Source organism: Musca autumnalis, unplaced genomic scaffold (assembly GCF_047663935.1).
Source record: "Musca autumnalis isolate F117 unplaced genomic scaffold, ASM4766393v1 scaffold_1, whole genome shotgun sequence".
Lineage (NCBI taxonomy): Eukaryota > Metazoa > Arthropoda > Insecta > Diptera > Muscidae > Musca > Musca autumnalis.
Window position 1 is genome coordinate 98,590,849 of NW_027411644.1, and position 72,089 is coordinate 98,662,937.

At 35.2% G+C, this 72,089-nt stretch overlaps 3 protein-coding genes across 3 annotated transcripts in view; 2 read left to right on the top strand and 1 right to left on the bottom strand.

Moving 5' to 3' along the window:
- Positions 1–126, top strand: part of LOC141394492 (uncharacterized) — a 1,658-nt gene extending 1,532 nt beyond the window's left edge. The window contains exon 1 of the mRNA XM_073969002.1: positions 1–126. This exon is cut by the window's left edge and continues 1,532 nt beyond it. Coding sequence (XP_073825103.1) covers positions 1–126 — 126 coding nt within the window.
- A 17,833-nt stretch (positions 127–17,959) lies between these two features.
- LOC141394536 (uncharacterized) lies at positions 17,960–19,207 on the top strand. The gene has a single exon (XM_073969137.1). It carries the CDS (start codon positions 17,960–17,962, stop codon positions 19,205–19,207), a length of 1,248 nt encoding a protein of 415 aa, XP_073825238.1.
- A 12,556-nt stretch (positions 19,208–31,763) lies between these two features.
- On the bottom strand, positions 31,764–33,621 carry LOC141394591 (uncharacterized). Its single transcript, XM_073969274.1, has one exon. It carries the CDS (start codon positions 33,576–33,578, stop codon positions 31,764–31,766), a length of 1,815 nt encoding a protein of 604 aa, XP_073825375.1. The 5' UTR covers positions 33,579–33,621.
- Positions 33,622–72,089: the final 38,468 nt, after the last annotated feature.

The window sequence follows — 72,089 nt, forward strand, 5'->3', positions numbered from 1 at the left end:
CTACAAGACACTAAATGGTTTATGCTTTTGTATTTGATTCTGAATTTTATTGCTTATTTGTGTTTTATCGGCGAGATTTTCTGGTACAGATTATCTATTACACCCAAAATTGTAATTTATAACTAAAGATGTTGTATGTATGTGTATTTACTTTTTGGAAATTAAACAACTAAATTCTTTTAAAAACCTATTGTAGTTGTGTTTTTTTTTTCTCCGGAAGTAGCTCTTCGATAATAAACGAGAGTTTTATTTTATCGGAATGATGTCACCTTAGGAGAAGAAATAGCACAACAGTTTAGAGTTGTGCAATCTAATTCACTGTCCTAGTTCAAAAACGTATGAGTAACGCCATGCAAACTCACGTGTGATATTATGTTTACATAGTTTTTTCATAAACACGACCGGCTTTATGATATGCAGCAAAAAATGAATGATGTGGCGAGAGAATCAAAGTGCTTCCTAAACTCAACACGGCATAGACCAATGAAATGAGAATAAACTCCAAACCTCTTCGATGCATGTGTCGAGCGAGTACAGGAGTTCACGTACCGTGGAAGCTGCATGTTCGAAGACGGCGGTGCACGGTGGTTCAGAAATCGATTTTCCTGGAAAGTTAAAGTTAAAAAAATGATTAAAAAATTAAGCTACATGTTTTATTTATAAATACAATAAAAGCTAAGAAATAATTTTTCGCTTAGCATCAAGTAGCATCTTCATGATGGAATCTCTCAAATATAACGGTTGCATTTTAATCCAAAATTATTATTATTTATTTTATTCCTTTAACTCCCACTGGAGCATAGGGCGCTAACAATAGCCGTTTTCCATCTCACTCGTTTTGGAGCTTAGATCCCAGGTCAATCCGATAGATATCATTTCGGGTTCTATGGAACGTCTCTAGGCCCACTATTCTGTAACTTTTTAACAACTTTACTCATTGTTTATTTTACAACAATTTCATTTGTTTGTTTTGTAGTTGTTACAAAAACAAAAGTTACAGAATAGGCCTACAGGTTTCTTTGGTTTTCCAATCCTTCTTCCTTAATGGCTGAACGGATTCCCGCATAGAGCTTGTTTTGCTATATTGTCATCACGGCGTAGAACATGTCCAACCCATTGTCATTTACGTTTTCGGAGTTCAGATCCCACATCCATCTGATTTGCTTAGCGTAAGAGCTCTGCGTTCGCTCCAACAGCGTGTAACTGTTATTCGCTGTTTGTCTTAATACTCATGTATTTGTTTTTGTTGTATTTATTTGTAGGTCTGTGGTCTCAGGTTATCTTGGAGGTATGGGACATGAAGTCGAGGGGGTTTTACATGATTCTGCATTGACGGTTCTAACCATGGTGCACCATTGCACCCAGAGTACTCTTAGAGAGTGGTAGCTCTCCACAGAGTGCCCAAGTCTATCCGCAGGTACCAATTCGAAGAACCACAATTATGGGTTTCACTTCCCTCTTGGTAAGGGGTTGAGGACTATCTTACACCTCTGTTGCTATATGGGTCGCAGCACCCGGTTGATAATGCAACTCCACATCGATTTGGGTCCAAACTACAAAGTAAGATAGAGTTTAGGTACGATCGGGGAATGGGAAGAGTGCAACACAAGTGTTACACTGATGTAGCAGTCTAGTCACCAGGTATTAAGGGTCTGTTTATATATGTCGATAAGAAAACGAATGCGGAAAAAAAACTACAAAATTTGAGTGTGTATTTCAAATTTGTTTTTGTTTTGCAGCAAAAGCAAATGAAATAACATTTCAAAAACTAAAGTTTGGGTGTCTTTCATGCGCACACATTTTCGTTTCGAAATACATAAACTGGGGGTAAGTCTCTGGCTCCGTTTGACAGTAGGAATATGTCATCTGTATATGTTAAGTAATTTAAAAATGTGCCATAAATTCGCCATTTTATAACTTTCCGATCAAATGGAGTCGCAGAATATACGTTCTCGATCCGTTCATGAAGTATGTAGCCTATTTTCCCCAGAGGCCATCCCTGTACATTCTCTGAAAATTTCAGGAAATCGGTTTTGCTGATTTTGAGTCTATACTGAACATTCAAACATTGATGTTTGTATAAGAAGAATATCAATTTCTTCAAAAAAATCTTGTTGTTTTAAAAAGTAGGGTATATCAGAACTTTTCTTGGTTAAATATTAGCATTTTAAAACAAAACTGAAAGGAATCGGTTGCAGATTGCTTTAAGTTTCGTTTTAAAATCAAAAAGTGGACCAATATAACCCTTTTTCAATAAAATAATGTAGCTAAAACCTTCAACATATGGAATCTCGGGAGGTACTTTATGGGGGATATATCAAAAAGTGGACCAATATAATCCTTTTTCAATAACGGACTTCCCAGACATTGTAAAAACCTAACGTAAATATAACTTTATAGGGTCTTCGACGAATAATTGTGTTACGATGTGTTACAAACGGAATGACAATGTTGATTATACCCTCCATATTCTGATGGAGGATATATAAAGCGGGGAACCAGAATGTGAGTGTGCTGTTCAACGCCCGAAGGCTAGTGAAAACTTGTGTAACTGGTGTAAAGTAATTTTTTAATATACAGCTTATATCTTTATTCCTAGAAAATACATACCGGACAATTAAGCTGTACTTGGAAGACGATCTCTTGACATTTCCATTGATGTCAATTATGTTGATATACATACGTGATCCGATAACAGAATTATAGCCTAATATATCCAGTTTTTTGTTTGTAGTGTAATCATTAACACGCTGTTATAGCTCAATTGGTCGCAATTATAGCTCAATATTCACGAAATTTTGCACGAGGTAAGAGTTTAGATTGAAGAAAATGCCTATAATTTTGCACGATGATATGATATGATTTAGCGGGTGACATAGACCATTACTTTTGTATGAAAAATATATAAATTTTATTTTTGGTCCATATTTTAATTCCTGGAGGGCATATACCGGCAAAGTAACCTGCATATGGAAAAAATAACTACTGACCTTTCCCTTTGATGCAAATTGCAATAAGGTTTCTGCTAGATAATGGACCTACTGCCTAATATATAATGGGTTTTGTGTAGAGAACCACAATTTCCTCCCATGAGAGAGAAATTTTCAGTTCAGTTGTCCAATTGGATTTTTTATACAAATATTGCAAAATGGGGTCGCTTCGCCTCCTATTTATACCTCAGGATTTACAGTAAAAGGGATACATACAAAATACGACAAAAGATGTGTCTCACCGAAATAATGGTTTTAGACCCCAAGTATGTTTGGAGTCGGTTTAGCCCTGTCCGTTCATCTATCCCTCTTACTGCCTACCTCGCTGGTGCACACAATAACTCTTGAACGGGTCTACCTATTCGAACCAAATGTAATACTTCGTAATATTTTGCCCAACCTTAGTTTAAGTTCGAATATGGGCTATATCGGTTCACTCCTTCGGGCAACTCCCCCACAAAAGTTCTTCTGAAAATTTGTGTGAACAATAACTGTCGAAGTGAGCAATCGATTTGGTCCAAGATTTCCGTATATTATTATTCCTTCCAGATATAGATCGCGTAATACTATATCGGTCCACACCTTCGAGTACCTCCCAGACAAAATTCGGAAAAGTGAAATTTTAAAAACCTCTCGAATCGTTTTGAATTGTTTTCAGCAGATTGTACTTGCGGTCCCCTTAACGATGATACAATTGCAATGGCAAGTCCATACTTCCTGACATTTTGGCCGAAAATCTCCAAGAAACCCTGAAAAACAAACAAGAAACCTGACTAAAATGGCAAATCCGCAAGATAACTCTCAAGGGGATTTTCTGATCGGTCCAAATTTTGCACATCCTATTATTTCATCCAGTCATGTATCAGATTGGAATATGGGCTATATCGGTCCCGTCCTTCGAGTACCACCCGCACAAAATTTGGGAAAAGTGCAGTTTGAGGACCCATCTCGGATCTATTTGAATTTTTTTGAAAAAGATTTCTTTCACGGTCCCTATTGCAACGGTACAATTTTTGCGAAGTATGTCCATTTTGTTTTTCAAAATAGTCAGGCTTAATCCCATAGTCGTTGTTTTAATATTTTATTAAAATAACTTTAATTTGTTAGTGGGAAGAAGTTGGCGATGTTTACCAAGGGGTAAGGCAGGGAAGACTATAGTTTCAGATCTCGCCACAGATCTTCATCAGCTCCCTTGTTTCTTGTTTTTCAGCAAGAAACTTATTATACCCAAGAGTCAATTGCTCGCTCAAATAGATACGTGAGCAAAGAAACTCGAGCAACTTCACTTGCAAACAAAACCAAATCTTTCGCACTGCTATGCGTTATACTCAAACTTTTTCAAAAATCTGAAGTTACAAAAATGGTTTGGTATACCGTTACATTACGATAGCTACAGATTCCACGTATTTTGAAGCAAACTCGTGATACAAAATCAATATATTTTTTATACCCTCAGAGGCTGAGCGTATATCACCGTTAGCGCAGCTGACTTACTATCACACTATCTTACTTGGTGTGTAATTGAATATGAATAATTTTGGGATTTATAAATTTGTTTGCATGCAAATTATTTGAATTTCTATTCATTATTACCCAGCAAAATTTGAAGGAAGGGGTTCTTTGCGATGACGTGATTTCATGTCATCTTTTGCATTGGTTCAAAGGAATTCGTGAAAGATCCGATCTTTTCATTAGGATTTGAACCAATGCAAAGGAAGTCGTGAAAGATCCGATCTTTTCATCAGCATTTGTACCCATTCCATCGATCCAATAGAGATGATGTTTGTGTTTTTATTTACACACCTGTTTATTTTCATTTTGGTATGTTCCAGTACTGCAATTTTTTTACTTTTTTTTGATAACATGGAACAGACCAAAGTTGTTAGAACTGTCGTCGTGATGTTGTCTTAGTCCATATTTACATTAGGCGATTTTCCTTGCGGGAATTGTCAGTTTGTCGGTGAGAGAGGGTGTTGAGAGGCAAAGAGTTACCATATGCCTCACCTCTCTCTCCTTCAAATTGACAATTGCCGCAAGGAAAATCGCCCTAAAGTAAATATGGACTTACATTTCCTGCATATCAGACAACTAAAACTTCTAAACAATTGGTATTGTATGAAGCTCGAAATGTCTGCAATAAAAATGAAGTCCCAATCATTGAGCTAAAAATAGAATCAGACTGCACACATTGCTATTTTAAAAGTTCCCTTGTCTGTTCTAAATCTGACATAGAACGAAATCAATCAAATCTCGCTTCTTGGAATTTGAAAAAAAGTCCGAAACGAAAAGGAACAAGAATCTGAAAATAAAGAAACTACTTTTGGAAAGAAACAATTAAAAATAAATTAATTAAGCATAAATGGTATTTTCCAGAAAAAGTCTCTCCTCCCCCGTTCGTTACATTTTAAAAGATTTCTTTCACGGTCCCTATTGCAACGGTACAATTTTTGCGAAGTATGTCCATTTTGTTTTTCAAAATAGTCAGGCTTAATCCCATAGTCGTTGTTTTAATATTTTATTAAAATAACTTTAATTTGTTAGTGGGAAGAAGTTGGCGATGTTTACCAAGGGGTAAGGCAGGGAAGACTATAGTTTCAGATCTCGCCACAGATCTTCATCAGCTCCCTTGTTTCTTGTTTTTCAGCAAGAAACTTATTATACCCAAGAGTCAATTGCTCGCTCAAATAGATACGTGAGCAAAGAAACTCGAGCAACTTCACTTGCAAACAAAACCAAATCTTTCGCACTGCTATGCGTTATACTCAAACTTTTTCAAAAATCTGAAGTTACAAAAATGGTTTGGTATACCGTTACATTACGATAGCTACAGATTCCACGTATTTTGAAGCAAACTCGTGATACAAAATCAATATATTTTTTATACCCTCAGAGGCTGAGCGTATATCACCGTTAGCGCAGCTGACTTACTATCACACTATCTTACTTGGTGTGTAATTGAATATGAATAATTTTGGGATTTATAAATTTGTTTGCATGCAAATTATTTGAATTTCTATTCATTATTACCCAGCAAAATTTGAAGGAAGGGGTTCTTTGCGATGACGTGATTTCATGTCATCTTTTGCATTGGTTCAAAGGAATTCGTGAAAGATCCGATCTTTTCATTAGGATTTGAACCAATGCAAAGGAAGTCGTGAAAGATCCGATCTTTTCATACGCATTTGTACCCATTCCATCGATCCAATAGAGATGATGTTTGTGTTTTTATTTACACACCTGTTTATTTTCATTTTGGTATGTTCCAGTACTGCAATTTTTTACTTTTTTTCGATAACATGGAACAGACCAAAGTTGTTAGAACTGTCGTCGTGATGTTGTCTTAGTCCATATTTACATTAGGCGATTTTCCTTGCGGGAATTGTCAGTTTGTCGGTGAGAGAGGGTGTTGAGAGGCAAAGAGTTACCATATGCCTCACCTCTCTCTCCTTCAAATTGACAATTGCCGCAAGGAAAATCGCCTAAAGTAAATATGGACTTACATTTCCTGCATATCAGACAACTAAAACTTCTAAACAATTGGTATTGTATGAAGCTCGAAATGTCTGCAATAAAAATGAAGTCCCAATCATTGAGCTAAAAATAGAATCAGACTGCACACATTGCTATTTTAAAAGTTCCCTTGTCTGTTCTAAATCTGACATAGAACGAAATCAATCAAATCTCGCTTCTTGGAATTTGAAAAAAAGTCCGAAACGAAAAGGAACAAGAATCTGAAAATAAAGAAACTACTTTTGGAAAGAAACAATTAAAAATAAATTAATTAAGCATAAATGGTATTTTCCAGAAAAAGTCTCTCCTCCCCCGTTCGTTACATTTTAAAAGATTTCTTTCACGGTCCCTATTGCAACGGTACAATTTTTGCGAAGTATGTCCATTTTGTTTTTCAAAATAGTCAGGCTTAATCCATAGTCGTTGTTTTAATATTTTATTAAAATAACTTTAATTTGTTAGTGGGAAGAAGTTGGCGATGTTTACCAAGGGGTAAGGCAGGGAAGACTATAGTTTCAGATCTCGCCACAGATCTTCATCAGCTCCCTTGTTTCTTGTTTTTCAGCAAGAAACTTATTATACCCAAGAGTCAATTGCTCGCTCAAATAGATACGTGAGCAAAGAAACTCGAGCAACTTCACTTGCAAACAAAACCAAATCTTTCGCACTGCTATGCGTTATACTCAAACTTTTTCAAAAATCTGAAGTTACAAAAATGGTTTGGTATACCGTTACATTACGATAGCTACAGATTCCACGTATTTTGAAGCAAACTCGTGATACAAAATCAATATATTTTTTATACCCTCAGAGGCTGAGCGTATATCACCGTTAGCGCAGCTGACTTACTATCACACTATCTTACTTGGTGTGTAATTGAATATGAATAATTTTGGGATTTATAAATTTGTTTGCATGCAAATTATTTGAATTTCTATTCATTATTACCCAGCAAAATTTGAAGGAAGGGGTTCTTTGCGATGACGTGATTTCATGTCATCTTTTGCATTGGTTCAAAGGAATTCGTGAAAGATCCGATCTTTTCATTAGGATTTGAACCAATGCAAAGGAAGTCGTGAAAGATCCGATCTTTTCATCAGCATTTGTACCCATTCCATCGATCCAATAGAGATGATGTTTGTGTTTTTATTTACACACCTGTTTATTTTCATTTTGGTATGTTCCAGTACTGCAATTTTTTTACTTTTTTTCGATAACATGGAACAGACCAAAGTTGTTAGAACTGTCGTCGTGATGTTGTCTTAGTCCATATTTACATTAGGCGATTTTCCTTGCGGGAATTGTCAGTTTGTCGGTGAGAGAGGGTGTTGAGAGGCAAAGAGTTACCATATGCCTCACCTCTCTCTCCTTCAAATTGACAATTGCCGCAAGGAAAATCGCCTAAAGTAAATATGGACTTACATTTCCTGCATATCAGACAACTAAAACTTCTAAACAATTGGTATTGTATGAAGCTCGAAATGTCTGCAATAAAAATGAAGTCCGAATCATTGAGCTAAAAATAGAATCAGACTGCACACATTGCTATTTTAAAAGTTCCCTTGTCTGTTCTAAATCTGACATAGAACGAAATCAATCAAATCTCGCTTCTTGGAATTTGAAAAAAAGTCCGAAACGAAAAGGAACAAGAATCTGAAAATAAAGAAACTACTTTTGGAAAGAAACAATTAAAAATAAATTAATTAAGCATAAATGGTATTTTCCAGAAAAAGTCTCTCCTCCCCCGTTCGTTACATTTTATTTTTAGAGATCCCTAAAGCAAGCCGGGTTGTAGATCCCTACATATTTTCGTCACTAAACAAAAGAGTATAAATTTCCAAAATGTTGTTATAAAATAACAAAATTATAAAATAAAAGTAATTTACGAAATAAAAATACTTAAAGGAGTGCATTTGGAGTCCATGTTGAAATCTGAACTGGTGATGGGAAGATAATTGAAAAAACCTTTTGTAAGATGAAAGAATATCAGTTGCGGAGAACGGAGGAAGTAATCTTTTGCGTTGCAGCGGTGGTGATTACATTGCAATTTTGGATGTAAACTTTTGAAAAACTAAACTGATAAATTAATTGTAGCTATTTCATGAATTCGTTTGAATTAATAAAGAGTTTTGTTTTTCATGAAAACAATATTTCAATACAGCATTTAAATTTTCCAAACAAGACATGAAAATTTCATGCCAAGGGGATGGTGAAAATGACATTCCAAAGCATTGGTTAAAATGACATGTCAAAGCATGGGTGAAAATGACGTGTCAAAGCATTGGTGAAAATGACATGTCAAATCATTGGTGGAAATGACATGCCAAAGCATTGGTGGAAATGACATGTCAACGCATTGGTTAAAATGACATGCTTAGGATCCACAAAAGAACGTCATCTTTTGGGGTCCACGCTCATATAAAATTCATCGATGAAGATGCTAAAAAGATGACATGCTAGATCACTTGCACCCATGATTGAATGTCATTTTTGGCATCGAACATTTTGCTGGGTCATGATTTTTCATCGAAGATTTTGCTGGGTAGTTATTTCTACAGGTATCAAATATATGTTTGATATCACAATATATAACCACAATGAACTATTTTCCATATACCCTTAAAATCACAAAACTGCGTGCATTTTCAAGCATATGTGAGGTACAAGTGCACAATTTTTGGGCGATAGATCTTCAATAAAGTCACAATTTTCCCAAATATCAAATTTCAGAGATATGACTAATTGCATTGTATATATATCAATGTGAATTTTCCAATTTTGGCACATTTTTTAGAAATGTATAATTTATATAATTGTTCCACAAACATCCCAGTAGGGACAAATGAGGCTTCTCTTATGTCAATAGATTCATATTAGGTCATAGATATGTGGCCTAGTTTTTATCGCCGAATCCAAAAGGCGTGTCCTAAGTTGCCACTTGTAGAGAAGTTTTTAATGGCTGAAATACTCAGGAAATATCGCCAACATTACTAAGGGGTATTTTGCCACAGTTGAAAATTTGTTGTGACCAGGCCTGGGAACGAAACCGGACATTCAGCGTGCAAGGCGGTTGCACATAGCTAATTCCTAGAGGTTGTGGTGTAGGGTATCACATGGTCGGCCCCGTCCGACTATAGCCTTAGCTTACTTGTTTTCACCAATGCTTTTGTATGTCATTTCCACCAATGCTTTGACATGTCATGTTCACCAACCTTTAGGCATGACATTTCCACGTCTTGTTCGGAAAATAGAAAATATTGTATTGAAATAAGATTTACATGATTTTTTATAATTTCAAAGGAATTTTTGAATAATTGCAGTTTGTTGTTGTTGTAACAGTAGTTTATATGTTTGTATGTTAATTTTTCTGCTTAATCTGACTCTGGGTCTATCAGTTTAAGAATGTGGCCATTTTGTAACTACAAAGCTACATACTTAAGTTTGTTAGTAGGTTTGGTAGGGCAGTTGAAAAGGTGCAGTGTGTCTTGCGGGCTTGTGTCGCATGCTGGGCAGATGTTTTGCACGGTATCATCAATCCTTGCCCTATAGGAATTTAGACGGCTGCACCATCCCGAGCGTATTGAGCAAAACTACTCTGCTTTGTCCTGACACCTGACGATCCTCAGCTGCGATAGATGGTGGATGTCCTCCGAGGACCGCATTCACACGATAGTAGTTTATTGCATCTGCGACTGCATTCATGTGAATGCTACCTAAACCTGCTTGATAGGCTTGTTGATAAAGGGGTTATATCTTATAACGTTGGACGTCTCTTTCTAGATCATGAAGAGGTAGGCCAGCGGGCTGCCTGTGATCTGAATTCTGCTACTATCGATCATGACATTCAACTCTATTGTTCTCAACTCTGCCGCCCAGGTGGTGAACAGAGTGGCTGTGGATTTATTGGCTGATATTTGTATATTCCTCGCGTGGAAAAAGTTGGTAAGATCAGACAAAAAGGAGTTCAGCCTTTCGCAAATGTATTAAGGGAAGGCACCTGACGCCAAGATCGTACAATCATCCGCATACGTTACGATCTCAATATTATCAGTTCCGGCAATATTACACCAACTTGGATAACTCCCTGTTTCACTGTACGGGTTTTGGACTTCTTGATCCTAAAATCCACGTATGACTGACGTTCACACATATAATTTGTTATGCAACATATTAAACTTGGACGGCGCGTAATTTGCTCGATGACTTCAAACAGCGTGGTGTGCTTAACAGTATCAAAGGGTTTTCATAAATCAAGCGCCACTACCACTGTTCTATCGCAAGGCTTGCTCTGATTGAGTCCTCGACTAATATGGGAGGATATGGCCTACAGCGCAGTTATTGTGCTGCTTACGGATCCCATGCTATTGATCGGCAACTGGACAGTTATTTCTGATGCTGGGGAGGACTAAAGCCCCAAGAGTCTTTGCTACGGGCGACAAATGCGAAATCGGTTTGCACGATTCACCTTCATCCTTGCAAGGCTTCAGTAGCTGGTCTATTTTCCAGACTTCGGAAACGATGTGAGTGGCTAGAAATTGGTTAAGAACTTTAGTGAGATACTTGACTTCCGGCGGTCCAGCCGTTGCAGTCTAAGCACCGTTGCAGCTCGCAACAGAGTTTACTTCCTCCGCAACTGATTTTGACTCATCTTACAAAACGCTTTTGGCTTCCCATCACCGGTACAGATTTCGATCTTTGTAGGGATCTACAAATCGACTTGCTTTTAAGGTTCTGTAGAGCAGGGTTCTCTAGACCAGGCAAAGATTGTGCGGTCCGACTCTATTTTTAGCTCAATGATTGGGACTTCCTAGCATAATAAATCTTATATAGCTTTAAACGTAATAAGATATATAAAAGAAAATATACATGTGTATAAATAAAAACACCGAATTAATCTCTATTGAATCGATGGAATGGGTTCAAATGCTGATGAAAAGATCGGATCTTTCACGACTTCCTTCGAACCAATGGAAAATATCCAGTAAAATCATGACATCTCGTAAAACCACTTCCATAACATTTTGCTGGGTCTATTTTGATTTAGACATGTCCGTCCGTTCGTTTGTTGTAATCACACTATCTTCCGAAAGCTTTGAGTTAGAGAGCTGAAATTTACACATATGTGTATTTGGTCTTAACTTAGATCAAGTTCGAAGATAAACTACATGCGTCCACGTTTTAGTATAGCCCCCACATAACGTACCGCCGGATTTAAGGCATTTTGACCTTTTTAGATATTTTCAGACCGAATTAACTGTAATTTGACATTGAGTGTTTCCAGTGATGTAGAAACTTCTCCATTAAAGATTATGAACATACATAGGTTCACGTTTTCTTATAGCCCTCATATAACGGTACCGCCCGATTTGAAATATTTTGACTAATGCTCGATTCAGCCATATTTTATAGAATATGTCAACATTTCGCGAATTCTGAAAAGGTGAAACTCGGATTCACCGATTGTAAAACTTTCTTGGTTTTTACCATATATTTGAAATAATATTCCAGCAATAACCTTGCCTTTTAACTACAATTTTAAGACTTCTGTCTTATTGGGCTATAAGTTATTTTTATTGTCAATGAACAAGAAATAAATATTACTTATTTCGTTATTTTATCCACGTTTCGTTGGCTTTTGCCAACTTCCTCAGAGATGAGTTTTTATTGATAAGCAATTTCTCGTCAGATCTACATTTAAATGTTAATAACTGCGATTAATAAAAAATGCAAAAATAATCCAAAGTTAAATTCAAATAAAGTATCACAGAGTTCCTTATTACTAGTAATCACAGATGTTTAAATACGACTGATCCTTTGTTGTTGCTTCATTGTCCAAGTTACAAACACAATCTCCACAATTTTGTTCTCACTAAATTTCTACGAATTGTCTAGATTCTGTACGCATTTTAATTTATTTTTTAGAGATTTATATGGACACTGAATGAGAAAAAACAAGTATGCAAAGGTTATAGTCGGACGGGGCCGACCATGTGATACCCTACACTACTGTCCCTGGGAATTAGCTTTTAGCAAATCAAAATTCCTTTGTGGAACAAATAAGTTTATTGTAAGAAATACTTTTTTTGGATTCTTTTAGAGAAGTTTTATATGGCTGAAATACTCAGAAAATGTCGCCGACATTACTGAGGTGTATTTTGCCACCGTTGAAAGTTTGATGTTACCTCGCGGAGGAATCGAACAGACGACAATTTGTGTGCAAGGCTGATGTGAAGTTGAAATATAGTTCCACTCTATGGAATAATATTAGAAACGAAGATACATAATGATTTTTTTGCTTTGAGCATATTAAATGTCTCCGAAGTCTATTCTTGAAAAATCAAAAAAATTTTTGACATATCTAATAGGGTACCACCGTGGTGCAATGGTATGCACACCCGCTTTCACGCTGAATGCCCGGTTTCAGTTCCTGGGCCAGGCCACATGAAATTTTCAACGGTGACAAAAACCTCTCAGTAATAATGGTGACATTTTCTGAGTATTTCAGCCATGAAAAACTTCTCTACATGCGGTGTTTTAGGACACGTCGTTTCGCTCGGCGATAAACAGTAGGTCCCTAATTATTGAGCTAGTATGAATCGGGGTGAACTCATTCATGTTAGAGTAGCCTCCCTTGTCCCTACTGGGATGGTTGTGGAATAATTATGTACATATATCATTATACATTTCTAATAAAAGTTCCAAAATTGGAAAATTGTCATTGTTAGCGTAGCCCCTTCTGATACATCTATAAATTTTCTTTGAATATCAGGTTCCTTTATGGAATACACTTAATATAAATAAATGCTGCAAATATACCCAATTTTATTGAACACTGCAAATGCTATATGCAAATTTTCAAAGGGAATATTGCGAGTTTATTGAAGATCTATCGTCCAAAAAAGTGCACTTGTACCATACATATTGTTTGGAAATGCACGCGATTTTGTGCTTTTTAGGGTATTCCGAAAATAGAAAATAATTTCCGAAAATAGAAAATAGTAAAAAACAAGTAATAATGAGTTGAAATTCAAATAATATTCATGCAAACAAATTTATGGCTAGGGTTCCACGTAATTTGCAATAATGCTGGGAATTTAGACAAATTGTAGCATGGGAAGAAAATGTTGTATTCTACACAAAACCTATTATATATTAGGCAGTAGGCACGTTAGTTACCCAGGAGACATATTATTGCAATTTGCATCAGGGCAAAGGTCAGTAGTTCAATTTCCATATGTAGGCTACTTTGCTGGTACATGCCCTCCAGGAAGTAAAATATGGACCATATTTTAAATTCTTATATTCTTCATGCAAAAGTAATAGTCCAATTAATGGTCCAATTTTAGGTGGAAAGTTTTCTACCCCCAAGGAATACTTAATGCCAAATTTCAGCCATTTCGGGGGTAAATTGAGGGCACAACCTTCAAAATACCAGAAATCTAGAGGTACCGTTCTATGGGGGCTATATGAAGACGTGGACTTATGCCGACAAATTTCAGGTGGAATGTTTTATACCCCCAACGAAGACTAAATACCAATTTTCAGTCATTTCGGTGGGATATTGAGGCTACAACTATGCGGACAAATTTCAGTTGCAAATTTGCATAATGAAGACTAATGAAGACTTAATACCAAATTTCAGCCATTTCGGTGGGATATGTAAACCGCAAATCCTTGAATATATTTTTGCATATGGTTTTGCATATGCTCATTTTATGCAGTTATGTCAAAATATGCACGATATGCAAAAATTTCTGGGCCTAATTCGTTTTATTTTGTAATAAAACGAGTTTCTGTCTAATCAGATTTTTTCTACGACCATCCTAATCATATATGCATTTGCATAGGATTCCGCAGTCTAGTCATGACTCAGAAATTTCAGCTATGGGATCCTTTGGGGTTCTCGATTGGGGCTTTCATTCCCGAAAGGAATTTTCCTCCCCCAGATCTTAACTTCCATTTTGTGTCACAGGGTATTCAGTAAGATTTCCCATAGAGACCACAATGTCTCTAATAGAAGACAAGGAGGACTTCTCATAAAAAACAAGATGAGAATACCAATAGACCTTTGTGAGAAGACCAGTAAGACTTCTGACGAAAGAGGTTAAAGGTCCAATCTTAATTCGATTGTCATAGAACTTTACATTTGTTTGCAAAAATGTAACGAATCATTAGATCAACAAAATAAGGATGAATAGACTACACTTCAAAGGATAGTAAATATCCTGTGAATTGTCCTTTAACTTAGTATAATATATAATTTGCATATAAGTATAATTTATTATACCTTTCTTTTAAAATAAATAATGATTTTTAAAAAAAGTTCTTTTTCCAAATTTAATGCTATATTTCGATAACGTGGAAAAAAATTTGCCCGGAGTCGAGTTATTTTTTTCGACCCAGACTCCGACTCCAGCAAAATTGCTCGACTCCGACTCCGACTCCGAAACCCTGATATTATTATTCCTTCCTGACATAGATCGGATAAGACTATATCGGTCCACACCTTAGTGTACCTCCCACACAAAATTCGGAAAAGGGAAATTTAAGAGTCCTCTCGAATCGTTTTGAATTTTTTCAGCAGATTTGACTTGCGCCGCAAATCCGCAAGGTAACTCTCAAGGGGATTTTCTGATTTGTCGAAACTTTACGCATCATATTATTTCATCCAGTCATGTATCAGGTTGGAATATGGTCTATATCGGTCCGTCCCTCGAGTACCCCCTCACAATATTTGGGAAAAGTGCAGTTTGAGGACCCGTATCGGATCTATTTGATTATTATATTTTTTTTTGGAGAAGGTTCTTTTCACTTTCCCTATTCTGGTCCCTTTTCCGGGGTAAGTCATACTTCCTGAGATAATAGTCCAGAAGTTCCAAAAACCCCTGCCGTCTCCAACTAAAATTACAAATCTGAAAAAATAATTCTCAAAATTTTCCCAAATTCAAAAGTTAGCTTACAAAAATAGATTTGGTATAGCCCCATATTACGATACCTACAGATTCCACGTATTTTGAAGCAAACTCGTGTTATAAAATAAATATATTTTTATACGGCAGAGGCTGAGGGTATATCACCGTTAGCGCAGCTGACTTATACTATCTTCTTTGGTTTGTAATTGAATATGAATAATTTTGGGATTTATAAATTTGTTTGCATGCAAAATTTTTGAATTTCTATTAATTGTTAGTTATTTCTACCGGTATACAATATATTTTTGATATCACAATATATGCCCACAATGAACAATTTTCGAAGCATATGTGAGGTACAAGTGCACAATTTTTGGACAACATATCTTCAATAAACTCGCAATTTTCCGAATTATCAAATATACCAAATTGCATGGTATATATATTTATTTATTTTAGGAGTATTCCAAAAAGGAAACGATATTCAAAGACAATTTGAAGATGTAGCAGGAGCGGCTAGTCAATATGAATTTTCCAATTTTCGAATATTTTTTAGAAATATATAATTTATACATTTTTTCACAAACATCCCAGTAAAGACAATGGAGGCTTCTCTTATATCAATGGATTCATATTAAGTTATTGATATGTGACCTAGTTTTTATTACCGAGTCCGAACGGCGTGTCCTAAGTTGCCACTTGTAGAGACGTTTTTCATGTCTGAAATACTCAGGAAATATCCCCAATATTACTAAGGCCTATTTTGCCACCGTTGACAATGTGATGGGAATCGAACCCGGACATTCAATTTGAAAGGCGGTTGCACATAGCTAATTCCTACAGGTAGTGGTGTAGGGTATCACATGGTCGGCCCCGTCCGACTATAGCCTTTGCTTACTTGTTGCATATGCAAATGAAATCCGGAGGTACCGTTCTATGGGGGCTACATGAAGACGTGGACCTATACCGACAAATTTCAGGTGGAAAGTTTTATACCCACAACGAAAACAAAATGTCAAATTTCAATCATTTCGGTGGGATATTGAGGCCACAACCTTCAAAATACCGAAAATCGGGAGGTACCGCTCTATGGTGGCTATATGAAGACGTGGACCTATGCCGACAAGTTTCAGTTGTAAAGTTGCATACCCCTAAGTAAGACTTAGTTCCAAATTTCAGCCATTTCGGTGGGATATTTAGACCGCAAATCCTTGAATATACTTTTGCATATGGTTTTGCATATGCTCGTTTTATGCAGATATGTAAAAATATGTCAAAATATGCGCGATATGCAAAATATGCAAAAATTTCTGGGCCTAATTCGTTTTATTTTGTAATAAAACGAGTTTCTGTCTAATCAGATTTTCTCTACGAGCATCCTAACCATATATGCATTTGCATAGGATTACGCTGTCTACTTATAAGGGAATAAAACCCCCAAAATTTTTGGGCGCATCCAGATTTGAGAAAATATCATATACCCTCGTTAGTCTAAAGACTGAGGGTATCGAAAATAAACTTTTTATAACTGTAATCTGGCAATTTGTGCTCTAGAGGTAGAAACCTCTGCGACCATAATATAACAGTGCCGTGTTTATTTCTTATTTCAATATAAAACTCCTTAGGTCATGGTAGCTCGACTAATTCAATTACAAAAATAAACTACGATTGGCGACTTTTAAGCTCTTAGTACAAGATAGAAGAAATAATTTTATGGAAATCCTAACATGTTAATGCTGCAATTATATAACTGTCTTGACATATACAAAGTATTCAATAAAACTAAAGTTATAAGCACAAATTAAAATTTAATATTACCTTTGCTTATAATTATTGGATTTAACATACATACATTGTATGTCTGCTTATCCTCTGGATAGTATCATTCACAGTAATAAACATTTGATTTCATAGTGACAATTGTTACCACAAATTGCAATTCATCAAATTTCATTCATAGTTAAATATAATATCGGATGGTATCCGGGCGCTAACAATAAACAAATTGTAGAAATGGTGATTTTAACAAATGTCTCAGCATTGTTTGGATTGCTTCAAGTGTGGATAAATTCACAAGAATATAATGCCAAATTAGTGGATATTTTAAGTGACGTGTGGTGTCAGCGTGCTTATAACACAATAATTTACATAAATCATGAAGATTGTCTGGCCGTGGAGAGCTATGATATCGATCAAGTGGCGAAACTCTTGGAGATCCCAATGATACAACTTAAGGGTAAACATACCTCCTTTTATATGTGGCAGAATTTTAATCGAGAAATAATAGCTTTGGTCCCAATGGTTGGAGATGAAAGAATCGATAAATTATTGCTGGAAACTCTGTGGAAAAGTCTAAGAAAACTACACAAAACACGGCTGCTAATTCTGTTTAGAGCCGAAGAGGGACAGAAATATTTGGAAAATATTTTAAAATTTTGTTGTGACCATAAGGCAATAAATGTAGTGGCAATCCGTGATAATGTAACCAAATACACTTATTACTATGCACCTAGGATATTTCCCACATTTGAATTGAGAATTCACAAAATGAATGAGTCCTCCCACATGATATTGTATTCAAATCACGTGAAAAATATGCGAAAATCTCCCTTGCGCTTAAGTCTTAGGGAAGGCAGCAACAAATCGTATATTTTAAAGGAAGTGAATGGAACCTACTTTCTTGGTGGTCATATTGGCCACTTTTTTGATGAATTTGTCAAGTTTCATAATGCGACACTAACATTTCCCACCGGCAGTCATGACGCCTTCTGGTTTGATGCGTTTTTGGATAACGACACACTGGATATATCCCAACAGCTGGTACTAAATGATTATAAAAATGATCGGGTGTACAGTGACTGCTATGAATTTTTAGATTGGTGCATAATGGTGCCAACCGAAAGTCCAATACCAACTTATAAGTTTTATGCCAGCATCTTTGATATTCGTATATTGTCAATCATCTTTGTGACCGTGTTATTCTTGACATTTGCCATAGATTTAACATTTTGGTTAGAAGGAAAACCCACTAACCCTTGGAATATTATCTTTAACATCTACACCTTCAATGGCATACTGGGTCAGTGCTATCAAATGGAGCCACATTTTTCAGGATGGCGTAGTATTCTCTATGTGTTGACATGTTTTGGGGGTATTATGATAAACACCATCTATGTCACGTATTTACAAAGTTTCAATGCCAGCCCACCGACGGAGAAACCAATCAACACCTTGACTGATATTTTGTTGGGAGAAAGAAAGATTGTAATGTGCGAAGCTGAATTTAATAGCATGGACAATGAGAGCGTTAGCGATTATAATTTGTTCGTAAGAGTTATCCAGGTTGTACCTACATTTTTGGAATTCTACACACTGAGGGATAGTTATGATCCACATTATTTGTATCCCGTACCGGAAGTCCAATGGTCACTGTACGATGAACAGCAGAAAGCTTTTGCCAAACGTAAATTTCGCATAACCAATATCTGCTTCGTGAACATGTATTTTCAAATGGTAGTAATGCAGCCTAATTCAATTTTTGAAGAGGCTGTAAATGAAATGATTGGCATCACCAAACAGGCCGGACTTACGAACCATTGGAAAAAATTGGCCTTCCTTGAAGCTATTCAGAGGAAACGTATTAATTTAACAGACAACAGTCATAAGATGATGGTTAAACCAATGACATTACACGATACTAAATGGTTTATGTTTTTATATTTGTTTCTGAATAGTATTGCTTATTTATGTTTTATTGGTGAGATTTTGTGGTATAGATTTTCTTCTTCACCCTAAAATTGTAATTCATTAATAAAATTTTTCTACATGATCATGTGTGTGTGTTTGTTGAAAATTAAAAAAAAAATCACCTATTGAAATCCCAGTTAAGTTGTGGCATATATAATATTAACTCATCAGAAGAAAAAATTTCTGTTTTTTGTTCCATAGTATAAATTCTATCAGAGCTATATTGTTGGTGCAAAAGGGGGGTTTGTTATTACAACTAATGTCCCAAACGTCCCCATAAATCCAATGTTTACAAAAATAATTATTTGGAACCAAAACAAAACTTAAAGCTTTACAAAAAACTGAATAAAGATATACACCTCCATAAGTCTACCATAGATATAGCGATTCTATTCAAAACTGGAAAAACTCAGGATTTGTAACACTCTCCGATTTTTATACCCTCCACCATGATATGGAGAGTATAATTAGGTTTGTCATTCCGTTTGTAATACATCGAAGTATATATATTCTTGATCAGGGTAAAATTCTAAGCCGATATAACCAAGTCCGTCTGTCCGTTCGTCCGTCCATCCTGTTGAAATAAAAATACAGCCCGCAATTTTTAAGAAAGAGTTTTGTAATTTAGTACAGTTTCTATCACTCCTACGATGTTTGGTATCGCAAACGGGCTATATCGGTCCACGTTTTGATATAGCACCCATAGAACGGTACCAACCGATTTCGGTATTTTGAAGGTTTTAGCCTCATTATCACACCGAAATAGCTGAAATTTGGTACTTAGCCTTCGTTGGGGGTATTAAACTTTCCCTCATAAATTTGTCGGTATAGGTCCACGCCTTCATATTGCCCCTATAGAACGGTACCTCCCGATTTTCGGTATTTCCTCAGAAAGGGCTAAAATTTGGTATTTGTTCTTTCTTGGGGGTATGCAACTTTCCTCCAGAAACTTGTCGTTATAGGTCCACGCTTTAGTATAGCCCTCATAGAACGGAACCTCCCTATTTCCGGTATTTTGAAGGTTGTGGCCTCAATATTCCACCGAAATGGCTGAAATTTGGTATTTAGTCTTTGTAGGGGGTATAAAACTTTCCATATGAAATTTGTCTGTATAGGTCTACGCCTTCAAATAGCCCCTATAGAACAGTACCTGCCGATTTTCGGTATTTTGACAATGTTGGCTTCAATAATCCACCGAAATGGCTGAAATTTTTTTGTCTTCGTTGGGGGTTTAAAAACGTTCCTTCAGAAATTTTGGTATTTGGGCTTCAGTTGGGGTATTAAACGTTCCATATGAAAATTGTCGGTACAGATCCACGCTATCATATAGCCTTCATAGAACGTACCTCCTGATTTTCGATGTTTTGAAGTTTGTGGCCTCAATATTCCTCAGAATTGGCTAACATTTGGTATTTAGTCTTTGTTGGGGGTATTAAACTTTCCATATGAGATTTGTCTGCGTAGGGCCACACCTTCAAATAGCCCCTAGATAACAGTATCTCCCGATTTTCGGTATTTTGAAGGTTGTGGCTTCAATATTCCTCCGAATTGGCTGAAATTTGGTATTTTGTCTTCGTTGGGGGTTAAAAAACTTTCCTTTAGAAATTTGTCGGTATAGGTCCACGACTTCATATATCTCCCATAGAACGGTACCTCCCAATTTTCGGTATTTTGAAGGTTCCTCCGAAATGTCTGAAACATGGTATTTAGTCCTCTTTTGGGATATAAAACTTTTCACCTGAAATTTGTAGGTATAGGTTCATGTCTTCATTTAGACCCTATAGAGCGGTACTTCTCGATTTTCGTAATTCTGAAGGTTATGACACCAATATCCCACCGAAATGAGTGAAATTTCTTCCATGGAGTTATAAAATATTCCAGAAGAGAATTATTTGTATAAGTCCACGTCTGCCTGTATCCCCCATTGAAGCGTACCTCTCGCTTTTCGGTATTTTGGTGATTGTTACCTTACCGAGATATCGGAAGTTTGGTTTTTAGTCTTCTTTGAGTCTAAAAACATTCCAGAAATTTGCATGTATATATTGACGTTTTGTTGTGGCCCAATAGAACGGTACCTTGTGACCCAATAGAACGGTATTTTGATGGTTAGCAACATTGTTTTACCGAAATTGCTGAAATTTGGTATTTAGTCTCCTTGATAAACGAAAGGAAACTAATTGTTCCATTTTATTTCAATAAAACTCGTGGTGGAGGGTATAACAAGTTCGGCCCGGACGAACTTAACGCAGTTCCTCCTTTTTTCAATTTCTGTCAATGGATAGACAGAATATGTTTAATCCAACACAATAATAAGCTTAAAACTTAAAGCATTTATTAGGAACGGCCACAATCTTTAAGATAAATATCCGAAAATGTTGATATTTTTGCCGGCATGTTCATACGCCCAGTACATTACTTTTTGGGGAAAAGTTTGTGTAGCCCGTATTCGTTCTGTCCCATGTAACGGTGGCACCTGGGTTTACGTATATTCACTTTTTCAACTACCTTTTCTGGACGAATTAGCCAGCACCCATGTAACGGTTCCACCCGATTTCTGTAATTTGGAGGATCTTACCTACATTATCTGTCTGAATTTGCTATAATTTGGAATTTAGAGCTGAAAGTAGTCAAAAGAACTTTTCCGGTTGTAATAATAAGGGTTCTTAGTTGCCAAAAACATCTCTATTAAAATTTGTGGACATAGGTTCATGTTTTAGTATAGCCCCCATAAACCAGTGCCTACCGTTTACAGGTATTTTTATTCTTTATCTACATTGTCTACTGTCCTTTGGCATTTATGGTTCAAATCCCATATAACGTTACCAAGTTCAAGTTGTTGTGTCTACATTTTCGGGAAGAATTGAATATCATTTGCATTTATGGTTCCCCATATAACGGTACCGCCCAATTGCAGGTATTTAAATTTAGTTTAAAACAAGTAAGAGAGGGTTATAGTCCGACAGGGCCGACCATGTGATACCCTACTCCACTACACCTGGACACTATTTTGCAAAGAAATTGCGACATATTTTAGCCCTCCGGTCATGCATACATAAGTTGATGTATATCGACGAACGCATAGCAGTGGGAAAAATTTGGTTTTGTTTGCAAGTGAAGTTGCTAGAGTTTAGGTCAGAGACGCGCTGTCTTTGCAAAGAAGTATAGTGAGGGCGCCCACTGAGTTGTTTTTGCATTTGCTTCTCTCTCTCACGTACAGTGTACGTGTAAATAAACAAACGATGAATATCATGTGGTTGTTGTTTTTTTCACCAATGCATACACATATGCTGTAGTATTGATGGAAATATTATGGGCGACGCTGGTTTAGGTAGTGCCAAAGAAATTCTCGATCAGGGTGTTTCTTTGCGCACGTATCTATTTGAGCTAGCAGTTGACACTTGGGTATAAAAAGTTTCTTGTTGAAAAACAAGAAATAAGGGAACTGATGAAGATCTGTGGCGAGATCTGAAACTATAGTATTCCCTGCCTTACCCCTTGGTAAACATCGCCAATTTTCCCACTAATAAATTAAAGTTGTTTTAACAAAATATTAAAACAACGACTATGGGATTAAGCCTGACTATTTTGAAAAACAATTTTACGCACTTTTAAACTTCCCATAACAAAAAAAAAAAAACAAATAACTTGAATCATATTAAAAATGATATTTTACCAAATATTGAAGATTTTTGCATGCGATTTGGCGCAGTTGCATATGTATTGAACATTAAATGTTAAGTTTTATGTATTTTCAAATTTTTTCATAATTCTTGTTTGATATCGTGTCAAAACTTTTTATTTTCCTATACTTGAAGTATTGAACTATAAATAACTGCAAAAAAATACCTAAATTGTCTTTCAATTAATATTTTACAGAAAATTTTGTAAAACGTGCCATTTTGTTGCAAATGTATTGGCCACCACTGTATATACGCCGTCATTACTGGAAACGTAAGGTATTATTTTTCGTATACCTCGAGAAGAGCTGCTAAACTTTACTTTTCCCAAACGAGTGGGCCGATATAGTCCATATTCGAACCTGATATATGCATGAAAGTAATATTTCCACATCTCGAGTTTGGAACAATTCGGTCAGTCCCTTCTGGAACTAACGCGGGAATAATCTTAGCGAAAGATTTTGAACTTTTGTGGGGGTACTTAACCGAAGGGGTAGACCGATATGGTTCATCTTCGAACTTAAATTCAGTTTGGACAAAATTTAGGAGACCTAAAATTTGAACCAAATAGTTTGATTATTCGAGAGTTATCGAACCACCAGCCAGCCAGCCAGGCAGACGGACGGATATGTGTAAATTGACACCAAATTGTCTGAAATGAAATTATTTCGAAAATCTCGTTGGCCTAAATGTTGAGGTTATAAACAAACATTAAACGAATTTTAGAAAGTTTTCGGTGATTTTTATCGAATCTATCAATGAAAAAAGACGAATATTTTGAGTTACTATTACATTACAATGTAGTTATATGCAAGAAAAACACAACAATAAAAAACCACTTATATGTTAGGCAGTAGTCTAGTTATCTAACCACTATATTATAGTGTTGGGCAATCTCGTTCATTCAACGGATCGATCTTTTTCATTCCGTTCACCAAAAAGATCCGGGTCGTTTACTTCGTTCGTTGGCTCTTTTTCGTTCAAACGAAATGATATGAGCCACTTTGTGTGTGTGCAAATTTGTGATGCAAGCGCTGACGCAGCTTGTGTGAGTTTGTCTGTGTGCAAAAAATGGTGGTGGTTACTGTTTTGAATATGAACGAAAGAAGCAAAAAGAAACAGAGGAGCTAAAGAACGAGATGAACCATTGATTTACTGAACGATTGTAGCCAACTGAATCATTGATTGTTTTGTGTGTGCAAATTTGTGTGTTGATTGCGTGAGTGTGTTTGTAAAACTAATTGTAATCTTAACTTTTACATAATATCATAACAACTCTATTTAATTATAACGTTTTCACATGAAAGGCTCAATAAATTAAATCTTAAATTTTTGTAAAACTAAAGGTGATAGTTCTGCTGCTAATTTTGTAAGCAGCAATGTCTTGGCCATCAGGGATCTAAATGAACGATATAAAAGAATGTGCTGGATACGGATCCGTTCATTCTTTTCACGGAGTCGTTCCTTTGAACCGGTTCGTTCATGAACGACAGAAGTCTACTATATTCAGGTTTGTTTTCGTAGATTGCCGAAATAGGTATCCTAGAAATAAAATATAGGCCAAAAATTGAATTTGTATATTTTTCCCATAAAAGTTAACCTGCTAAGAACTATCCGATCATTATCCACAATTGTTGGCATCTTCTTTGACCAAAATTCTTACCTCGTGCAAAAATTTGTCAGTACTAAACTATAACTGCGAACTCTAGCGTGGTTATAGTTACTATACACACAATTAAAATATTGGAATTTCTGTTATCTGAGCACGTACATTAACATACGAGTAATTTGCATCTATATAAAGGTCGAGAGATCGCCTTACAAAAATAACTCACGTGGGCGGAATGTGTCCACCAGGGATAAAGATATAAGATGTATGTTGAAATGTTTTCCAATTTTCACACAACAGTTTCGGACGATTTCAACAGCTAAAAACTATCTGCTTCTTTTCCATCATATGCTCACACCTTATTTAAAATTTTGGTAATCGGACTGTGATTGCGACCTACAGAGCAGATACAAACTCGGATAAAAATTTAGTTTTTGGTCCATTTCACCCCCTAAATATTTCAAGATCATCACTAATAAATATAGCGACCTATTCTGACGTGAAACCGACCTCCACACCAAATTTCGGACGATCGGTCCATAATTGTGGCCTGAAGTTTGATTACAATTTATAATGGACAGGCGGACACACGGACGGATTAACGGACGGACACACATCGCTATATCGCTTTATCTCGTCGAGATATGAACATGAATACATACATGAATTTTTAACAAAACAAACGTATAATACCCTTCCCACATTATGGAGTACGGTATAAAAATGTGTTGCTACCCAAACAAGTAAAATTGACACGGTGCTCTTGAATCAAATTTAAATGGAAGGTGCATGCAACTGGGAAGTTTTTGCGGATTCTGAAACTACAATGTTCATAGCTGAGAAAAATCAAAAAACAAAAAAAAAAATCGCCGGAGCGCTTTTTAAATAAATCGGGATTCAAGTTGACATTTTTAAGGGCTTTTTAGGTTTTCACTATTTTGTTTGAAAACTGCAAATCCATTGTTAGCATAAATGCTGAGAGTATAAAAATGGCCGAACATCATCCTTAAGAAGTCTCTAACTTTTCTCATACAAATTCACTCCTATAAAAGTCCAGCTGGTCTTTAGTACGATTTCTATTAAAGTACTACAACTCCTTTCTTTGAAGTCTAACAGGTCCTTTCAAAGAAGACATTATTGACTTCTAATAGAAAACAAGAGGAGAACACCAGAAGCCTTATATGAGATGACCAGTGAATCTTCTAGAATATCTTCCCTAAAGAATATATGGAATATGAATATGAAAATCATTCCAAAGTGTATTATAAACAATCAATTGACCAACTAAAATATAATTTAAAAAAATTAAGATTCAGTGTTTTATTTAGAAATGCACTTAAAACTAGAAAATAATTTGTCGCTTAGCCTCAATAGATATATTCTTTCTCATGATGGAATCTCTCAAATAAAATGCTTGCCGTTTAATTTTGACACCATTTATAATTTAAATGCAAGCGTTTTATTTGAGAGATTCCATCATGAGAAAGAATATATTTATTGAGGCTAAGCGATAAATTATTTTCTAGTTTTAAGTGCATTTCTAAATAAAACACTGAATCTTAATTTTTTTTAAATTATATTTTATTTTTAACTATTTAGTAAATACACTTTAACTTTTGAGTAAATACATTTTTTCGTGTAGTTCCGTTATATAAAGGCTATACCAAAACCTGGACTTATGTTCATAATTTTTGTTGGGGAAGTTTCTGTACTATTGTGGACTCCAAATGCCACGTTACAGCCAATTCACCTAAAAATTAAGATAAAATCCTTAAAACTCTTAAAATTAGGCCGTACCGCTATAAGGGGGCTATACCAAAACCTGGACCTCTGTTCACAATTTTTGGTTGGTAAATGTCTGTATCTTTGGAAATGCCAAATGACAGCTAATTCGGGCAAAACTTAAGATAAAATCCTCAAAGTACCTGAAATCGGGTGGTGCTGCTATATGGAGGCTGTAGGAAAAATTGGGCCCATATTCATGTATTGTCATCCAAATCTGAAAAGTGTGCAAAGTTTGAGTTCGATTGGTCAACTCCAACTGTGTGGAAAATGAGTTACCAGATTTGAAATGCAATTCAAATCATTGTTAATGGGCACGTTTCTGTACCATTGGAAACCCTAGTTGTCAAAAAACAGCCAATACGGGCTTAAAATGACGATAAAATACTTTAAATCGAGTGGTACCGCTGGATGGGAGCTACAGGAAAAAATGGACCCATATTGGTTTTGGTTTCATATTCATGTATTTTCATCCAAATCTGAAAAGCTTGCAAAGTTTTAGTTCGCTTGGTCAATACCATCTGTGTTGAAAATGAGTTACCAGATTTGAAAAGCAAATTAGATAAAAAATTGTAAAACAGTGTAAAAATGGACCAATATTGGTTTTGATTTCATATTCATGTATTGTCATCCATATCTGAAAAGTGTGCAAAGTTTTAGTTCGCTGGTCAGTTACACCTGTGTTGAAAATGAATTACCAGATTTGAAAAGGATGTAAAATTGAACACTGTACAACACTGTAAAAATGGACCAATATTGGTTTTGATTTTATATTCATGTATTGTCATCCAAATCTGAAAAGTTTACAAAGTTTTAGTCCGATTGGTCAACTGAAACTGCGTGAAAAATGAGTTACCAGATTTGAAAAGCAAAATACCGGAAATCGGGTGATACCGTTATATGGGGGCTATAGGAAAAAACGGACCCATATTGATTTTGGTTTCATATTCACGTATTGTCATCAAAATCTGAAAAGTGTGCAAAGTTTTATTTCGATTGGTCAACTGCAACCGCGTTAAAAATCAGTTACCAGAGTTGAAAAGGGGGTTAAGTTAGACGCCGTAAAAACACTGTAAGAATGGACCAATATTGGTTTTGATTTCATATTCATGTATTGTCATCCAAATCTGAAATGTGTGCAAATTTTAAGTTCGATTGGTCAACTGCAACTGTGTGAAAAATTAGTTACCAGATTTGAAAAGCAAATTAGATAAAACACTGTAAAACAGTGTAAAAATGGACCAATATTGGTTTTGATTTCATATTCGTGTATTGTCATCCAAATCTGAAAATTGTGCAAAGTTTTACTAAGATTGGTCTACTGCAACCGTGTTAAAAATGAGTTACCAGATTTGAACTAAACACACACCAAGGCAAGTTAAATAAAACACTGTAAAAATGTTTCTGATATGAATTTTCTGATCAACATATAGATTAAAAGGGTTGTATTTAAATAATGTTCCTTTTTTATACCCTCCACCATAGTATGGAGGGTATATTAAGTTTGTCATTCCGTTTGTAACACATCGAACTAATCATTGGCGACCCTATAAAGTATATATATTCTTGATCAGGATAAAATTCTAAGACGATCTAGCCATGTCCGTCCGTCGGTCTGTCCGTCTGTTGTAATCACTCTAGCGTCCGCAATAATTGAGATAGAGTGCTGAAATTTTGCACCCAAGGGTCTTTTTTCCATAGGCAGGTCAAGATCGAAGATGGGCTATATCGGCCTACTCTCTGGTATAGCCCCCATATAACGGTACCTGCGGTTCTGAGGTATTTGGCGTTATGCGCCACATTTGCAGACCGAATTAGCTATAATTTGGCACTTAGTGTTCCTAGTGATCAACAAACTTATATCCCAAAGGATATGGGCATAGGTCCATGTTTTGGTATAGTCCCCATATAACGGTACCTCCAGATTTTCGGTATTTTGAGAATTTTAGCCACAATTTTTAACCGAACTAGCTGTAATTTGCCATTTGAGGTTCTCAGTGGTCATGAAACATCTCCACCAAACATCGTAAACATAGGTCCATGTTTTGGTATAGCCCCCATATAACGGTATCTCCCGATTTTCGGTATTTTGACAATTTTAGCTACAGTTTTTAACCGAAATAGCTGTAATTTGACATTTGAAGTTCTCAGTGCTCATAAAACATCTCCAACGAAACATCGTCAACATAGGTCCATGTTTTGGTATAGCCCCCCTATAACGGTATCTCCCGATTTTCGGTATTTTTAAGAATTTTAGCTGCAATTTTTAACCGAACTAGCTGTAACGATGGGTATTTTGAGAATTTTAGCTAAAATTTTGTCTATTCAAAAATAATCGTCAATATACATAGGTCCTTGTTTTGGTATATCCCCCCATATAACTGTACCTCCCGATTTTCGGGAATTTTCAGTGTTCACGAAATTTCTTAACTAAAATTCGTCAACATGGGTCCATTTTTGAGGGTCTACATTGTTTTGATGAAACTACCCTCAATTTGACTCTTGAAGTTCCCTGCAGCTATAAAACTTTTCCGCCAAAAAATTTAAAGATAGGTTGAATCTTTGATATAGCCCCGTAGGTGGTACCTTTCACCTAGCTGAACACATTTTTATACCCTCCACCATAGTATGGAGGGTATATTAAGTTTGTCATTCCGTTTGTGACACATCGAACTAATCATTTGCGACCCTATAAAGTATATATATTCTTGATCAGGATAAAATTCTAAGACAATGTAGCCATGTCCGTCTGTCCGTCTGTTGTAATCACTCTAGCGTCCGCAATAATTGATAATAACGGTACCTCCGGATTTGAGGTATTTTGACGTTCTTCGCCACATTTGCAGACCGAATTAGCTATAATTTGGCACTTAGGGTTCCTAGTGATCAACAAACTTATATCCCAAAGGATATGGCATAGGTCCATCTTTTGGTATAGTCCCCATATAACGGTACCTCCCGATTTTCGGTATTTTGAGAATTTTAGCCACAATTTTTAACCGAACTATCTGCAATTTGACATTTGAGGTTCTCAGTGGTCATGAAATATCTCCACGAAACATCGTCAACATAGGTCCATGTTTTGATATAGCCCCCATATATTGGTACCTCCCGATTTTCTGTATTTTGAGAATTTTAGCTACAATTTTTAACCGAACTAGCTGTAATTTGCCATTTGAGGTTCTCAGTGATCATGAAATATCTCCACCAAACATCGTCAACATAGGTCCATGTTTTGGTATAGCCCCCATATAACGGTACCTCCGGATTTTCGGTATTTTGAGAATATTAGCCACAATTTGTAACCGAACTATCTGCAATTTGACATTTGAGGTTTTCAGTGGTCATGAAACATCTCCACCAAACTTCGTGTACATAGGTCCATGTTTTGGTATGGCCCCCTTATAACCGTACCTCCCGATTTTCGGTATTTTGAGCATTTTAGTTACAATTTTTAACCGAACTAACTGTAATGATCTTTATTTTGAGAATTGTATCTACAATTTTGTCTATTCAAAAATAATCGTCAATATAGGTCCATGTTTTAGTAAATCCCCCCATATAACTGTACCTCCCGATTTTCGGGGAATTTTCAGTGGTCACGAAATTTCTTTATTAAAATTCGTCAACATGCGTCCATTTTTGAGGGTCTACATTGTTTTGATGAAACTACCCTTAATTTGACTCTTGAAGTTCCCTGCAGCTATAAAACTTTTCCGACAAAAATTTTAAAGATAGGTTGACTCTTTGATATAGCCCCGTAGGTGGTACCTTTCACCTAGCTGAACACATTCTTTTAGATTAGATAACACTGTGCAACAAAATGGAGGTGAAGTCTGGGGCACGGAAAATTCCTCTTGGGGAAGAAAGGTCTTGGTGAGTATATTATGAACCCCGAAGGACAGATCCGCCGTGAGAGATATATTGCTAATTCATGATGGCTTACAGGGTCTCTTGCAAAAACTTCATCACGCCATAACGCGGAAGTTCGACTCACGGCGCACCTGTCCTTCGGGGTTTTTAATATACACACACCAAGTGCTTTCATCTCCATTATCTCTGTCCCAACATTTGTGTTCACAATGTAATTTAAGCAATAGTGGGAGGCAGTAGGACTCTATCCATTGTCGAAAAATTGTTCCACCTAAAATTGTGAAAGGACCCTAATTATTCCATTTTAATTAAGACTATTTTATGGTGGAGGGTATAAAAAGTTCGGCCCGGCCGAACTTAACGACTTTTTACTTGTTTTAGATTAGATTAGATAACACTGTACAACAAAATGGAGGTGAAAGTCTGGGGCACGGAAAATTTCTCTTGGGTAAGAAAGGCCTTGGTGAGTATATTATGAACCGCGAAGGACAGATCCGCCGTGAGTCGAACTTCCGCGTTATGGCGTCATGAAATTTTTGTTAAAGACCCTGTGGGCCATCAGTTTATAGCGTTATATCTTTGTTCACTGTTGCTTAAGTGCTCTATAAAAACAACAAACAAAGATATAATGCTAATTCATGATGGCTAACAGGGTCTCTTGCAAAAACTTCATCACGCCATTACGCGGAAGTTCGACTAACGGCGCATCTGTCCTTCCGGGTTTTTAATATACACACACCAAGGGCTTTCATCTCCAAAATGAATTATCTCTGCCCCAACATTTGTGTTCACAGTGTAATTTAAGCAATAGTGGGAGGCAGTAGGAGTCTATCCATTGTCGAAAAGTTGTTCCACCTAAAATTGTGAAAGGACCCTAATTATTCCATTTTAATTACGAGTATTTTATAGTGGAGGTTATAAAAAGTTCGGCCCGGCCGAACTTAACGACTTTTTACTTGTTTTTTTTTTACTTTTTATTTTTAAAGTAAGCCCGCTTAATCACATATTTGTTGTTTTCAAATTTAAAAAAAACTTGTTGTTTTTTAAATTTGAAAACAACACATATGTGATTAAGCGGGCTCACTTTAAAAATAATAAATAATTTTCCTTTAACTGATTCAAAGAATTTTTGATTTAACAAATTTTTGATAAATGTAGAAGAAATTGTTGCCCGGAGTCGGAGTCGAGATTTTTTCAGGACTCCGGCTCCGACTCCAGCAAAAATTGCTAGACTCCGACTTTTACTCCGAAACCCTGGGGGAGGGTATAAAAGGTTCGGCCGACCGAACTTAAGTGTGGTACACACGATCAGTTTTGACTGCCAGTTTTGCTCCAATATTCGGTTGCTTGCCAGTGTGGCCGCTAATTTTTGTCAGCCATCAATATATTTTGTGGTTGCATTATGAAGGACAAAAATGAACGCTCACTCTAGCAAGAATCCGAGTATTTGAGCAAAGCTGTCGTTCAAAACTGACAATGTGTACCCAGCTTAACGCCGTTCTTAATTGTTACTTGTTAAAAAACATCTTGTCCTTCAAACAATAATTTTAACTGTTTTAATGTTATTTCCAATTCTTCCTCAATAATCTCCAATAACTTTAATTATAATTTTTTATTATATCATGAATTATTTTAAGAATTTCACCTAATAAAAATTAAATATTTAAAATTTAAGATTTGCAGATTTAATAATTAGCAAGGGTTTACTGTTAAGATTGTACCAAAGAACTTCCACGATTAAACATATCAAGGCAGCGCCCATAAGAGCAGCGAATAGATACATTAACCACTTGGTGTCTTCTAAACGCATCGGATAAAATGTATCCTTACTACTGGTGTCCGATAAATTCAGGCGTTTTCTTTGTATACCTTCAAGAAAAGCCAATTTTTTCCAATGATTGGTGAGACCAGCCTGATTGGTTAAACCAATCATTTCATTGATGGAATCTTCAAATATTGAATTAGCCTGCATTGGTATCATATGTGGTAACATTCGGGAAAAGCATATATCGGATAAACGAAATTTCCGTTTGGTAAAAAAATTCTGTTGTTCATCATACTGGGACCACTGAACGGCAGGTACTGGATATAAATAACGTGTGTCATAGCTATCGCGAAGGGTATAAAATTCCAAAAAGGTTGGTATAACTTGTATAACCTTTTGATATATATTATTCTCAATGAACACTTTATGCATAACTTTATATTCATCTTCGTACATAAGAATTTTCTTATGATTGGCCAAGACATCGTTTAAAGTGTTGATTGGCTTTTCATGCGGCGGACTGGCATTGAATGTTTGGAGGTAAGTGACATAGGTTGTGTTTATCATTAGACCTCCGAGACAGATTAGCATGCAGAGAATACTGCGAATTCCGGAATAATGTGTTTCCATTTGATAAGGTTGTCCCAGCATACCATTGAAAATGTGGATGTCAAAGAAGCTGTACCAAAGTTTAGTGGCTTTACCTTCCAACCAATATGTCAAGTTTATGGCCAATGTTAGCAGGACAATCGTAGCATAAATAAACAATATGGTACCCACATCAAAGATCATGGCATAGAACATATAAGCCGGTATTGAGCTCGCCGTCGGTACCATAATACACCAATCCAAGAATGTATAGCTGTCACTAAAGACTATATCGCTTTTATAGTTATTAACCGATAGCTGTTGCGAAATGTCCAGAGTATTGTTTTCCAAAAATCCATCATATGACAGGGCACTGAGGCGACCTGTCGGAAATGTTATTGAAGCATTGTGATGTTTGGCAAATTCATCGAAGAAGTGACCCACATGACCACCCAGCAAATATGTGCCATTTACTTCCTTCAAAATATACGACTTGGTACTATGCCTCTTTAGGCTCAAACGTAAGGGGTGTTTGTGCAAATTTTTTACTTGATTTGGATAAAATTCAGAAGAAGCAGATATATTGAGCTTATGTGTTATCAGTTCGAATGTGGGAAATATTCGTGGAGTAGAATATTGTTTTAACACTGCAACATCGTCTCTTATTACCACAATATTCAAGGCCTTGTTTTCACAGCAAAATTTTACTATTTCTTCCAAATATCCAACAATTTCGTTAGCTCTAAATAACAATAAGAGTCTAGTTTTGTGCAGTTTCCTCAGACTTCTCCACAGGATCTCTAGCAGCAATTTATCCTTCTTTTCATTACCACCCATTGGGACCACAGCCAAAAATTCACGATTAAATTTCGGCCACAGGTAAAATGATGCATTACCTCTTAGTTGTATCATGGGGCTTTTGAAAAACATTGCCGCTACTTGATCCACATCATAGGCTTCCACAGCCAGTTCATCTTCATGGCAAATATAGATGATTGTGTGATAATAACGTTCCTTCCATGTTGCTTTTAAAATATCTACCAACGTCAAACTTAGCTGTTGCTGTAGTATCCACGTTTGCAGTAATCCAATAACTGTTGAAGCGTTTTTTAAAACAACCATCATCGCCAGCAGTATATTGTTTCACAAAATATTTTATAATAGCACTTTCTGACACTTCTTTTGTTTTGTTTTGCTTTGTTGGAGTCACATTAAATATTTATGTCTTTTGGGAAATCGTGTCACTATAATTTGTCACCGACCAGGTATGTAATATATAATTCCATATGCAATATAATTAATAAGTGGTAACTATACACACAATGTAGGGACAAAACGGTTTGTTTTAATATATTTATATCATGCAATCTTTAATGTGACATTTTAAAATTAACTTTCATCCTTTAATTTAGAACCAATTTGTTAATAAAGTTACGCGTCATGGGACAGCAATGCTGGAAATGAAAACACCGGAAGAATTAAAGTATCACACGGCTTTTCTAACAGAAATATACAAGTGCGGTAAAAATAGACATTAAACAAGTAAGAGAGGGCTATAGTTGGACGGGGCCGACCATCTGATACCCTACACCACTTACCCTGGGCATTAGTTTAGCACGGAATTTATATTATATTATTGCGACATGTTATATGTTGTTCTAAAATTTTTATTAAGAAAGAACCCAAAGCATTTAGAATAGAGAATTTTTAGAGAAAAAGTTTGAGAGTTATCTTGCATATTAAACATTTTCGTAAGTGCCGGCACGGTTTTTTGAAGCTTTGGGCTATTTCAGAAAGTATGGCCTTACTCCGGAAAAATCGTATCGATGTAATAGAAACCGTGTAAACAACCTTCTCCAAAAAATTTCAAATAGATCCAAGACGAGTTCTCACACTGCACTTATTTCTAAACTTTGTGTTAGAGGTACCCACAGGTTGGAACCGATATAGTAAATATTCCAACCTGATGCATGACTGGATGAAATAATACAATGTGCAAAGTTTGTACATATCAGAAACTTCCTGCGAGAGTTATTTTGTATCGTCATGGTTGATGCTTTTAGGCCATTTTCTCAGTAAGTACGGCCTTAACTTGCACCCTCGTAAAGGAGGCCGTAAGGACAACCCGCTAAAAATTCAAAACGATCCGAGTGGAGCTATTAATTTTCTCCGAATTTTATGTGGAAGGTACCCGAGGGAGTGGACCAATATACTCCATATTCAAAATTTCAGTAGCCTTTAATGTAAACGGACGTGCTAATTTGCAATGGCTTCGTTGCCACCTAAATCTTTATGTCTTATGCTAAATTTACATTTTCGAAATCCACTGGATTTCAACTGTCAATTCCATAGCTCAAACGTCAAATGAAATCTCATCTGGATTTCATTTGACGTTTATCCTATGGATTTGACAGTTGAAATCGAGTGGATTTCGTAAATGTAAACCAAGCATTAAGTGCTATAAACCATTGAATGGTGAAAAATGTATTAGATGCAATATTTGTGGATGTCGTTTTCATTATATCTGCACTGAAGTTGATAACGTAAATATGTATATTTGATGTTGTGAAGAAAAACAAGTAAAAAAGCGTTAAGTTCGGCCGGGCCGAACTTTTCATACCCACCACCATAAAATATTCTGAACTAAAATGAAATAATTAGTTTTCATTCCTGTCCCGAACTTTAAGTGGGTACGTTGAAATGTCAGATAATATACATAAAATGTTTCATTCGGTAGGCCCTTTTTTATGGTGCCTATATCTAGCTATGTATGTTGACATTTTTTGGTGGGCTAGAAATTGGGAAGTACCGTTATATAGGGGTTATAATAAAACATGGACCTATGATGACAGTTTTTGATAGGAGCCTTTAATGTCAAATAACTCCTAATTCGGTTAAAAATTGTAGCTAGAATCCTCAAAATACCGAAAATCGGTACATAACGTGGGAACTTCAAATGTCATTAACAGCTAGTTCGGAGGTATGTGGGCTATACGAAAATATGAACTTAAATGAACAATTTTTGTTAGCTTTTAAATTTCAAATTACAGAAAGTTTGTCCAAAAAATAAAGCTAAGGTGCGGAAAATCGGGAGGTTTGTTTTGTGGCTATAACAAAACATGGACCTACGTTCGGTTAAAAGTTTTAAGTAAAATCCTCAAAGTACCAAAAATCGGGAAGTATCGTTATATTGGGCCATGTTGAAAATTGTTGATGCAGATGTGTGGTGACCACTACAACCTTCAAATGTCAAATTACATTTAGTTCGGTTAAAAATGTTAGCTAAAATTGCCAATTACTGAAAATTGGAAGGTACCGTTATATGGGAGCTATATCCGAACATGGACCTATGTTGACAATTTTTTATGGAGAGGTGTTGTGACCACTAAAAAATTCAAATGTCAAATTACTGATAGTTCGGTTTAATATTGTAGTTAAAATCATCAAATTACTGAAAATCGGGAGGTACTTTTATATGGGAGCTTTATCAATACATCGACCTTTCTTGACAATTTTTGGTGGAGAGGTGCCGTGACCACTAAAAATTTCAAATGTCAAATGTTCAAATTACAGATAATTCGGTTAAAACTTGTAGGTAAAATTCTCAAAATACCGAAAATCCGTTATATGGGGATACCGAAATCCGTTATACCGAGATACTGTTATATGGGGTATACAAAAACATGGACCTACGATCATAATTATTTCGAATATAAGTTTTTTGGTCACTAAGTACCCTAAATATCAAATTATAGCTAATTCGGTCAAGAAATGTGAATTTAAACGTCAAAATACCTGAAATCGGTCGGTAACGTTATATGGGGGCTATTCCAAAACATGGACTTATGTTCACTAGTTATATAAGTTTATTGACACTTTTTTTTTTTTTTATTAAAATTTATTTTATCTTATTCTATGTTATCACATTTTTACAGAGTTTTAGCTATGTATGCTTTTCTTCTAAGAAACAATATGTTGATATATATAAGTGTTTATAGATAAATCATAGACGTAAGTTCTTACAGAGGTAAATATATGTAGGAATTCTCTGATAACACATGAAAGATAAATGTTTTACAAATTATAAAAGAAAATCAATTATATAATTGATTTATTAGAGGGTTGTTTGAATTGTTACATCGATACTTAAATTTTTCGTTTAAAGAATTGATTTTATCATGGATCCTCTTTTTATCAAAGGGTATAACATATTCCTTGCAATATTAAGTTTTTTAATAATATAATTAACATGGGATCTAAACAGTAGTTTCTTGTCAAGGATTATACCTAAGTATTTAAGTTCATCACACCATGGTATTGAGGAACCATTCATTTCTATTTCTTTGTGAGGGTAAAAACAAGTACTGCGTTTTCTAGTATAAAATGCAGCTTGAGTTTTGCTCTCATTAACTTTGATCCTCCACTTATGAAAATATGATACAATAATATTTAAATCACTTTGAATCCTTTCCACTATAGTGTCGCCAATTTCGTGTGAATAAAATATACATGTATCATCTGCATAAGATGCACATAAGCTGTGGTTTAGATTTGGTATGTCCGAGCAGTAAATTGAATAAAGAATAGGCCCTAAAACTGAGCCCTGTGGCACTCCAGCTGGGATATCAATTAACTCAGAGTAACTGTTATTTAGACATACGCAAAATCTTCTATTTATTAAAAATGATTCAATGATCTTTACCAGATATAAAGGAAACTTAAATTGAATCATTTTATATAATAAACCTTGATGCCAGACTGAATCGAAGGCCTTCTCGATGTCCAGTGTGACCAATATAGTGGATTTGTTTTCTTTAAATTTATTTGTGATATGATTTGTAATGCGTTTAATTTGTTGTGTTGTACTATGGCCGCTTTTGAAGCCAAATTGAGTAATGGGAATAATATTTTTCTCTTCTGTAAACATATTAATTTTATTTTTTATTACGTGTTCTAAAATTTTACTCAGAGAACTCAAAAGGCTTATCGGGCGATAGCTACTGGCTAAATTAGTTGGTTTTTGGGGTTTAGGTATGGGTATTACTTTACCCGTTTTCCAGATTTTAGGAAAATATTGAAGTTTTAAGCAACAATTAACAATAAAAGTTAGAAAGGAAAATCCTGACTGGGGCAAATTCTTTAAGAGGATATTTTTGATACCATCTAAACCGGCCGCCTTTCTCATATTTAAATTGTTAATTATTGCTATAATTTCATCCTTACTAATGTATTCATCAGAACCGGTGTAAATTTTCAAAGAGGTAAAACGAGTGTATATAGTTTGCACAACTCTTGTATTACCAGGTTCGCCAAGGTTGTTTGCAATGTTGTGGTTTTCAAGAAAATTTTGTGCAAATTGATCAGCCTTTTCTGCGTCACTGTAAAAAGTGGATTCATCTTTCTTTAGAGGCGGAATAAAAGACTTTTTCTTCCTTAAACACTTGGAAATATTCCAGAAAGGTTTAGAGTTTTTATCGAGATCACTAGTTTTATTATTCCATGATTTGTTTTTTAAAGTCTTTAACTCGCAATGGATATGTACAGAATATTTATTCATCATGTTGAAGTCACTCTGATATCTGTATCTTTTCCACTGGCGTCTATAGAAATTCCTCACTTGAATAAATGATCGTATATGTTTTGGAAGACTATTAGGTTTAAACTTGTGATTGATTTTAGGAACAGAGTTTTCTACCGCATTATTCAGCGTTTTTGTGAAAAACTCTACACATGAATCTGTGCTATTTACATCGGAAATATTTTTAAAGTCGGTCGAAAGGTGGGCAATTTGATTGTTAATATGTGATTTAAATCTAGACCAATTAGCTCTATTGTAGTTGTAAATCAGGTGCTCTGTTTGATTGCATTGCAAATTTAGTTTGCAAAGTACGGGCAAATGGTCTGAATTTAAATCATTTATTGTCTCTGGTTGATTGATATGTTCTGGAATATTTGTACATATGATATCCAATGTAGATGGCAGAACGTTTGATCTCGTTGGGACATAAGTTGGAGTTTGAGGATAGACTACTGAATATGGAAGAGTTGTAATAGTATCTACTAAAATATTACCCCATGAATTTGCTCTATTGCAATTCCAATTCCTATGTCTACTATTTAGGTCGCCACATATTATGGTTCTGGCGTTAATATTTAATATTTTTCTCAGATCTTTTCTATACAGAACTCGTGATCTTTCATTTACTGCTCCACCTGGAAAGTATACACCTATAATATTAATGTCTCCTACACCTTTTGAATTAATTGTTATACCTATATTTTCAATCAATGAAGTTTGAATAGACATTGTGTTTATAATATCAATATTTTTATTCACTAGCACTGCTACTCCACCTCCTATTTTTTCTTTTCGATCATATCTTATGCATTTAAAATCACTGTAAGGGAATCTGTCTGATGTTGTTAACCATGTTTCTGTAAGAATGCAAATATCAATTTTATTTTCGTATACAAAATTAAAAAGTTCATCATATTTATGTTTAATGCTTCTGCAATTCCAAAACATTATTTTTAAGGAACAAAAAATCATTTATACTGAATATAAATATTTAACAGCCAGTTGTGTGACAACATGGAACTGTTCATCTTTGGTTTTACAACCTCTTAAATTTTGAATAATCTCAAATGTTAAATTACTAATTTCTTCTACAGAGAATAAATTGTCGTCTCTCGTTGTCACTCCATTATTTGAGGGCCACTCTTTCCTTACGGTACCAACAGGTGGTGTTGTTTTTGGCAAATTTGGGAATGTACTCATAGTTGCAGTGTTGTTGTTTACTTTTACGTCACGTCTGGCAGATCTTTGTTGTTTATTTATATTTCGGTTTTGTATATGTTCCCTTATTTTCAGGAAATTCTCTCTTATTTCGCATGCCTTGTCATTGGCTGCATGATTTTTTGAGCAATTAGCACACTTGAGTTTATCTTGCATTGTGCACTCAGTAGTTTTGTGCCTTCCTGAACAATAACCACATTTCGTTTTGATGGAGCAGCATCTCTCCCCATGACCATACATTTGACAATTGAAGCATTGAATTGGTTTATTTTTAATTTTTCTTTGGTAATCCCATCTCACAATGGTACGAAATAGAGAAGTGGTGTTCTTTTTGAGATCATTGAGTCGGATAGAACCGTTTTCAAATGAGACAATATAGATGGTATCGGAGTATTCTCCATATTTCTTTATTATTTGTTTAACTTCAACGCACTTGTAGCCAAGAGAATTGAGTTCTTTTTTGACATCATCAGCTGGTATTGCTTCAAGATCATACAATACAAATTTATATGGTTTATTGTACTTTGACTCGTGAGCAAAAAATTGACAATTATGTTCTTTTAATACACGTGTTATTATTTCAAAAACTTCAAGTGATTCACTGATGATTTTAATACCAATGGATATTTTCTTAATCAAATATTTCGTAATAGATTGAGCTTTAAAGAGTCTATGAAAATATGCAGTATCATGCGATAGCACTTTGATTGGTGAAACATATTCTTTTTTTGGCGGACTATTTTCATTGTCCATAATTTCTTCTTCAGAATCTGCGGACGCCTGCAGTGGAGTCCAATAGTTATGTCGAGCCATCTTTGGAGCTAAGACATTTTCTGGGGAAGTTGGAATCCCCGGTTTGTATTGTCTTTTAGGAATTTTAAAGGCGATTTTTTTATGTCACACACGAGATAATTTAGACACGTCGTCAACAGCTGAGAGCTATCGTGAGACTGTTTATTGACACTTAAGAACCCTAAATGTCAAATTATAGCTACATCGGTCTGAAAATGTAGCTAAAAACGTCAAAATACCGTAAATCGGGGGGTACCGTTACATGGGGGCTACACCAAAACGTGGACCTATGTCCACAACTTTTGTTATATAAGTTTATTGACACTTAAGAACCCTAAATATCAAATTATAGCTACATCGGTCTGAAAATGTAGCTAAAAATGTCAAAATACCGTAAATCGGGGGGTACCGGTAATTGGGGGCTACACCAAAACGTGGACCTATGTCCACAACTTTTGTGATATAAGTTTATTGACACTTAAGAACCCTAAATGTCAAATTATAGCTACATCGGTCTGAAAATGTAGCTAAAAACGTCAAAATACAGTAAATCGGGGGGTACCGGTAATTGGGGGCTATACCAAAACGTCGACCTATGTCCACAAGTTTTGTTATATAAATTTAGTGACACTTAAGAACCCTGAATATCAAATTATAGCTAAATCGGTCTGAAAATGTAGCTAAACACGTCAAAATACCGTAAATCGGGGGATACCGTTATATGGGGGCTATACCAAAACGTGGACCTATGTCCACGAGTTTTCTTATATAAGTTTATTGTCACTTAAGAACCCTAAATGTCAAATTATAGCTAAATCGGGCTGAAAATATAGTTAAAATCGTCAAAATACCGTAAATCGGGTGGTACCGTTATATGGGGGCTATACCAAAACGTGGACCTATGTCCACAACTTCTGTTACATAAGTTTATTGACACTTAAGAACCCTAAATGTCAAATTAAAGCTACATCGGTCTGAAAATGTAGTTAAAAACGTCAAAATACCGTAAATCGGGGGTACCGTTATATGGGGGCTATACCAAAACGTGGACCTATGTCCACAAGTTTTGTTATATAAGTTTATTGGCACTTAAGAACCCTAAATGTAAAATTATAGCTAAATCGGTCTGAAAATGTAGCAAAATACCGTAAATCGGGGGGTACCGTTATATGGGGGCTATACCAAAACGTGGACCTATGTCCACAACTTTTGTTACATAAGTTTATTGACACTTAAGAACCCTAAATGTCAAATTATAGCTACATCGGTCTGAAAATGTAGCTAAAAACGTCAAAATACCGTAAATCGGGGGGTACCGTCATATGGGGGCTATACCAAAACGTGGACCGATATAGCCCATCATCGAACTTGACCTGCCTGCAAACAAAAGACACATTGTCCCAAAATTTCAGCGTCCTATCTCCATTTTTGTGGATGCTAGAGTGATTACCACAGACGGACGGACGGACGGACGTGCACAGATCGACTCAGAATTTTACGCTGATCAAGAATATATATACTTTATAGGGTCGCAAATGAGTATTTCAATGCGTTACAAACGGAAAAACAAACTTAATATACCCTCCATACTATGGTGGAGGGTATAAAAAAATATATTTTATAACTGCAATGAATGCATTACTATTTCGCGGGAGTTGGCTTCATCGGTATCCATGCTCTCTTTTGAAGTCAAAGAGCTATAGAACAATGTCCGGCAAAAAGGGGCACACGTGCCCTTGATGAGAATAACAACAGAACAACCACCTCTCAGTCTTCGTTCAGAAGTCAAAGAAGAAGGTTATGTTGTCGGTTGTTTCAATGATTTTTAATTTTAGCAATGCATTAACGCACACGCTGTTAGTGGAGAGAGCGAGAGAGAGTCGTATGCGTGAGGCCGCAAACAATGCATTTGTATTGGTGCCGATACCTGCTATAGAATATGCTGAAAGAAATTGTAAATAAAACGGATAATGAGAAAACCATTGTCAATCTCAAAACCGGTTTTGGTGCCGCCATTGCTGATTTGTGTCTCTCAACTAATGCTCATTTATCTGATGTTTCGTTGTACCGTGATGTGACTCCTGCCAATGCTGCTCCTTCCCACTCTTCTTCGAAAGTTGTTGTTGCTAAAAAGGCTATGAATGCGAAACCAAGCCGAAATGCATTGATGTACACACCTGCACGTTGTCGTAACAACAGAGAATAACGAATTCAAATGAGAGCCATGTCAGCCATTGTTTAACAAAGGCACATTACTCTCCCATCAATTGTCGCTCATTTATTTTGGACATCAATAGAAATGCTGCTCAGTTGCCTTCGTCGAATGCTTCTTGTACAGGTATCGGCACCAATACAAATGCATTGTTTGCGGCCTCACGCATACGACTCTCTCTCGCTCTCTCCACAAACAGCGTGTGCGTTAATGCATTGCTAAAATTAAAAATCATTGAAACAACCGACAACAGAACCTTCTTCTTTGACTTCTGAACGAAGACTGAGAGGTGGTTGTTCTGTTGTTATTCTCATCAAGGGCACGTGTGCCCCTTTTTGCCGGACATTGTTCTTGTATATCCCTTGTTGTTGGTGATAATACAAATAATGTGCGTTCTCTGTTATCTAACAATTATGATGTGGAGAACGATAATGCTGAAACAAATTCTGAGCAAGGTGATTTAACAACAAAAATCTCTTGTCGTACTGCTTTATCTAACCCAACAAACACTTCTGATTGGGTTAATGTCAGAAAAATGTCAAACGAAATAAAGTTGTTTTTGGTCAGAACTCTAACAGTGAATTGGACGTTGTTGTCCACAAAAAGTGGATACACTTATCATCATTTAAATCCACTGTTGCAGCTGATGATATAATTTCTTATGTGGCTAGGCATTCTAATATTGCCCGTGAACGCTTAATTTGCTTTAAGTTGTTAAAAAAGGAGTTAACGTTGATGAGCTGAAAAGTGTACATTTTAAATTAGGCGTAAATATAGAAAACTACGATGAAGTTTTAAATCCTACAATTTGGCCTTCGGCTGTGAAAGTTCGGCCATTTCATAATGTCTCCAATATGCAACGAAATCTGCCAATGGATTAATTTATCAAAATTTTTATAAATGCTAAGTTTTCTTTTATTATTATTAAGTATGTACGTTAGTCTGTAAGGATATATTTCCATAGAGTCAATAAATAAATAAATAAAGAGTTCGGTTTTTCGCTAAAAACGGCATCATTTGAAAAAGCTGAAAAATCCAATTGATAATTCCCTTCGCCGGGATGAAATCATAATATTGGTAGCGATCAATAAAATTTTGCAACACTGTCAGTTCGTTTTGAAAAACATTACTCTCTGTAATAGAGGGTAATAAATGAAGTTAAGCCATTGGGGGAATACTCTAGCTTATCTCTTATCAAATGAGATTGAATCTTCAAAAAAAAAAAAAAAAAAAAAAACAAACAAAAAGTTACACTTTTAAAAAGAAATACATAAATATATAGAAACATCGATGAACGCTTCTCCTTAGTTGTAAAATAAAACACATTTTCCTCAAAGTTGGAAATCGGCATCTGGAATTAAATGATTATATAATGTAATAAATAGGTACATCCATATTTCAAACATACATACATATATGAAAAATGTATTGATGTAATTACCAATATTAAATGCTATTTCTTCCTTGTCCAATAAAATATTTCCATTCACCTTTTTGATTCAATTATAAAATGTTGAAAGTATTAGCCACATTATCCAACAGAAATAGCAGAAATTTGGTATAAAGTCTTCACTGAAAAGCTAAGGGGTTTTTTTTTTAAATTCGGCGATATAACCATATTTCTAACGCTTCGATTTTCTCTTCATCTGCTCTTTTGATTGTCCATGGTTGTATATTCTCGTATGTATTACTCGAAGAAAGATTTTTAATATATGGCACATGAGACTAATTAATCTGTATTCACAGCATCTTTTCGCATTTGATTTGTTTGGTATCGGTATAAAGGTAGATTTTAGCCATTCGTTTGGGTATTGCCCTGTATCATATTTATAATTAAGAAGGCGAATAATCAATAAAACATTGTCTCCATCTATGAGTTTCAGAATTTCAGAGGGAATTTCGTCAGGTCCAGTTGATCTCTTATACTTCAATGATAATATCGCGTATTTTACTTCAGATTTTGTGATTGGTGTTCCAGATAAGTTAGCATTTACCTCGTGTTGGTATATTGAGCGTCGATCATCGGTAAATAGCTGTTCAATATAGTTCTTCCATGTATTCTTTATGTGTGCTGACTCAAAAATTTGTTGATTGTTATCATCCATGAGCATCAACATTGCGGTTTCTTTTAGTTTCTTATGTAAGTTAAAGTTATTTGTTGCAAATGTTCAATCTCTTGGCATTTTTGATTGAGCATAGCATTTTTGGCAGCTCTGGTTGCTGTGCGAATCTGTTTATTGATCTACCAGTAGCGTTCGTAATTAACATTTTTATATTTTCTTCGTTCCTCTCGAAGTTCCATTATCTCGTTGGTCATCCATTCCTCTTGGGTTCTTCTTGTTTGGTTTCCAATGTAGTCTTTGGTTATTTTACATATTGCATCCTTCACATTGCTCCATATATTGTCTGCATCATTTTCAAACTTGTTATTTATTTGTTTTGGAGATTAAAATACATATTTAAAAACTGGGCGTGGTCGGGTCTTTAGTTCGCAAAGAAGTACCTAGATTCTGATATGCAACTACCATTTTTACAAATTTAGCGCTTTAAATAAATAGGGTACAGGTAAGCGGTACAGGGTTAGTATAGGCCCACGTTTTGATATATTCCCCATAGAACGCTACCTCCAGATTTTAGGTATTTGAAGGTTTTACTCACATTTATCTTAAACACATTATTTAGTCCCCGCTAGAGATATTGCATATTTCTGCACATAATAATTATAAATTATCTTACCAAAATGACGTTTTTATACAACTCCCATAGAACGGTACAGCCATATTTTGGGCATGTTTTAGCCACATTATAATTATTTAGTTTTCTTTGGGGCTACAAAACTTCTTTCCAAAAAATTTTCGACACACGTTCACGTTTCGATATATCCTCCATAGTGCGGTACCTCCCGATATACGGTATTTTGCTTTTAGCTTTTATTCACATTTCTGACAATTTTGAAGAATTTTAAGTAAATGTGAATGAAATCACAAATTAATAACATACAATAAATGCTTTATAAATAAATATGGCATAGGAAAGGTTCCCCGTCTTATCCGATATTTAACGTTATATGTTATCTATTTACCTATTTTCTATAGAGGCCATCTCTGTACATTCTCTCAATATTTCAGAAAAATATGTTTAGTTGTTTTGTAGATATAAAAGTGAGTGTGGTCCTGGACAAAGAAATCTGTAAACTATTTTCACCAGGGGCCATCCCTGTATTTTCTTAGAAAATTTCATGAAAATCGGTTTATTCGTTTTTCGGTCTATACGGAACATACAAACATTGAATTTTTATGTATGTAAAGAAGATTATCAATTTCTTTTATAGTTTTAGTTGTTTCAAAAAATAAAGTATGTCAGAACCTTCCTTGGATAAATTTATAAATTTTAAGACAAACACTTTTCGCTAAAAAATTTGGAAATAAATAAGCCCACATCAAAAGCTTCCAACGAAATGTGAGACAATTAACTTTCTTCAAAATATATCTCAAATATAAAATACGTCAGATGCTTCCTTGGATAAATACGACCATTTAAATCGGCTGTAAACTGGTCGAGTTTTTCATTAGCGTACGAACGCCATTTCAGTTTTATATAAGAGATTTATTTGCCACCAGTCCCGAACTTATTTTTTTGGATCCAAACATATTTCCAACATTTATTTTTCAGCGTGCATGTATTTTATTGTCCAAAGAACTAACGCTACTTATTTTGTTAAAAATCGGTTCAGATTTGGATAAAGCTCCCATACATATTTTTGTCGATATTACACGCAGAAAAATTTATGTTAGAAATATGTTTGGATCCAAACAAATATATGTTTGGGAGCGGTTGCAAACAAATATATGTTTGGATCCAAACATAATATGTTTGAGTCCAAACAAATATATGTTTGCAACATTTTGTAACATATCTCAATTTGATATGTTTGGGTAAACCATATTTTTTATGTTAGAACATTTTTTTCATGGGTCTCCATGGGATGTTGTCTTTGGAATTTTGTATGTACCTATGTGTTTGTTGTTCTTTTCAATAAAAAAACACAACTTTTGTGTGTATACTATAGAGATAGCCAGTGAGTTCTTACTGAGAGCAAGTGAGCACACATTTTAAAGTGTTTTACATTGAATTTTACGCTCCCTTGCTCTCAGTAAGCGCCCACTGGTGCATGTGTTTGTTTTTTTGTGCCTTTTGGGCTTGTATTTTTTTGCACCCAAACATATAAAATGTTTGCACCCAAACATAAAATTGTTTCCACCCAAACATATCTTTGTTTGCACCCAAACATTTATATCTTTGCACCCAAACATAAATATCTTTGCACCAAAACATATATATGTTTGCACCCAAACATATATTTGTTTCCACCCAAACATATATTTGTTTGCAGACCCAAACATATATTATGTTTGGGACTGTTGCAAACATATATATGTTTGCTGCAAAATATGTTTGGGACATATGTTAGAGAGGCCGTTTTTTTTGCGTGTAGAAATGAAAACACCAACAGAATGAAAGTATCACACGGCTTTCCTAACAGAAATATAAAAGTAAAATTTTTTCCTAAAATATAAAGAATTACCTCTGCTTGAAATATCTATTTTGAAAATGCCAAGTTTATGTAGCAAAAACTAAGTTATGGCGATTTAAAAGCAGCAAAATTTAATATTTTTCACCTGTTTCTTAAATTTTAAAAATATGTTCAACTTTAACACTGTTCTACACGAAAAGTAACCAAATACGACTTTGCTATTTTGGCTAGTGAGTTAGAATTTTGTACTCGTTAACCCTGTCAAGACAGAATTTCAAAAATTTGTGTTTCAATTTTTCAATTAAGACCCGTTTTTTTCAATCTTGCCCCAACGTGCGTCGTTTTGTTTTTTAATGGCAACTTTTTAGGTATTTTTTACTTCATTATTTTCAAGCCGAGTTATTCATTGAAGATTTTAAATTTATCAAAACGTTTTATTTGTAATCTTCCCTTTGTCAAAGGGACTTTGTCGATTTTTTCCACCCTATGATTCTGTTTAGGATTGATAATCGTCCCTGATCCCCATCTTTATCCTAAGATTAAAGAAAGCTTGTTAAAGTCAAATTCTACCGCTTACTGTGGCCGTATATATTTTTAGTTTTTCATTGCTGTCGCTTTTTGTAGCGTTTAACCTCACCATTTAAGGCAAATTGTAAATATATCATTATATTTTCTTTAATATGGGAGGTACCGTGCCATCTCTGAAATGTATGCCTATGCCAGAAAATTCCATGGAAACAGATGCGTTCATAAGTTTTAAAAGTATATCGATTATAAAAAATAGGACCCTCCGGAATCCTCAGTTTTCAAAATATAACATATTTAAAGAAGTGGGCGAATCATTTTGCAAACCGATGCCTTAATAAGTTTTGAAAATATATCGATTATAAAATAATAGAAGCCCACGGGATACAAAGTTTTCAAGATATGACATATTTAAAGAAGTGGACGGCCTAGTATTTTGGCATCAAATAAGTCCTAGGGTACCTTGGAGACACAACCACCATTGTCTCCCAAAATTAATGCTCAAATCGTATGGTCATATATGAAGTTGTGCATATATGAAGTTCAAAAACAGGACGTGGTGAAGGTGCCCCACCTCCTCCGAAATTCATAAAAATATACTTTTCCACGGGCAAACCTTGAACATTTTCTGCATTTTTCATGAGATATCAATAAAATATTTAAAATGTGGGCGTAGTCGGGACTTTATTCCCCAAAGATGTACCTAGATTCTGAGATTCAACCATAATTTTTCCAAATATAGCGCTTTAAATTAATAGGGTACAGGTAAACGGTTCAGGGTTAGTACAGGCCCGCATTTTGACATTGTCACCATATAACGGTACTTCCCGATTTTCGGAATTTTGAAAGTTTTAGCCACATTATCCAACGGAAATAGCAGAAATTTGGTATAAAGTCTTTACTGGGAAATTAAAACATTCCCACAGAGAATACTCTGTACCGACGGGCAAACCTTGAACATGATCAGCAATTTCATGAAAAACGGTTCAGTGTTTTGGAGATTAACATATTTAAAAAGTGGGCGTAGTCGGGTCTTTAGTCCGCAAATATGTACCTAGATTCTGAAATGCAACCACCATTCTTTTTTTCAAATTTAGCGCTTTAAATAAATAGGTACAGGTAAGCGGAACAGGGTTAGTATAGGTCCACGTTTTGATATACTCCTCATAGAACGCTACCTCCGGATTTTCGGTATTTGAAGGTTTTACTCACATTAATCTCAAACACATTATTTAGTCCCCGCTAGATATATTGCAAATTTCTGCACATAATAATTATAAATTATCTTACCAAAATGACGGACCTTCGTTAGGGCGGCAATACTTTATTCCAGAAATTTACCGGTATAGGTCCACGTTTTGGTACACCTCCCATAGAACGGTACCGCCCTATTTTGGGCATGTTTTAGCCACATTATCATTATTAAGTCTTCTTTGGCGCTGCAAAACTTCTTTCCAAAAATTTGTCGACACACGTTCACGTTTTGATATATCCTCCATAGAGCGGTACCTCCCGATATACGGTATTTTGCTTTTAGCTTTTAGTCACATTTTTGACAATCTTGAAGAATTTTAAGTAAATAGTAAATAATTTTTATGACACACAAAAAAAATATTTGAATGTGAATGAAATCGCAAATTAATAACCCAGCTAGCACCCAGCTAGCATTTGGAAGACTGTTTGTTCAAAAATCGCATTAAGGAGTCTTTTTAGAGTCCTTTCGGTGATCAAAAATTGATTAAGTCGCTTGTATGATCAGAAAGCGACTCGAAAGTGACTCCCTGTAATGATTAGAAACAGTTCAGTTTAAAATACAACAACAAATGTGTAGCAATCACAAATAAATCATTGAGGTGTTTAAAATGTGACAATTTTTTTTGTTATTTATTGTCACATTTTGTTCATCTGGAAGATTGGAAAATGCTTACTCTAAAAAGGATCATGCAGGTGTTTGAAAAGTGATTATAATTATGTATCTTCTGATCATATTTTGAACAGTTAGGTGATTAAAAACCAATTATTTTGTTTTATTTTTGTTTGTTTGTAAATAATTCTCATATACACTTTCTACTAAACTTTGATATAAATGTAACATCCCAGCCAGCATTTTTTGAAAATTTTAATCAAATTCGAGTCTTTTTTGATCCGACTGCACGATTAAAAAGCTGGAATATGAGCTCATTTTCTGATCATAAATGACTCCTTTGTCGGTAGGAAAACATAACCTCAGGCGACTCGTCTAAGCAAATCACAAATGAGTCTTCCCCTGCCTTAGTTTCTAAGTCATTTTTGCCCATTTTCTGATAGTAGTAGTCTTTTTCGATTCGCATTTCAATCATTTATTGGTGATTTGTTGAATAATTTGGGACTCTTTTTCGAGTCTTTTTGAGTCATGTTACAAAACAAAGGAAAGAAACAAAAAAGAATAATGAGAAAATTGTTTTAATTTATTTCGTTAAAAAAGACTCATAAATGACTCCCTAAAGACTCAAAACGATTTTAACATGACCCAAAAAAGACTCGAAAAAGAGTCAGAAATTAATCAACAAATCACCAATAAATGATTGAAATATGACTCGAAAAAGACTTAATATACCATCAGAAAATGGGCAAAAATGACTCGAAACTAATGCAGAGGAAGACTCATTTGTGATTTGCTTAGACGAGTCGTCTGAGGTTATGTTTTCCTACCGACAAAGGAGCCATTTATGATCAGAAAATTAGCTCATATTCCAGTTTTTAATCGTGCAGTCGGATCAAAAAAGACTCGAATTTGATTAAAATTTTCAAAAAATGCTGGCTGGGAACATACAATAAATGCTTTATTAATAAATGTGGCATAGATATCAAATTCAGACATGGCTTGGAATACCTTTGAACGCAGCGGGCTGTCGAAAGCTGGGCAAATATCTGGTCAATGGTGGACTTGCCAGGTCTAAAGCCGCATTGGTAGGGTCCAATTTTCTCGTTGACCATATGTTTTAGTCGTTCGGACAATATCCCTGACACGATCTTGTAGGCAATAGGGAGTAGACTTATGCCCCTATAGTTGGAGCATACAGTCTTATCTCCCTTTTTGTGGACGGGGCACAGGATACTCAGGTTCCAATCGTCGGGTACTCGTTCTTCCTGCCAGATAGTGTTAACTAGCTCAGGTTTTCAACAGTTCGGCTGGTAAGCCATCGGCTCCTGCTGCCTTATTATTCTTCAGCCGATTTATTGCTGTCTTAACCTCATCTTGGCTGGGCGGTATACATTCAATACCATCTTCTGGGATTGGGTCTGTGGTATCTTCGTCGTCTTCGCTGCTATTGGATACCAACAAAAATGTCCTTTTCATATCCTGATCACACTATCTGTATCAGTTACCAAATTACCTTGCTGGTCTCTACAGGAGGATGTGCCTGTACCAAAGCCATCAGTTTGATGCTTGACTCTATGGTAAAATTTTCGGACTTCATTCTGGTTCTTGTACATCTCGATTTTTTCACCATCTCCCTCTTTCTCCTGCGGAAAAGACGTTTCTCCTCTCTCCTTTTCTCCCGATATCTCTCTCGTGCACTACGCATTGTTAAGGATTGTAAAGTAGCCCTATATGCCGCATTTTTCTCTTCGGTAGCAGCACGACACTCCTGATCATACCATGGATTCCTTGGTGGAGGTCTCTGGTATCCAAGTATGGATTTTGCGGCTGTTTGCATTGAGTGGCCAATACTTTGCCATTGCGCTGATATGTTATCGGGATGAGTAGTGCTTTGATTAAGCAATTGGGCTAGTTAAGTGGAATATGCTGTGGCTATCTGTTGTGATTGCAGCTTACCGATGTCTAACTTTCGTGTTGTGTCTGTTAGTACTTTGTTTGCTACGTTTATCCGGGTGCGTACCTTTGCTGCAACAAGGTAGTGGTCTATGTTTTCTCCTCGGAACGAACGCACATCCAACACGCTCGATGAATGTCTTCCATCTATCACAACGTGATCAATTAGATTTCTTATTTTCTGATCTGGAGACAGCCAGGTGCCCTTATGGTTGTCGAGATGTTGAAATCTGGTGCTGCTAACTACCAGGTTTTTTGCCGCTGCGAAGTCTATCAGCCTCATACCACTGTCAGATGTTTCACTGTGGAGACTGAATTTTCCGACTGTTGGGCGAAAGATATTTTCCTTTCCAATTTTGGCATTAAAATCGCCTAGAATAATTTTAATGTCATGGGCAGGACAACGGTCATATGTTTCTTCTAAGCGCTCATAAGTACATCTGCCAATGCGTAAACTGCACCTTCTCTATAAAGAGTGCGAACATTCCAGGTGCAGATTCGCAGAGCATGGTCCTTAAAACGTTTGCGGGGGCCGTCAACTTTAGAGGCATTTGTTTTCCTTTTCTTTTGTTTTTTCTTAGTAGCTGCTTTTTCTATGGGAGGGTTACCAACCCTGCGCCCAAACCCAAGTTTTTAATGTTCTTTTGGGTGAACGCGCGTTAATTGTATACCATCAATTTATTAAGTGTAATAAATACCTCCTAAAAGAAGAATAACTAGAATACGAGATTAGACTTGTATCGAATATTTCCAATCAAAAATTATCTACGGCTTCCTTTTTCAAAGCTGGATATTGAAAGAAAATAATATTCTTTTATTATTTTTGCCTTATTAAAGAGAATTAATTCAAATAATCTTTTATGTCAGAAAAACACCAAAACATTATATTATAAAAGATGTGATAGAGTTCATGCATCCAACTAAAAAATTCAGAAAATTACATTTAGAAAAAAGAAAACATTTTTATCAGGAGTCGGGCGATAAAAACTACGATTCATAGACTCCGAATCCTACTCACAGTACTATTTGAGACTACTAAACCCATATTTGGGCTGTGCTAAAATGTGTTCGAAAAAATCTCTCTGTAAAAAGCTCCGCAAAATTTTAGCTAAGTCCTGACAAAGTAGGTTAAGTCGAAAAACTCCATCAAATACCGCAATGGCTGTAGTTCCGGCTTATTTCTATTTTAATTGTACGAGTAGATGTTTATGGACTCGATGACATTAAAAACCTTTGCAAGGACTATGCCCAATAATTAATCGCTTTGGCGATATAGCGGGGGTAAACTTATAAAAATTCATAATTTTTATTAATTTTCTCCTTGGAGTTGAGACGGATATTTGTCCGATCAATCTATATGTTTTCCATGACAAACGCTTTATAGCGCAGGCTTTGGAAGTTATGAGTTTGGATTATAACGCTAACACGTCGTGATAACATTTTACTTGTGTTTTTCGACGACGTGGGTTCAAGTCCAAGCCAGGCTCATCTGTTTTTTATGTTGAAAGTTTGCCTATTAGGGCGAAGATAATATTAATTTTTATTAATTTTCTAGTTGGCGTTGAGCTTGATTATCAAAATAAAAATCATAACTTTTGTTTTCGGGAAAACTAGTGTAAATGAATCAGTCGAGTTTGCCAACAAAGATATACACATAACCAAATTTTTTCCTAAAAATTGTTTAGTCTTGGAGTTTCAGTGGCCTTTTTTGAACCGACAAAAATATCGAAACATTTTGGGTATATAACTTCACGATTGTGGGTCTTACGAATAAATGCTTATGTTGTGCTCAAAAATTTTACTTCGATAAAAGTGCAAAAGTTTTGAACTTTTGTGGAGAATATACCTAAAAGAAGGGTCCGTTATAGTCCATTTGGAAAATGGACCTAATATTAAAAGTCATTCTTTTGATAGTTGTCATGTCAAGCCGTCATTTTAGTTGGTGACCGTAAGAGAGTTTTTGGGTCAGAAATCATGGACTTACCCACGAAAAATAGAATATCGGTGTAAACAAGTACAAATGTACAATGGATCCTTAAACTGCACTTATGTTGAACTTTTATGAGGGAGATATCCGAAGATGTTGTCCAATATAGACCCTTTTAATATATGTACGTCTGGAAGTAATTTTAGGTTGCTTCAGTGAAGGAGTGAACCGATTTGAACCTTCGAGAGTTTTTACGAACAGCATTTTAGCAAAACATTGGAAGTCTTGTGGGGGGAGAGTCCGAAGCGGTGGATCGATATGACATAAAGTTTGAACAAAATATTGCGAGATCTAAAATTTGGACCATCCGTTCGAGAGTTACCATGCGCTCGAGCCAGACAGACGGACGAACTGGACTAAATCGACTCTAAATTGTTTGAAGCGGGTTTCTCAAAACAGATGAGAAGTAAGACCATTATTTCGATTAGGTACAATTTTATCGTTAGCTTAAAGGCTGAGGGTACAATATCCAATAAAAATTACAGCAGAATTTAATACCATATAACCAATGTTTGAGCATGAATTTCGTTGCTTTCAGCTACAGCTTTGTTAGTGATAGGAAAAAATTCAGGTTGGTATGCAGGGACGTACGCAGGATTTCATTTCGGGGGGGGGGGGGGGGGGGGGGGGCCAACTTGACCAAAAATCATGAAAATTGAAAATGGTGTGTAGGGTTACGTAAAGCTTTTTTAAGGTTTTGCTGTTGATTTTATATGGAATATTGACACAAAGTATAAAAATTCAGTAGAGAAAGATCACAATATTTAGGATACAATTTCAACTTTTTACAGAGTATTAAATATAAGTTAAATATAAGATATTTAGAATTGAAATTGAAACCACGTTTGGTATAGTCGCCATATAAAAGTTGCGCCCCGTTTTCAGTATTTTGGACCTATATGATTAAAAATATAGGTCAACGTTATGGTATATCCCAGAATTTTAAAAGTACAGAGAATTGCTATTATTTCTGCTATCGCAAGATTTTCAGTATTTTAAAGCTCTTAATCTAATTTTTAGAATATCAGCTGTAATACAGATTTTGGGATTCTTTTTTGTGAAAGAGCCTCCATGCAGAAAGTGGTTAAAATATATCCACGTTTTAATCCAATCCCTACTTAACTATATTCGCGGGTAGGACGAATTGCGTTATACAGGAGTTATATAGTATAGGGGTATAGTTCGACCCGAACATAACGCCTCATTTTTTTAATTACATATCGAAATACCCATACGACTTCTATAAATTAATTACCTTTAAAAAGAAGAATAACACGAATCTGCGAGCACAGATTGGACTTCTATATCTAGGATTTGTGTCGATAACCTAAGAATAAACTATTCTTTAATGCCATAAAAACGCCAAATTTGATTAATTAAAAACTTTAGAAATTTAAAAACGGGCGATACAGACTACGATTCATAGACTCCAAATCCTTCTCAGAGTACTGTTTGAGACTACAAAACTCATGTTTGGACTAAGCCACAGCATGGTCGATCAAATATCTCAGAAACCAATTGGCAAACTCTAGCTAAGTCGTGACAAAATAATATAAGTCGAATATTTTCATGATTGTTGTTCCGGCTGCTTTCTTTACTTTTGGTATAATGTTAAAGAACGCCTTAACTAACTTTAATTGAAAGGTGCTTACACTTGGGAAGTTTTTGCAGTTTCTGAAACTACAATGTTCATAGATGAGAAAAATCCAAAAACAAGAAAAAAATCGCTGGATGGATTTTTAAATAAATCGCGGTCAAAGTTCACATCTTTAGGTGTCTTTTAGGTTTTCACGGTTTTGCTTGGAAATTGCAAGTCCTATCGTAATGGGACTAAAAAATGTTGTAGCAGTAAAAATTCTCTACAAGATTGGCCTTTACTACTTTTTCCTAAGTTTTACCATTTTTGAGATATAGAAGTTCAAATTGGGACAATGCACTGACTGTATCGCCTCCTTATAAAACAATTTCATGTATGGTGTCTTTAACTAACTTTAGTTCAAAACGGCTTACACCTGGGAAAATAGATGGAGGGATTTTCAAATAAATCGCGGTCAAAGTTCACATTTTTAGGTTCATTTTAGATTTTCAGGATTTGTTGTTGTTTTTTTCTCATCTATGAATAGTTACTGCGCCCACAAGCCATTTTAGTTGGTCTGCTTAGTATTTAGAGCTTTGAAGCATGGACTTTCCCCCTCAAAATTTGATATCGCAGTAAACAAGACTACAAATGTCAAAAAAGTCCAAAGGATCAGTCCTAAGCTGCACTTATGTTGAATTTTGCGAGGGACGTACATGAAGATTTTGGTCACACATATTCTCTTGGAACTTATTGTACATTTGGAAAATTTGAAGAACTGGACCGATATAATCAATTTTGGGTTCGATATATTTCTGGAAGAAATACTGCGATGTGCAAAGATCAGATCGAATCGATTACTACCATTTTAGCGAAATTTTTTTCTTTACGAGATCCAAAACTTTGACCAAATCGGTTGATCCGTTCGAAAGTTATCATGCGCTCCAGCCTGCCAGACAACTGAGATACAGACGGACGGGCTGTCCGTCCAAACATATCGCTCATTTACTCAAAGAGTGGCATAACTCAAAAAACGGTTTTTTTTCTAAGACTTCTATTTTATCTTGTGTCAAATTTTCATGTTGATATCTATAAAAATCAACGAGTTACAGCTTGTTTTCTAGGAGTTTGGCATAAATCAACAAAAAGGTTTTTTGAGGTTATAAAGCACTAAAACAATTCGAATCATGCTTGATCTTGCACATAAATTTAGCACGAATATCTGGCAAGATCTGTACAAAAAATGATCCCAATAGTTATTTTATTTTTTGTTTTTGAAATATAAATGAGCGATATGTGCAATTATAGGGAAAAAATGCAAGTGAGTATGCTACATATAGCAGATTTTAGCAGTTTTTGACGAACACAAATTCATTTTTCTTCATAATTTTCTCCCTAGTTTAGCAACAAGTAAAAAAAAATGTTGATGAAGGCAGCGAAACAAATTTCTAATTGGCTTTCAATATATAGTCCACGAAGAACGCTTCATACATTTTGTCCAATAGACATTTTTCATGCACTTCCATTCCCACAACACTGAATTATGCTGAATTATGCCCCCCCTGCGTACGTCCCTGTTGGTATGCTACTTATAGCAGATATTAGCACTTTATGACGCACAATAATACTTTTTGCCACTATTTTCTCCTATTATTTAGAAACAGATAAATTCTGAAATATAAATACAAATTTTTCGGCTTATTTACATAACAAAAATCTAGTTAAAATTTCGCCTTGATGTACCATCAAAACTTGGTGAAATGGAGTTAGTTTTAAATGTCTAAGCAGGAAAATCCGTATACCACTAAGTTTCCGGCCTTTCTGTGTACTCCAACACAAAAAGTACGAAGGAGCTTCTAGGAGACATGTATTTATCAATGACTTACGATGTGTTACAAGGCCATGAAAGTTTTTATCCTTACGATTTTTTTTGAATCTAAGTACATATTTTCTATCTTCTGAAAGTTATTTAGGACTCGGTGACCAATTTCAAGAAAATTAAAGGCGGTTTAGCCGTAATTTTTCAGGAGATTCCTCTACCTTCCCTCCCAGTCCTTGGTTTAGCTGGCTCGTGTGTTTCACGAAATCGATTATTTCTGTATTTTCGTGACTTTTGCACATTATTTCAACTAAATTCGACTAAATATTCAAAAATAAGCAAAAATTCGCTTTATTTCTGCCGTTTTTATAATGAAATATAAACAGTTTTCTCTTTTCTAGGATAGCGTTTTTCCTTAGCCCTAAATTTTAATAATTTGCTATGAATTTTTGACGCATAGAAAACAGGTTTAACAACTTCTTCTTTGTTATTCTCGCTTATAGGGTTGCCATGGATCCATGTTACATTAATTTTTTAATTGCCACAGGACCAACATTTTTTTAAGTATTTGGTTTTTTGAATATTGGATATGGGCTTCTAAAATACTGAGGTGTTATTATTGGTGAAATTGAAAACCGAATATTTTTGACACTCACTGTATATATGTCCGATTTCAATGAAATTTGGAATGTGTGACGGAACTTGGCCTACAAGTAAATGTGCTGCGTCGTAGCTCAGATAGTTCTTTATAAACAAACCAAAACAATTAAGGAACAATCCTCTTATATGTTAGACAGTATTTCCGTTATCTAACTGCTACTTTGATGTAATTTACATCAAGTGAGAGGTCATGAGTTGGTTTTCAAACTTAGTTTTCGCAATTTGTCCGAATATGCCTCCAAGAATTTGAAATACTGATTAAAAATTAAATTTGGAGATTTTTCCCACAAAGCTTATGGCATGCCAAAATTATTGGCACTATTCTTGACCAAAACTTTTACCGTGAAAAAATTTGTCAGTATTGAACTATACACTACCCAAAATTAAAACTGAGGGATCCCTGTGTATACAAGGCTGTAACCCTGTTATCTGACCACATACATCAACATAATTGGCATCAATGAAAAGGTCAAAGATCTCCTTCTAAATATAACATACTCGGGATTACCATATTTTCCAGGAATAAAGATATAGTCATTTCACTAAACATTTTACCAATTTTCACACAAAACTGTTGGTCTATTTAACCCGCTAAATATTATTTGATCATCATGTTAATTTACAAGCTTCTTCTTTGTCGTAAAACCAAACCTTGCATAAAATTTCGCGCCGATCGGACTATAATTGTAACCTACAGAGCTGCTACAAAATCGGATAAAAATTTTGCTTTTTGGTCCATTTCACCCACTAAATATTTTGCTATCATCACCAAAAACAATAGGGATCTATTTTTAATGGACGGACAGACGGACACACATATCAAAATCGCTTTATCTCTTCGAGATATGAATTTTGGTATACCACATGGGAGGTCTAGCGCCCTGGGTGTTACAGGAATAAAATAATAATATATTTAAGTTTCCTATCCCAGACTACTCCCAGATATTAAACCTTACTGGAAATAATAAGAAAACTAAGGAAGACTTAGGAATTGCGTAATTTGCCTCACCAGGTTTAGGGATACTTAGTGGACGAGTTATAATTTTTTTTCTGCGATTTAGTAATAAATTAAAATTATTGTTTTACATATCACTTTTGTTCATGTAAAAATTCACTAGTAGCATTTAATAGGGGTAGCTGCGTATCGTGCTTAAATTCACATAATTTTGGGAATGTCAACATCAAGGCATGTGTGTCAGAAGTGCAATGTAATTAAAAAGCATTTAATTTTGACAGTTTATAAAATATGGCACATGTGTAGATGTGGAACGTTGCTCCTTTGCAAGAGTAGCAAATGATATGGCTGCCGCAACTCAACTAGTAGATCATTCTCTTGCAGGTGGTGCCAAATAATTTGTATTAACTTTAGTTTTAAAGCAATAATAACATAAGCGTTATGCATTTTTTGATATGTTTAATATTTTAAATTTAAACTGGTTATTATTAAACAAAAAAAAACTATCTTGTTTATGGATTTTCTCTAAGACAAAAAGCTGTTGACTATCTCAATAAAATATCGATTAATCTTGGCCTAAGATTTATGCGACAAAATATTTGAATTAATTAAAATAAATGCTTTATGCCTTATGGGTTTTTCGATTTGTTTTGGCGATATGGAATTTTTCACTGAGACAATGTAGTTTTTGTTGTTTTACTAAACAAAAAAAAAGCCAGCAGATAATAACGAAGGAAGTGTTGCTGACATCAATTTAAAGTGTGGCAGCGTATAGCCAGCCATACCGATACAAGTAATGAGATAATATATGATTTGCAACCGAATAGAGATTGAATTGTTAAGAGTCATTAGCTGTAGTTACTACTTACAAATTAGTATAATTGTTATTACAACATAACTGTGAAAAATAAATAGTATATTAGTAACACACACAGATGTACGAGTATGTAAATTTTTAGTTTTATGTCGAAAACGTTTTATTTAATCATATATATAAAATGTTCCTGTCACGGCGTTAGTACAAATACTTCTACAAAACGACTTAAACGAATTTCAAATTTGTATTTAAATTCTGTAGGTTTGAAAATAGTTCGCAAGTTATTTTTTACGCCGCTAAGTAAAGGGTCAATGTACGTTTGATACGCTTTTCTATGAAGAGCCGAAGCCTCAGAACGTATCAATATTAAAATTTTGGTGGAGATTGAGAATGGTTGTTTTTGGTGTAGAGTGTAACTATTACACGTAGATACCTTGTTAAGTTCGGCCAGGGTGAAGATTATACACCCTTTACCACGAATTATATTGAAGTGAAATGTAAGAATTAGTTTTCCTTCGTTTATCAAAGTACTAAGCTCTTTGGTCACGTCACTTATTCGTATGAGGAGTAGAATATGTTAACTCGGTGCCACCGTGGTGCAATGGTAAGCACACCAGGCCAGGCAACATCACATTTTCAACGGTGGCAAAAGTGTAGTGTCAGCGACATTTACTGAATAACTCAATCATGTAAAACTTCTCTACAAGTGGTGTCTTTATAAGTAGCTCCAATATCATTGAGCTAACATGAATCGGGGTGTTCCCTTCTGATCAAGAAGGAAGATCAAGGTGGTGCAGATGTTGCGGAGGACCTGAATGTTCGACAATATATTTGTAGCCAAGTCTATGCAAGCCGTCACACAGTGGTTCAGAATCTTTTTTTCCTGGTCAAAACTCTGTAACTTTTGAACGGATAGGGATATTTGCATATATTTTTTTTTGTTGGACAGCTAACATAATCAGCTTTCCTATGCCTGTCTATTAGTTCTATCTATCTATTAGTAGCAGAGTAATTCAAGATCAAAGTTAAAATTTTGAGATTCTTTTCATATGTTTCATCAAAATATGAGTGTTTTTGAGTTTTTCATATGTTCTCACTATTTAAACAAGGTCAAAAATGGCCGTAAAAAAGCTGTAATTTATATGGGATTGAGTATGAAAAAAAAAATACAAAATTTTACCCGTGTAATTTCAAGCATTTAAAAAAGTTTTAAACGGACGGAACGAGACCGGTACAAAAATATATATGGGCTGAAAGAAGATACTCTCGGGCACCGTTCTGTGAAAACAGATCTTTGTTCCAAGCTGTTCTCCAAAAGTTCCAGTCCACTAAATTTCACTAAAATTTAGTAACTAAGGAAGAATAATAAAAAATAAAAAATAATAAAAAAATAATAATAACAACTCATTTACTGTAAACGCTAGGGTAATTAATTTATTAAAACAGTTCTTAAAGACAACAATCCTACCTACCTAACCAAAAAACAACGGCCACAACACATGTTATATTTCCAGAGAAATAGCTATTTCTTTCTTCAGAAACTTGCAAAAATTACGTATTTTCAATAATTGCGAAAACATGGTCGTTTTTAGGAGCACGCCACGCCCACACCTTCCAATATTTTGACCTAATTGTGTACTATCTAATGCAGTATAGAAACTAACAATCGGTGACGACAAAAAATTGAGGTTTTGTCCAGAAAAATCGATCCCTTAACCAGTGTGCGTCGCACAGTGTTGCCGATTCCATACAAAAGTGGACAAAAATAGAAGGAGTTGACCTAGGTTGATGAATTTTTGCACAAGTACTTATAAGGGCATATGAATGAAAAATTTCAACTTTGGTCCATATCGGTTCAGATTTGGATATAGCCCCCATATATATCTTTCCCCGATTTTGCTATAACTCGGTCAATTTTGATCGAATAGCCTTCAAATTTAATATGTAATATTTTCTTGGGCCCATGAGTAGCTCTACCGATTCTCACAAAAATCGCATCAGATTTGGATATAGTCCCCATATATATCTTTCCCCGATTTTGCTATAAATCCCTCAATTTTTGATGAATAGCCTTCAAATTTAACATGGTATGTTTCCTCAGGCCACTGTTCAGTTTTACCGATTTTGATTTGATTTCGCAAAAATCGGTACAGATTAGGATATAGGCTCTATATATATCTTTCACCGATTTTGCTATAAATCGATCAATTTTTGAAACATAGCCTTCAAATTTAACATGGGAAGTTTTCTTAAGGCCTTTTTCAGTTACACCGATTTTGATAAAAATCGGTTTAGATTTGGATTTAGCTCTCTTGTAGAAAACAAATACGATTCTCACAGGCAAAGTCAACAAAAACAGCCTGTAACTTTCGCGAATTCGTTGCAAATGACACCATATTCTCTTGTCCGATAGGTACAAAAAATATAAACATAAAATTCACGAGTTTATAAAGAAAAACCACAAATTGCAATAGTGTCAAAAGTTACTAATATGCTCCGAAATGGCGCGATTTGAGAACAAATTGTTCCAGAACGATTTGATAATGATTTGAAATAAGATTACAAAAAAATAAAAATTTTAAAGAAAATCAAAAATGTTGTTATAACAGATAAATTTAAAAAATGCATTACTGAACTTCAGTGCATTTGGTGCGGAAACTTTTTTCGCGATAGAGAAAAAATGACACCGTTTTTCATAATAGTTTTCCATGCTCTACACGGCTATGTGGTGGTATTTTTTTGGTTATAGCCTAATGCACACAAACCAAAGGCAAATCGAATATTGAAAATTTTTGTCGATTTTTAAAGAACTACTATTTTTGTGTTGTTTTCATAACGACATTTTTAACAAAAGTTGATAAAATTTGTTTACAGAATACAAAGGTTGTTAATTAGGCTGATAAATTGAGTTGCTCGAAAAATAACATTATCGACTGTCGTTAAAAAGTTACAGAATAGGCCCACATGTCTTAAACTGCAATTTTCCAAAGTATGGACCAAATCAGTATTTGCCTTCCAGAGTTATCGTGATCACCATTGGATCGATATAGTCCATCTTCGAACTTAAACTAAGTTCGCACAAAATATTGCGAAAGTCAAATTAAAAATTAAAACAAGTTTCAGATATTGTTTAAAGAAAAGACACTATCGTACATATCTTCATTCTTAAAACAAATTTCAGGTGATCATGCAAGGTAAACTCATACGAATCATATGTACGTATAAATTCTAACTACAACCTACACACTACCTCGAGATTTGTTTTTATGGTGACTACTTCACTTGTAAACTACCGCAGATTGTTACGCATGTGCAGCAATGTTGCAAATACTGTAATTTTGAACACACTTCATTTATTTCAAATTTGCATAATTTACCATTTAAAATCTACTAATGTTACATTTCGTCCGTCTGTAAGTCAGACGTGTATCTAAAAAAGTTTGTTAAATTAGATTTTTATCACCAGACGTTTGCAGATAAAAACCCCAAAAAAGTTAAAAAACGTACGTCCGTACTACGAACATGAAGACAAAACAAGTCACACATTTAGCTGTTGATTAGTTAAGAAGTATTTTTTATTTATAACTAGATAAAGACAAAAATATAAAGAAAAAAATCGCTGCAAATAAAGATATAAGAACAGTGGGTTTAATTGAATGGGGGAATTGACCATATCCTTGCTAATGGGCATTACATTACATTTTTTTACAGGTGGCTCCAAATGGAATGTTTGTGTTGATGTTCTCTTAATAGACCCATTTGCGTTTTTAATATTAAAATATAAACAGAAATTTTAAATTCTTCGTTTTTATACCCTCCACCATAGTATGGAGGGTATATTAGGTTTGTTTTTCCGTTTGTAACGCATTAAAATAATCATTTGCGACCCTATAAAGTATATATATTCTTGATCAGCGTAAAATTCTGAGTCGACCTGTGCATGTCCGTCCGTCAGACTGTGGTAATCACTCTAGCATCCACAAAAATGGAGATAGGACGCTAAATTTTTGGAAAGATGCGTCTTTTGTTTGCAGGCCAAGTTCGATGATGGGCTATATCGGCCCACGTTTTGGTATAGCCCCCATATAACGGTACCGCCCGATTTCAGGTATTTTTACGTTTTTAGTCACATTTTCAAATCGAATTAGCTATAAATTGACATTAAGGGTTCCTGGTGATCAACAAACTTATATTCCAAAAGATATGGGCATGGGTCCATGTTTTCGTATAGCCCCCATATAACGGTACCTCCCGACTTTCGGTATTTTGAGAATTTTACCTACAATTTTTAACCGAACTAGCTGTAATTTGACATTTAAGGTTCTCAGTGGTCATGAAACTTCTCTCCCAAAAGTCGTCAACATAGGTCCATGTTTTGGTACAGCCCCCATATAACGGTACCCACCGATTTTCCGTATTTTGAGAATTTTAGATACAATTGTTAACCTAAGTAGCTGTATTTTGACAATTGAGGTTATCAATGGTCATGAAACTTCTTAACCAAAAATTGTCTACATAGGTCCATTTTTTGGTATATCCCCCATATTACGGTACCTCCTGATTTTCGGTATTTTAAGAATATTACCTAAAATTTTTAACCGAACTAGCTGTAATTTGACATTTAAGGTTCTCAGTGGTCATGAAACATCTCCACCAAAAATTGTCAACATAGGTCCATGTTTTGCTATAGCCCCTATATTACGGTACCTCCCGATTTTCGATATTTTGAGAATTTTAGCTAAATTGTTTAACCTAACTAGCTGTAATTTGACAGTGGTCACATAACATTCTCCAACAATTATAAACATAGGTCCACACTTTGATTTATCCCCCAGCCGAGTTAAGACATTTATATATGCATTTTTTAACTTATTTAGGTATCAGTGGTCACAGAATAACTCCGCCTCAAATTGTGGATAGGATAAAAAATAATTATTCCGTTTTAGTTCAGAATGTTTTATGGTGAAGGGTATAAAAAGTTCGGCCCTGCCGAAATTAACACTTTTTTACTTGTTCATAATTTTAATGACAACTACATGTTATCAACCGAGACAAAATGTGCGTTAATTTTATTCCAATATTAGCAGACCCCGGTCTTCGCTGCTGGCCCGTCGTGGACCATATGGACTTTATGCTTGACAATTCAGAAATAGGTATTTTCTACCTCACTTCTTCGGTCCATTGTCAAACCGAGGAGGATTTTAAATTTATTAACAGATTTTGTCTGCAACCTATCTTTTCTTTTACGGATTTTGTCGGATTTTTTTCGCATATTGATTTTAAGGATTTTAAGAAGTTATTTTCCCCGTCTTTATCCTAAAGCGATCTAATAATAAAAGTTAAAAAAATGGTTATGTCGAATTCTTCCGCTTATTGAGACTTATATATTTAAGTTGTTTATGGCTGATGGACCGTTGATCCTCATTATTTAAGGATATTTGTAAATATATTGTTTTTCCTGATCGAAAATTAATTTGCAAGCCGTTTAGCCATTATAGCAGTTATAAAACAATAGGCCACGAAATTCGTCTACAAATATATAGCATTTTGGACAACGGGACATTCCTGAACATTTTCTGAAAATTGCAGTAGTTTTGGAAAGATATAACGTATTTAGAAGAAAAGTGGGCGTGGTCCGGTATTTTCGCTCCAAATATGTACCTACCGCATATACAACCCCATTGCCTCCAAAAATTTATGCTGCAACCGATATAATCATAAGTTTGCTTATAAATATAGCGTTTAAAAGAAAGGCGTAGAGATGTTACCACACCTCCACCGAAATTCATAAAATATACATATAACAACAGCAACCATTGAGTTTTAGCTGCAAATTTGATGGAAATCGGGTTTTACAGAAAAAAATCAAATTGAAAATTGAAAAAAGTGGGCGTGGTAAAATGTCTTTAAATAAAGTTGGGTTATGACGGCATTTGATTCTTAATCATAAAAGATAAGCACCCAACCCCCTTCGAAATTCGAGAAAATATGCATTCAATTTTCACCGAGGGCCATCAATGTACATTCCCTGAAAATATCAGGAAAATCGGTTCAGTAGTTTTGTAGATGTAACATATTTTAAAATGTAGGCGTGCCTCGCAAATTAATTTCCAAACCGATACATTCGTAATGATTGTAAATATAGCATTTATAAAAAATATGGTATAGAGGAAGTGCCCCGCGCCCTCCGAAATTCATCGAAATTTGTAGCTTATGTTAACCGGGGGCCATCCCTGTACATTCGATTACAATTTCAAGAAAATCAGTTCATTAGTTTTTGAAGAAAATATTAAAATTGAAAAAACTGGACGTAAATGCGGGCATGGTCAAATTTTGCATCAAAACCTATGTTATGGCGAACATTTCCAAATCGGTCCTGCCGTTCCTAACTGATGCCATTACCAACGAACCACATTTTTTTATTTATAAAGATATATCGACGCCTCCCAACAATAGTATGCTAAGTCGACTTAGCATGATTTCAAGTTCTTTACATTTTTACATTTTACGTCCTTTAACTTAAATTCTGTCAAATTTTGGTAATGATCGGTCAATCCGAACAGAAGTTATAAACAAATGTTTACTCAGAATAGTAGTGAAGGTCAAAGAAAACTGTAAACTTTGAGAGCTTCTCCTGCAAAACTCACTTTTCAGACTTAGCATACTATTATTTGGAGGTGTCGATATCATTCTTAAAGAAATAAGTTATAGGGGAAGTACCCCGCCCCTTCGAAATTCAACAAAATATTTGGTCCATTTTAACCGGGGCCATCCCTGTACATTCTGACAATTTCAGAAAAATTGGTTCAGTACTTTTTGTAGAAAAGATAAAAATTGAAAAAAGTGGATCTAATTTTCTGTGCACAAAAACTTGATTGGGGTTATGGCGAACATTTCACAAAAAGAATTATCCAAATCGGTCAAGCACAATTATTATTTTAACCAAATCAATATAATATTTATATTGACTCCCCATTTTCAGTGTATGTGCCATCATCTGGCCAAACGTTACCAAAGAGCACAGACAAAAGATGTACCAATAATTTTAAAATTTTTTTTTACTCATAAAAACAAGACATGCAAATCAACCATATTTTGACTGCAAATGTTTAAATGATACATGTTTTCATGGTTTTTTTTGTTAATGCAGTATATGTGGACAAATGATGGTGGGACGGACATCTTAATGTAGAAATAATAAATAAAGTACATATTTGCATATGACTATTCAGCGAAAAAATGTTGAAAAAATTATATGAGATATGTTTGGCCATGTCAGAAATTCATTGTATTATTTACAAGAATAATTAAAATATAAATTATAAATTTGTTAACCATCAGTTATGCGTAAACGTATGCGTTCATGTACGACAAAGAAAATACCATACACTAATGTTAAAATCTAAAGAATATTTCCAGCAAAACAAATCTTACTAAATAAAAGATTTTTGCTCACTGTATTATAGCTGTCATGAGACGATACATGACATAAGTGTTGGATTAATGCAAAATCGGAGAATTGGATTGCTGTTGTTTGCTCCAAGTTGACATGTTTTATGAGAGCTTCTGTGAAATTGCCAAATTTCCGAAGGAAAACACTCCCCCAGAATTTGCAACTAGCATCAAGATACAACTCCATTGAAATAGTGCTATCAGCAGTCTTGAGGAACGGCGTTAAGTTCGGCTGGTCGAACTTTTTATACCCTACACCACCGCTGTATTGAAGTAAATATGAACAATTAGAGCTAAACTCTGTCTCTACTTTAAGTATAATTCTTTGGAGGAGAATAATATCTTAACTGATGATAAGCTCTTTATACTGATAATTTTCTGTGGAGGTTGTCTACCCACGGAGATTCCAAATTCCAAGTTACATACTCTTCAGAGAGAAAATGTAGCAACACTCTTTAGAAAGCTCATATTTGTTCTTTCTCTCCTCTGACTAAACACAATACCAAATTAAAGCAATCTCTGTTCCAAAAATTTTACAAAAACCCCTCGAAATATATAAAATTGGCCAATAATGACTATAATCCACCTATATGTATATAAATAGTTGTTCGGAAGTAAGTTTTTTATCTTCTGGGAACGCGAAATTTCAATTAACAGCCAATTCGGTAGGAATATATGACTAAAATCTTCAAAAACATCTTTAATTGGGTGGTACCCTCACATGAGGCCTTTTGCAAAACTTCAGCCTTTTTTTGCAAGGAATGTTTTAAACCTGTTATAATGCTTTGTACCCCTGTCTAAAACTTTCAAAATATCGAAAATTTGTTCCTTTTTATGGGGGCTATATAAAGACCTATGCCGACAAATTTCTGGTGTAAAGTTTTATAGCCCTAACGAAGACTAAATAAAAAATTTCAGCCATTTCTGTGGGATGTTGAGGCAACAGGTACCGTTCTATAAGGACTATATGAACCTATTCCGACAAATTTCATGATAAAAGTTTTAGACCCCAAGGAAGACTAAACAAAATTTCAGCAATTTCGGTGGGATGTTAAGGTCACAACCTTAAAAGTAACGAAAATCGAGAGGTACTGTTCTATGGGGGCTATATGAAGGCGTTAACCTATACCAACAGCATCCATTTCGAAAGTTTTATACCATCAACGAAGACTAAATACCAAATTTCAGTCACTTCGGTGGAAAATTGAGGCAACAAAATACAGAAAATCAGGAACTACTGTTCTATGGGGAATATATGAAGGCGTAGATCTATACCGACAAATTTCTGGTGGAAGGTTGTGTGCCCCAACTAAGACTCAATACAAATTTAAATAATTTCGGTAGAATTAGGAGGGGCAGCTCTTGGGGCCTATATGAAGACGTGGATATATACTGACAAATTTCAGTTGGAAAGTTTTATACCCCCAATGAAGACTAAATACCAAATTTCAGATATTTGGTGCGTTAAAGAGGCTAAAACCGTCAAAATACCGAAAATCTGGAGGTACCGTTCTATGAGAGCTACATGAAGGATTGGACCAATACAAACAACATTCAGTTGGAAAAATTTATACTCTCAACGAAGACTAAATACAAAAATTCAGTCATTTCGGTGGGAAATTTAGACCACAACCTTCAAAATAAAGAAAATCCAGAGGTACTGTTCTATGGGGGCTATATACGGGGCGTTGACATATACTGACCAATTTCAGGAGGAAAGTTTTGTACCCTGAACGAAGACTAAATACAAAATTTAAGGTGTTATAATGAGGACTCAACCTTCAAAATATCAGCCATTTCAGTGGGATTTTGAGGCTAAAGCCTCCAGAATACCGAAAATCGGAAAGTACCGTCCTGTGGGGCTATATTAAAACGTGGACCGATATAGCCAATTTTTAATACCAAAAATCCTGGGATAATATAAACTTATTTAGCAAATTACAAAGCTCTATCATAACAATTGCTATTTGTATCCTGATTTCAACAGACGGACGGACAGACAGACGGACATATATACTGTATAGGGTCCCCAACGAATAATTCGATGGGTTACAAACGGAATGTCTAAATTGATTATACCCTCCATATTACGGTGGAGGGTATAAAAAGCAAGGCCGAAGTTTTTACACCCCCACCATGAAATTGCCTGATCTAAAATATAATAGTAGCATAGTTTTTTCCGTTGCGATAGGTCCTGTGTCCATAATTTGTGGTGCTGAAGTTTTCTGACCACTAGGAACGTATAATGCCAAATTGCAGCAAATTTAGAGCGAAAATGTAGACAAATATTTCAAAATACCACCTGGACTTCCACAATTTCTTGTGCAGATGTTTTTTGATAACTGAGAATCCAAAATCCTATCCTAAATCCAATTGGGAAAGAAAATGTTATTAAAAACTCCAAATTCCCTGACGTGACGAGGATTAACCCGTTCAAAATTTCAGGGCTTCCATGACAAACGCTTTTTAGAGCAGCCTTCGGAAGTTATGGTTTTGGTTGTGAATGTTAACATGCTTCATATTTTTTTCGAGGACATATGCCAAATCCCAGAATGGCTCAATCTGGTTTTATTTATTTGAAACGTTTCCTGTTAGGGCGAAGATTATTTCGAACATTAATTTGTATAAATTTCTTGTTGGAATTGAGCTAGCTGAATGATCGAATATGTTTTGAAAAGGAAAAAAGGAAAGCCGAAGGAAGAGATTCCCACACAAGCACCAAGTTATTCTACCGGTTTCTGTGTTAGTTATGCAGCTCATCAGGAATTCCCATTCCTTCGAAAGTGACAAGTCGAGGTAACGCCTTAAAGGGTAGTTCGGCGGATAGGTGTATAATATCTTAATTAGTTAAAATCAATGTTGGCATTAAACTCTGTTATTCAGGGTTATGCTCCAATCGGAATATAACATGCAGGTAGTTTTTGAAATGATCATTGACGATATTATATGATTTTTTTATCTAAAACTGCAGCAACTGATAATACCTAATCTTAACTGTACCGAACATTAACCACAGTTAAATTAACTGACCAAAATTTCAATATAGCTTCCCCTCGTTTTTTCATTCTGCCATTCATTGGACGAACTGGGAATTATTATGATGTTTATGGTGCTTGTCAACAAATTGAAAATTAATGAATTTGCTTACTTAGCTGGACATCATGTCAACACCGGTGCTGATAATACTCTTAACACTGGACACTCGATATGACCATAGTTCTGCTGTCTAGCTAAACGGCTGCAAGCCAAGACTGCGTGTTGATCATTTAAATTTCGCAATGCAGAAAAAACAACAACAATTGCAAGGGTACAACATTTACAAGAAACACTTAATAAATACATGAGTTTGTTAGCCATCTCCTTCTTCGGTCACAGACCAGACATACCGACAGACAGTCACAACAGATGTGAATAGTATCCATATTTTCGATTCAATGAAAACGCATAAATGTTTTGTACAAACAAAAATTGTTACTGGACTGGATCCTTTGTCATATACTCCCACATCAACGAATATTATTTTAAGCTTTTATGATAGACTTTATAATACATAGTAGGCATAGGATTGCGTGTAAACGTCTTTATGTTTATGTGTTCATATCAAGTGTTGTCTTGCCCGGACAGGTAGGCCTTGTGAAATGCGAAACGTTTTAGAACCAAAAATTATTCAACTTAAAAAAGAATTAGTTCACATATAAGAGAAGTATATTCATGTCCCAGCGTGGGTGCTGCCGTGGTGTGATACACACGCATTGCATACCATGTTCGGGTTCGAATACCAGGCCAGGCAACACACACACTTTCAGCGATTGTAAAAAACTCATCAACAAATCCACGGCGGCGGGTTTATGTACCGGATTGACCCGAAACGGGAAATGTTTCGGCCAGCTGCTGCAAACTAAACAAATATATGTTCGTGTAATACTATTGGTGTGAGTCTGGACTAAAGGAAATCCCGGACCTGAATGACCCGGAACGGAATGACAAACAGGAGGGTATAAAACAGAATACCGCCAAAATTTGTCGACACTGAATGTATTTTCAGCGTGCCACCTATACTTATTTTCACTTCCTTCAATACTAATCTATGGAGAAGAATAAATTATGTTTTAATGTGCCACTTTGTTGTATAAACGACTGAATGTGGCATGAGTTAGGAGAGTATATTAAATAAATTTGCTGTTTATTGTTATTAAGAAGCAAATGACATCGGCTTATCAGTGGGCGCAACTACTACTTGTCGTCATCTCTTTCTTTGGCTGTTTGTATGATTTCCCATTTCGGCATGTCTTTGGTTCAACAAGATACGAAGAATGCAAAGACACGGCATTTGTCAACTGTCAAAAGATTTGCATGCAACATGAAATGTTGTCGAAATTTTGTTTTCCTTCTTCTCCCAAAAATGGTAATTTTGTGACTTTCCGATAAATACAATAATTAACAACAATATAAGCAGTATCTCCTTACAGCCAGCCAATCGGTGGTAGTCAAGTGAAATTAACCGAACGCAAAGACACAAAGATCCAATAAATAAGATATCAAACTGCAGTAATAGCTGTTTCTTTAGTTAATTTTGTTAAAATAAAACAAATTGCCTTTGGCGGGGTCAACAAGTGTCTGTAATAAAACACAATAATACACTTGTCTCCGAATATGTCTATTGCGTGATTACACACGCATACAAACCAATGTAAGATTTCAATGCAGAAATTCCTTTAATGGAATTTTGAAAAAAATAATAGAAACGTTTGCTTCCTTTAGCAAATGTTACTTAAGATTAAGTTTGTTTTCCGAAAATGCATGTAACATCGCGAAATATATGTCACAGACCCCCTTGTGGTATACCTTTTTCGTTATGACGAGATATGGCAATTTAGCGTTGTGTTTCTGTCCGGAATTTTATATGGAGGTTGGGTTTCGTCCAGAATAGATATATTTAGTTATTGTTTATGATCGTAATAATTTAGGGTGTGAAATGGACCAAACAATAATCCGATCGACACGAAATTTCAAACAAGGTTTGGTTTTATAACAGCAATACAAGATGTGAGAGTGAACGTCAAAACAATTGAATATAGGTGAAGCCAAGGTTCGCACTAATATAATACGCGAACTTTTGCAGTATACCATAAAGTAAGACTGTAGTTGGACCCAGGGTTTTGGAGTCGAGATATTTTTGGAACGACTCCGACTCCAGACCAGTTTTTTCACGACTTCGACTCCGGGTCGACTCCGAGAGTGAATTCCTTTAACACTAAAATTAATAAAATGTGCACAAATTTTAATCTAATCTAATCTGTTAGTTTTTCCTTATATATTCTTTAGAAATGGCATTCGTTTGAATATAACACTCAACTACAAAACATAAATATTAAGTAAAATTCGTATCTATATTGAAAAAAGCAAGAAAGTTTTTGCCGGTTTTACGGTTTTTTGCACGAGTATATTCTGGACGGAATATGGAAATATGAAAATGAAGGGGTAATACAAATCATAAGTACTAAATGCTATAAAAGTTATAAGCAATTCATAGCCAAGTTCTAAACTGGATGTTAGCAATGTGCTTAGCCTTAAAAGGAGACTTCCAGTTGTAAAGCCCAATAAAAGCCATTTTTCATGCGGTGCTAAATCCGATGGCCGATTTCTAAATGTCATTTCACATCAACGGCAATATTCTTCCGATTGACTTGAAAA

Bases quoted from the DNA above. Each gene is read 5' to 3' on its own strand.
- LOC141394591 (XM_073969274.1), bottom strand. From the start codon at position 33,578: ATGATGGTTGTTTTAAAAAACGCTTCAACAGTTATTGGATTACTGCAA.
- LOC141394536 (XM_073969137.1), top strand. From the start codon at position 17,960: ATGAATGAGTCCTCCCACATGATATTGTATTCAAATCACGTGAAAAAT.